The sequence below is a fragment of the Sphaeramia orbicularis genome, chromosome 4, assembly GCF_902148855.1.
Source record: "Sphaeramia orbicularis chromosome 4, fSphaOr1.1, whole genome shotgun sequence".
NCBI lineage: Eukaryota > Metazoa > Chordata > Actinopteri > Kurtiformes > Apogonidae > Sphaeramia > Sphaeramia orbicularis.
The window spans coordinates 27,377,828-27,441,510 of record NC_043960.1 but is presented as its reverse complement, the minus strand read 5'-3'; the positions used below and the strand labels follow the sequence as shown (position 1 = coordinate 27,441,510).

The 63,683-nt window shown below is 38.4% G+C and overlaps 2 protein-coding genes across 2 annotated transcripts in view; both read left to right on the top strand.

Moving 5' to 3' along the window:
• The first annotated feature begins 7,998 nt into the window (after positions 1-7,998).
• Positions 7,999-49,063, top strand: LOC115418334 (uncharacterized). The gene is made up of 14 exons (XM_030132759.1): positions 7,999-8,131; positions 16,055-16,180; positions 22,400-22,555; positions 23,925-24,063; positions 32,695-32,864; positions 33,477-33,611; positions 34,365-34,550; positions 34,723-35,435; positions 36,303-36,445; positions 36,950-37,171; positions 37,474-37,713; positions 41,188-41,321; positions 43,316-43,636; positions 43,875-49,063. The coding sequence occupies exons 1-14, from the start codon at positions 8,075-8,077 to the stop codon at positions 48,669-48,671; spliced, it is 7,539 nt and encodes a 2,512-aa protein (XP_029988619.1). The 5' UTR covers positions 7,999-8,074; the 3' UTR covers positions 48,672-49,063.
• An 11,478-nt stretch (positions 49,064-60,541) lies between these two features.
• ttr (transthyretin (prealbumin, amyloidosis type I)) overlaps positions 60,542-63,683 on the top strand; it is an 11,291-nt gene continuing 8,149 nt past the window's right edge. The window contains exon 1 of the mRNA XM_030132889.1: positions 60,542-60,632. Within this exon, the coding sequence (XP_029988749.1) occupies positions 60,561-60,632 (72 nt within the window). The 5' untranslated portion in view covers positions 60,542-60,560. The remainder of the gene's footprint in view (positions 60,633-63,683) is intronic.

The following is a 63,683-nucleotide window of genomic DNA, read 5'->3' as shown; positions in this document are numbered from 1 at the left end:
TGCTATTATTTTACTGGTCCGGCCCACTTCAGATTAAATTGGGCTGAATGTGGCCCCCGGAAGGAAATGAATTTGACACCCCTGCCCTACGAAATGGGACAACCATTCGCGACCTGTTACATCATCCGCAGTCATCGATGCTGCTATTAACAGATACAATAACTTTGTTTCTGAAAGTATTCACCATGTCATCAGTAGCTGAGACTATCTCGGTTGATGGGCTTTGGTCGTCTTTTTGCGGCTGTCAACTATAAACCGCAGAAATACCATCTATAACACATTGGAACAGCATTAAACGGTCGATCAAATGATTAAGTTGTTTACGAAGAAAATACGTACATTTGTGTGTTTCCTTCATCACACTGCTGCCCTTTTTGGCTGTGTTTACCTCCATCTTGCCAATGATTCGAACAGAATTATGGGAAATTTCTCCTACCCCTCCGTTCGTAGCGTGGTCCTGAAATATCTCTGTTTCAGGCTAAAAAACCCCAAATGAAAATATAACCTCACAAAATGTTCCAAGTTCTCCATTATGCGATAGTGGGTACAACTTTATTCTAGTAAATTCTGATATTTTCCCACCTGTTTTTAATTCTGATGTTATTCTCCTAATATTATGGCTTTATTCTCGAAATATGATGACATTATTCTTGTAATATTACGACTTCATTCTTGTAATATTATGAGTCTTTTTGTATTCGACTTTATTCTCATAAAATTACAGGTTTTATGTCGATATTTTGTGACTTTATTCTTGTAGTGACATGTTTTTTTTATTTTCTTCTGTGCCAATACGCCATTGTGCTGTTTCCCATAAAGCTGGAATAATTTTGTTTTCAGGCACATTCATCTTTTTCTTTACATACAGGATTAAATTATGCAAATGTAACAGAGTTAATTTATATAGTCTGGGATTCCACTTGCCATCTCACACTGTTTTATTGTGTTAATTACAATTTTATTTTATGGACATTAAACACCACACCCCTAAAAACTAGGGTCGTGCACCCCAGGGAGATAGCGAGATAGCCTGGTGAGTACACGCATGTTGGTCCTGTCATTATTTTACATTTTTAAATTTTTTTTTATTTCATATCCGAATGATTATTTTGTACCGTTGTGTTTGTGGCTCCCTGTCAGTTGAGCATGTTTTTGAATGGCAGTGTTCTTTATTGTATGTTCATGGAGTAATTGGCATGTGGTGTTAGCTAACTTTGATTTTTTTAATTTTTATTTTGACAGTGTGAGACTGATATTGTGTTTTCTGCCATGTATGTATTTTATTTACTTTGTATTTACTTTGTTACTAGAGAACGCGTCAGTTTTGCTGTGCTGTCTGCCTGTGTGAGACTGATATTGTGTTTTCTGCCAGAATAAACAGCAAGGTAAAGAGAGGATCGTGTTTTGGCAAGTTATTCACAACGCACAAGTACAGCCGCTACACAAACATATGCAAAAGCACTACAGTCACAGTTACACTGGGTTTTTGAAGGGCACATGTCTCTGTCTAGGAGCGTTGGGAGGAACTGTTTTTGGCCCGTAGGGTTCAGCACAATATTGCACAGGTGAACAGGGTGATGTGAAGCCATAGGAGTGTATGGTCTGCACAGCCTTAAAGGGTGGTAATAAGGAGGAGGCAAAAACATCAGTGATGGCTTTTCCATTGGACATCTGTGCAAAACTTTACCGATATTCACTAAATGTCGAAAAAAACAGAAGTGCATAATGTTGGTTTTTGCAATAAATCAAAAATGATTCGTTTATTTATTTTCGCAAGATGGCATGTGAAGTCATTCCATCAACATGGCAACGAATGTAAATATCATGTTGATTTACAGATATACTCTTTATTATTATATATTACCCCTGTATCCCATTCTAAATTCAAAAATGATTCAGTTTCCTGGTGTGTCCACACATACCACACCGTGTTTCTTTTAAAACTCTTCTTCGCTTGTTGTAATGTCCGTCAACATCCTTTCTTTCCATTGCCGTTTGGAATAATATACCGATTTCACTCCACCTGAAAAACCACCTCTTGACAGCGCAAAAACTTTTCATTGAAAAATGAGAGTTTTGCCAAAACTGCTGTTTTCCCATTAGGCAAGTTTTTGTGTGCAAGTCATATTCACAAAATTTGAGGGTCAATGGAAAAGTGACTATTTACTTCTATAACATAAACTGTGATCACTGAGAAGTAACCTATGCTGTTCAATACAAAAAAAAAGACAATGCACTACATTGATTTTTTATTAATAAAACAAATATTTATGTCTTTAACTTGTTCACTTTTAAAATCTTCTAACTGGCAAGTAGTGAGTGGCTGAAACCTCTCGCTGAAAACGTCTATAAATACATCTTTTTTTTTTTCAATTTACTTCAAACTTGGCACATATATAGAGGCAGTTGATATGCTGACATTAGCACATATGACATGATGACATTAGCTGGATCAATGTCAAAATACGCCACAATGTGTGTGAGGGGAGGGGTTTGTTGTGCCTGGGACCACTTGTTTTTAATTTTATCTCAATGTCTGTAATGTTTTCCCTCTTTGCTGTATTCACATATGGGACCTCTATATGAGAATCACAAGATTCTTATTGAGAACGATATGAGGTTCTGAAAGTTAGTTTAGTATGAGTTTTCAGCCCACCTGAAAAATGATATATTTATGTTTTCCCTTTGTTTTCTTGCTGTCATACAGTGAGTTTCCCATGGGGAGCAGGAGCCACTTAAACCCACCAGCATTTACTAACAGTAAACTGACTGTGGATTCTAGTGTCCATCTGTCCGTCCGTCCGTCCATCCATCCATCCATCCATCCATCCATCCATCCATCCATCCATCAGGATGGGACCTCAGCTGAAGAATAATAACATCACATCAAATAAAACTGGATTCATTGTTCGTATGGATCAGGTACTTCTATTTGAGTTATGGACTGAGGTTTTGAGTAACAGACCACAGAGGTTGAATGCAACAAGGTGGGGATTCAGAAAGGCATAGATGCAACTGCAACATGTCACACACCCAAATGCTGCGCGTTTTTGAGGCACATGTGGTTGAATGTGACGACTAACATTGGGTGTGTTCACATTCTAACATCAGGAGTCTTTCGCAGCTGTTGGCACAGCTTCACCTGCTTTATGTTAAATAATGCTTTAATTACAGGCTGTCTCACTGACATTACCCGATACATTACAGCAAATACGTTTACTGTAAACATAATTTGTTCCATATTTGCTTTGCTGTCATAAGCCTTTAGTATACATGTAAACCAACTACATTTCCTATATGTAAATTCAGGCTCATTATTTTTGCAAGATTAACTTACTGCTGCACTTTTTAAAAAAAATCTCTATTTTCTTTAACTTCTCACAAGTTGCTTTGTTTCCTTTGTTTTGTCCCTCTAACCACTTTAGTTATATGTTAGTACCATCTCTGACAAACAATAGAAAGCCCTATTTTAAACCATAAAAAGGATCACAATCTATCAATGAGCATCAGAAATGTACTATCTGAAGTGTACAGCTACTTTGTGACAATACATCATGCAAGGAAATGTTATTTCCAAAAAAGAATAAAAATACAAAACATATCAGAGTCAATGGCTACAGACTAGAATCATGTTAACATTTATACATATGAAACTGTCAAGTCAAGAAAGCCACACTTGTAAATTCGTTGTATTATCAGACCGTGAAAATATGTAAATAGAAAGGCTACACACCCTAAAGTCTTGGAATCACTCTCTTTCCACTATCTGTTCAGAGACGCTACAGCTTCAACATGATCTGACTTGTGGTGATTTTTCTCTACTTTTTTTTCACTATGCTTCCAAAGAATGAGGTTAAATATGTGGCGATATTCGTGTTGGTGATGTGTATATCATTCACTGAACCATTTCTCACTAACTAAACTAGATATTTCTTTACTGTGTTAAATACAACTTGTGACTCTCATGACTTGGAAATCTTATTAATCTTAATTATCTTTTAAACTGACAAACATTCATTTATTCTAGCTAGCTAGTTTGTTTAGTTTTATTTCGAGCACATAAAATCATCAGATCACAAAGAACCATACAACATGGTCAGACAAAATTTTTTGGCGCTCGAAAAGGAGTGGAAAGAAGTATAACTTGTGGACTCCCACCGCCTTTTTACAAACTAATAATTAAATTAATTCTGCTTCCTTTGCTTTGTTAGCACACTTTTGTTTCTATATATTTTTACAATAAAACAAAGCATTCATACAAACCATTGACATACACTTTTTTTAGTCACCTCAGACACAATCAGATTTGCCTAGTCAACCGTTTTTAATATAAACTATAATATTTATATGCACTTTAAATACTTACTACAAATACAATCACTAATAAATGTGATAATATGTCCTAATCATGATAGTCTGTATTCATTAATTAATTAATTACAATATCTTATTTTATGCATTTTTCTATATCATAACTAGATATTCACTTATTCAGATAATGTTCTATATTTTGTTATTATAGTGGATTTATACATCCTTTTAAATGCAAAAATTGAGGAACACATTTTTAATTTAAGTTTTGATCTAGATTATTCCACAGATGTAATTTAGTCTATGAACTGCTTTACCCTCTGAAGGGTCATGGGATGCTGGAGCCTCTACCAGCTGCCAACGAGACTGACGTGTAACGACAAATATCCATACACGGTCACATTCACACCTTCAGGCAATTTACAGTGACTCATTAACCTGTTAAGATGCATGTCAACGGATGGTGGAAAAAAGCCTGTGTACTCAGACACAACCCACACAGATATGAGAACATGCAAATGCCACACAGAAAGGAAACCATGACCTTGTTGCTGTGAAGTGACAGCCCTAACAACTGCACCACTGTGCCACCCCACCAATCAACCAGGATCAAAAAATTATATAACATATAGTTAAATCTTATAGGAGAACCTGGGAGAGATTTCATCAATTACTACATATTGCAATTATTATTTCAAAATGGGAGTGTTTACATGAAAATATTATAATATGGTGAATGATGTGATAATCATTCATTAACACTGTAACAATCATTAAAGTAAATGTGTGTTAGTACATGGTTAAATGAACATAATGTGATAATAATGAGGACAAGTTCCCAAAAGACTCAGGTCAAAACTTGAACACATTATTTATACCTTTATTATTTTTTTTTATGAGCCAAATAAGTTTTGTGAAGTATTAAGATTTAGTAGTGGTCGTAAAATTTCGGTGACTTAATAAATATAAAATGAAGCCAACAAGTATCTGTAGCTGTGTTTTGGTTATAACATCTTATTTAAGCCCAATTATAAACCATAAATCCTGTCTAAGCATAGCCTTATTGTAAAGTCGTGCCACACAGAGTTGTGAGTTGTTCTTTTAATCCTGGTATCATGCTGTAAAAGTCATCAAGTGTTTACATGCCTAAACCTAACTGTAAAACTTCAATAATGCTGTTCTCACTGTTACTGCTGAGAGATGTTTTGATGGACAATTTTCATTAGTTTAATATCAAATGCTGTGGCACTTAAACTTTTTAAAATTCACCCTTTTCATAGTGATCTAAACATAGGCAAAAGTAAATAGATTAACTCATGCAGACCCAAACATCCACTGGCAACTAAAATCATCTACTGATCTAAAATGTTTAATAACTTCTGAACCACTAAACCTATCAACACATTGAAATAACTGGTGTGAAATGCAGCTATTCATCTTTTCACAGTCATCAGATATGACCCATTTGGACATTCAAAGGCTCCGTAGTGAACGTGGAAACACCGTCATCTTCTACAACATTGATTCACCAGTAAAACCCATGGAGTTTGATCAATGACAGTGGATGGAGATGCTTGTTTTTACATTCAGTTATTGATATCTTTACAAAAAAAGTCACTTTTTCTTCAGTTTCATCTGTTTTTGATATAATATCCCTCAACCTTAAACTGAACTTTTATGAAAATCTACATAATTAGTATATTAGATATAGGAAAAAACCTGATTGTCACTGAAAAAAATGCAATAAATAGTCAAAAATCACTTAAGAAAAGTTATACATAGAGAAAAATTTGTTTGGGAACTGCTACAAAAGTAGGTTTGAGCCTCTTTGGGTTAAACAACACAGTTTCATTAAAGCCATTGTTAGTATCTCACACATATGGAATAAATGCTCTCTGGTATCAGTGTCATCACATACACAAATTATCCATCAATGCTGCAAGCTCGGCACTTTTATCAACACTCATAGAAATACTCTGAAATTCAAAGTTTCAACCTTACTGTGTTATTTGGAGGACATAACAAGATTTAATTGCTTTTGTGAATTTTTTTCAAAAATTTGTGGAAAATCAAGGTCAATTAAGTTACCATATTTGGTTCCTTACCCCTAAGTGGCAAAAAAATAAAAATAAAAATCCAAGAAGCAAATATTAAAAAATACAAAAAAACCCCAACATGTAATGTGAAATGAACATGCATTTTAGAACATTAGAACATCACTTTTAGAACATTAGACCAACATCAGTGCTGATCCAGACCCCTGTCCACATCCACATTGTCCCTTTGAACATCATGCCTTACATCAGTACCATTACTTCATGGTACCTAACAAAGCAGGTACACTCACTGTTCATGTAGAGGTGGACCTTACAGACCCTGTAGACCACATTGGACCTGAGAGTGTTGTCTCACTGTCCTCATTGGAACTGTTGTTGTCACTGTCTAGTAATGTATGAGGAAGTCACTTGCCTGAGAAAGGGTTAAGTCTTATATTATCATCAGCATTATCAGCTGAAATTTTATTTTAATCTTTGACACATAGGCACAAATGTCATTTTGTACTATATTATAGTGTATTGAACTGTACTGTTTTGTAATATATTACACTGTTTTGCTCTGTACTGCACTTATTCCACTGTATTGCTTTGTATTGCACGGATCACTGTTATTTATTTATTAAGTGGGGACTGCGGAAGAAAATTAGCACTGACGCAAACTAGCATATTTACACGTTTATAGTGAAATGGAATGTATAAATGTGTTCATTAATGTGCACTGTCCCACTTAAATAAAGATACATGCATATAGACATACATCATTATTTTATGAAAACTCATAGGCTATGTCATTGCTGTAATTACCTCCGCCAAGGAGGTTATGTTTTTGCCAGGGTTTGTTTGTCTGTCTGTTTGTCTGTCCGTTAGTGTGCAACATAACTCAAAAAGTTATGGACAGATTTTGATGAAATTTTCAGGGTTTGTTGGAAATGGGATAAGGAAGAAATGATTAACTTTTGGGGGTGATCCGGAAGAAATCCTGGATTCTGGATCACTTTGAAATTTTCGTTAACATTGTGGTAAATGGGGCCAAAATTTTTGTTTCCCAATATCTCGCTTAATTATTGACCAAAACTCATGAAATTTAACTCAGGAATTGACAATGGGGTCCTCTATCACATTTCAAAGGCTGATCCGGATCTGATCCAGAAGGCGGATTTTATTTTAAAAAATAAATGTAGGATTTGTATCACCGATTATGTGGGGAATTTTTGCGCTTGGCGGAGGTCTGCGCTCTCCGAGTGCTTTTCTAGTTGTTAAAATGATAGTTTTTAACTTCAAAAATGTGCATGTAATGATTTCAGTTGACTTTCAGGACTGTTTTCACAGAGTGTTTTCCTTATCATTCCTTGTCAGCCTTGAGTGTTTGATCAAGCCGAGGCAGCGTTCAACCCCGGGGCTCTACAGTAACCTTTCAAACTACACACCAAGCAGACACACCTTTGAGAAACATGCATGTGACAGTTGAAATTATCCATCCCTTCACGAAGCAAGGGAGGGAGGGGGGAAGAGGAGGGGGCTGCATGTGGAGGTGTGAAGGTAGGATGGTGAAGTACAGAGGTGTGTCTGTGGCAGAAATTATTTAAGGCACATCAGTTTGCTTTGCTCTGACCGCCTGACTCCAGTTTTCCACAGAGTTTACACTTACACCAGCATACTGGAAGACTATTATCTGGACTAGTGCATGGTGTGACATCTCTGCAAACATGGCAAGGCTCTCCCTTGCAGTAGTGAGCCTGCTGCTACTGGTACTGCTGGCTTTGGTAAGTGTTTACCCTGCAGCTACTCACAGCATTCACCAAAACACAGTGATGTGGTGCCAGAGAATCTGTGGTTCCATGAGAGGCTTTTGTTTTCGGAAGGAGATCACTATAATTAATCTGTTGGATGGGTTTTTATGCCAAGAGTTATAGAGTTAGCCAGTAAGGACCCAGTGCTACTTTTGTGGTAGTTCCCAAAGAATTTTTTTGGTCTATATTCAACATTTCTTAAGTGATTATTATAAAATAATTTTTCCAGTAAAATCATGAATTTTCCGATATTTAATGTATTGATCATCAAATATGTTTATAAAAGCTCAGACTGAAGTTGAGGGTTAAAACTGAAAAAAAAAAACAACCGATATTTACATCAAAATCTATCAAAACACTTCCTGTACACACTGTATAAAATGTATAATATGCTATCATATGCTATTTTAATCTGTAATATATAATATTTAATCACTGCTAAGCACTTCTGGTTAGATGCAAACTGCATTTTGTTGGTTTGTACTTGTGACATGTGCAATGACAATTAAGTTGAATCTAATCTAATCTAATCTAAAAAAAAAAAAAAAAAAGAACATAAAACCAGTGTGTCCATCCACTGTCACTGATCCAACTCCATGGGTTTGTTATGGTGTTGTTTAATTGGTGAATCAATGTTGTAGAAGATGACGGTGTTTCCATGTTCACTATGAAGCCTCTGAAAATGGGTCATATCTGATGACCATGAAAAGATAACAAACTGTATTTTACACCAATTATTTACATGTATTGATAGGATAAGTGGATCAAGGTGGTTTTGTTTGCTGGTGGATGTTTGAGTCTTTATGGGTTAAGATTACAATGCAAAGCTGAACACTGCAAAAAGAAAAAGAGACTTCAAGATTTCTGGAAATTGACTCCTTTTACATTTTTGGCAAAGAAAAGTATTGTCGAGCATGTTCTTCATTAGAAAAGCCATCTAAATTTAAGTGGTTGCATCTATTTGTATTCATAAGATATTCTCTCAATGTAAAGTGTCATAAGACAACATTTGTTACAATGTGACGCTATTTAAATAACATTTGATTGATTGATATTCCAGCTAATTTGGGGTAAGAATTTAACCAGCAACAGGCTAAAACAATCCAATACTTATATACCGATGAGTGTGTGTTTGTGGTGTTTGTAATAAGCACTTAGAGTTCGGTACATTTTCCTAGTCTTTATTTTAGTTTCATGAAGTAAAATTTGATGATTCCTTGAGAGGTTTTTAGTTTAATACAAGAGATTTTTTTTTTTTTTTTTTTTAATAAAGGTGCTAAAACAGTAAAGTTGTTGCACTTTGGGCTCATTTTGTGATGGTTTCATAACTGTTCTCCTTTTAGAGGAGAATGCTGTTTGTGCAGATGAGGTTTTGTGCATATTTACTGTTCCCTGAAGCCTTTGTAATGACTACTGGTGTCTTAACCCATAAAGATCCAAACAGCCACTGGCAACCAAAATCATCTACCGATCTAAACAGTTTAATACCTGTTGATCCACTAATCATATTAATACATGTAAAAAATTGGTGTAAAATGCAGTTTATTATCTTTTCATGGTCATCGGATATGACTCATTTCAGAGGCTCCATAGTGAATGTGGAAACACCGTCATCTTCTACAACATTAATTCACCAGTAAAACCTACGGAATTTGATTAATGACAGTGGATGGAGATGCTTGGATTATGTACAGTTAATGATATATTTTACTGCAAAAGTCACTTTTTCTTGAGTTTTCTCTGTTTCTAATATAATAACCCTCAACTTTAATCTGGGCCTTTATGAACATCTGCATAATTAGTGAATTAAATGTAGGAAAATACCTGATTTTCACTTAAATGTTGCAAAATGCAGAGGATAATATTATAATAAATGGTGATAAATCTCTTAAGAAAAGCTAAATAGAGATTTTTGTAACTGTCATTGAAGTAGCCCTGGGTCTTTATGGGTTAAAACAGCACTTGTCAAACTTCAGTAACACAAAGCCCAGCTCTGACTGTAACAACAACTGTAATGTACTCTGTGCATGCAAGCCTTTCAGTTGTTATTAGTAGACATTTTGCTATTTAAATGAGCAACACTGACTTCTGATATTTCACTGTTTGTGGTGAATTAATTGATGGTGATAACACTTTATAAAACAGAATTTGAATAGATGGACACTTGTTTTATACACTTCAGAGGAGCATTATTCTAGTAAATGAGAGAAAAAAATAATATGCTCATTAAAAGAAAAAACTGCAAATATGTGTTATGAAACTGACAGCAGTAATGTGCAAAGATAATCAGAATTTGCCATTGTGTATCTAAATGTGTATCTTGTCACAGAATCTTTTATCTACACTGGAAAAAATCAAAGTCTTACAAAGTGTATTTTTCTCATTTCTCGTCAAAATATCTCATCACACTTAAAATAACACATAATCACCTTATGAGTAGCTTTTCAGTGAGATATAAAGAACTTATTTTTAGACAATAGATCTTGAAAATCTTATTTCAAGAAACCTTACCAAGATAATTTTCACTTGTTCCACTGGCAGATTTTTTTTTTTTTTTGCTTGAATAAAAATAAATAAATAAATCTTGAATTAAGCAAAAAAAAAAAAAAAAAAACAAATCTGCCAATGGAACAAGTGAAAATTATCTTGGTAAGATTTCTTGAAATAAGATTTTCAAGATCTATTGTCTAAAAATAAGTTCTTATATCTCACTGGAAAGTTACTCTTTAGGTGATTATGTCTTACTTTAACTGTGATGAGATATTTTGACTAGAAATGAGAAAAATACACTTGGTAAGATTTTGATTTTTGCAGTGTAACAATAGAAACACTTCCTTCTCTTCCTATGTATTCTGCATTTTATATATTACATATTCAGATTTTTATTCATGTGAATTACTGAGAATATTCCTACGGTACAGTGTAAAAACCCTGGGCCAACATGAGGTTTGTTGGTTTAGTAAAGTTTTACTGATCATACATATGCATTTCTCAGTCTCTGTATTGCGATACAATCTGGATATTTATGAAGTATGCACAGCAAAAAAAAAAAAAAAGACCAGTTTTATGGAAAAACAGCTTCTATAAACCAAAGTGCTGGAATTTAATATGACCTCTCTTTCCACTTAACATGTTCAGACAAAATGAGATTTATTGCATTCATTTTCTGATGTTTTATACCAGGTTTCATTCAGATTACTGAGTAAAAGTCTTAGTCCACGTTAGGTTTGTTATATTTGCAGGATTGAAATCAGCATAAATATTTATTTCACATTCCTTTTTCTTCAGTTACAACAAGAAAATACACAAAATATATGCACAAAACACAAAAAACTGAATTATATGATTTAGAAAGATTAAAGTCACTATATAATCTGACCCCATGTCAGGAAACTAGTACTTAACCAAAACTACTAATTCTTTTTTAATTATCTGGCAGTACTGCTGCTCGAACCCACTAACCGAGAACACAATAGTATAAACTTTAGGCTGCTTTTACAGGATAATTGCTAGGTTTTATAATTATAGGCTGGTTTTCAGAATGTGGTTATGCCTCAGGTTCAAGAAAAGAAACATTTGTTGGACGTAAATGTGGATTATATTTGTTCTATTCTAACTTTATGCAACAGCCATGTTAAATGAAAACTGTTTAATCACTTTCTGATTAGAATAAACATTACATGTTACAAACTTTAGCATAAGACTTGACCACTTATTAATGTTGAGGGATTAAATAGCACAAAATATAATGAGTAAAAGTAGAATAAAGCCTTTTAAATGATTAGCACTTTGTATATGTGAATTTATACAATCATTTCCCTAATGACCAGGATATTAGGTATTAACAAAGTTTTCTATATAAAAAATCAAGCTAGATGGGGTAAGAACACCAAAACTACCAAATAATGGATGAAAAGCTTTATTTTTTTTTTTAATGTTGCAGTTGTAATCAGTAAAAAAAAAGTTGGAAATTGTTCTGTGGTTCGTTCTGTAACAGTCGAATAAAGATCAAAAGGAAAGTCAACCCTGTGACTGAAGAACAGAGGATCGTCTTTCCACGTAGATTCAGGTGTTTTCATAGAAGTATGGGGATTAAATATATAACTGACAGGAAAAATTGTCAATGTAAAGATTATGTCAGTCACACATTTACCACTGCTCTATGTAGATCAACAGAACACGAAACATGACACTTCACACAGCTTTGATATACATGTTGGCTTCACTTCTCCATTCTCATGTTTTTCTCCTTCATGCAGCTTTGTCTTAAATGTCTGCATTATTGAATTATATAATGTGCCAAAGAACATACATACTTTTGTATTAAATGATCAAATTCCTATGTAAACAGTCCATGTATGGTTCCTTCATTGGTTATTTCATGTCAAAATAAAATCAGAAAAACTAAATTAAAACTGAAAAAGACTGGCATTTTCATCAAAATCTATCATTAACTGAACAGAAACCCAGTGTGTCCATCCACTGTCACTGATCCAACTCTGGGTTTTAGTAGTAAATTAATGTTGTAGAAGATGATGGTTTTTCTTTGTTTACTACGGAGCCTCTGAACATCCAAATGGGTCATATCTGATGACCATGAAAAGATGACAAACTGTATTTTACACCAATTATTTACATGGATAGATAGGATTAGTGGATCAACACTTATTTCACTTTTTAAATCAATTACTGATTTTAGTCGCCAGTGGATGTTTGGGTCTTTATGGGTTAATATAACCATAATTTTCTGTGTTAGATATATAGTTTTAAATCTTCATTCATTTCATTGACTTAAATGACTTTTCACATGTGGTTAGGGTTAGGGTAAAAACAGCTGAAAATTGATCTGAGCTGCTCTTACTTCATCTGTGAAATTGTGTGCAACCCATACTCGTGACTCGTCTCTTTGTTCAGAAATGCTAATATTTACATAGACATTGTGCTTGTGTAAAATTTGTGTTGTAAGTCGGTCATTTGTGAACAGAAGCAGATCACATTTCTACTTATTGTACAAGCCCTTATGATGCATGTAGGTGCTATTTTTAACCTCTTTAGTCTTATTTTTAGTGTGTCACATACTGAAACAACATTCTAGATCTCGGTTTTGAAGGGAAAGGAAGAGCTAAAACAGTTCAGTCAGGTTTTTTTATCCAAACTTTGCCAGTTACAGGCAGTTTTTCATATAGTAATACATGATCTGAGCTGATGATAAACATAACCAGAGGTCGTTGACCCAGAATTTAATCCAGTTTGTCCAAAAACCCAAAGATGGTCGACATCTGACACATTTCGTCAAAAACAGCAGTTTGTCAAAGGCCTTTTCTCACATTTGCGGCTCCAATTTAATACGGCTCATATGTTTGTTTCCTGTATTAATTCATTCATTCAGGATTGCAATCTACTACTATTCAGTTGTATGTATACAACAACATTTAGTCAGCATTTATTCAGTTTGTTCCAACTGGACTCAATACTCCAGCTTGGATATTTCATGATTTATTCGAATTTTTTTGTTTTAGGTGTAAACATCCATATAGCTGAATGGAAACTATGTTCATGTGCTTATTTAACATTCGAGCTGACAAAATGCATACAGTCTTTTACCCTGCAGCAGCTCCTATACAGCCCAAACTGTAGTAAAAGCTTTTATTTCTAAATTTTTTTGGGGTGATAACATTACCCTCTTATTGTTCCACCAGCTCATGCATGAACAGGCCTTAGCACTGTTACTATGATCAACTGTGAAGACACGTACACACTGAGTTGACTGATTAAACACAACAGCGTGATGGTTGCCCCCCCCCACAAACACACACACACTGGCCCCTCCCCTCCCATCCTCAATCATCATCTCTTCTCTTTCACCTGCTGTTCCACCTTTCAGGACACGCCCTCTTACCTGCAGCTCTGCCACCCCAGCGGCTGTATTCATCTGTTTTCAATCAGTCATCAGTTCTCTGAACAAACACAGAAAAAAAAAATGTTGTCATTGCACATTTCTCCAAACCACAGATGTGTAGGCAACGTATGTGAATCTAAAATAAGTTTCACATCAACGGCTGATAATTGATTAATACTATATCATTATGGCACTTTTCAACCTTAGATAATACGCACATTCAAGTATTTAAGAGTTTTAGTTGTTAAGGCACTCCCTCTACACATAATACATACACATAATTTCCCCAGTGGGTAAAAAAAAAATGGGGTGAATATATATATGCGCTCTGGTGGTATCCAATTGTGGTACACTGCTGTTTTAAGAATAATTTATTGATGATTATTTAATGATTTTCTATTGTATACTTATGAAATGAACTGCAATCAACAATCAAAAATAGTGTTTTTATATTAAAAAAAAGAAACGAAAAAACAGAGTTGAACCATATGTAAAGGGATGAAGTGGATGCAAAAAGAAAGTTAAGGGAAAAATTCAAAATGACTGATTTTTATTCATTAAGGTTCTGCAACAATTTAAAACCTTAAACTGATAAAACATAAAATAACAGACATCTTGAGCCAATGATTGTATTTTATTTAAAGCTACCCAACAAAGTGAACTGTGAAAACTTACAACACCATCGTATTGTAGTTAAGGTCGTTTTATTCAATAACTTTATATTTTAGCTTCATTTATCCCTGTAAATATTCTGTAACGGCACTGTATACAGCCGTTAATCTTCCCATGTTGACGTCATCTGTACATTCGTGACTCATCTACATCTATATTTACTCATCTTTAACTAATCAACCAACACTGGTGCATTATTGTATGCTTTCAATCTAATATCAGTCTCATGTCAGTCTTGCGCCACAAACAATGATCTCACCACAAAGCAGGGATAATCATGTCCAAAACCACAGCCTAAAGCAGTGCAAAAAGTATTCACCTGGCAGCTGACAGTGGCCTGGCTCCTGGCCCCAAATCCACTTCCCACCACATTGGCATCAGATGATCACATCTATAAATCAAATCAGTCATTGCTCACTGTTAAGAGTTGTAATTACTGATAATCTCAGTCAGAAAAGCTCATTTCTCATGTCTCTTACGTGTGAGGAGGACAGGAGTTACTGGAGTAAAATTAAGTGTATACAGCATGGGTGTCAAACTCATGTGTCAGTCTCATCTTAGTTCTCTAAATTCCAACAATACTGTGTCTGTTACTAAATATTTTGTGCCTTTGTGGCTCCACTGTGATCTATATATAATGAACATGTATAAATGATATGTCGCGGTATAGTATTTTTAGAATTGCACTTATTTTTGCTCAAGAAACCTCAGGTTTTTCAGGTTATTTGCATTTTCGTGAAAAGACAGTTTGTAGTGGTAAAAACTTTCAGAAATTAACTGTACTTTTTTTGCACTAAAGGTTATTATAGTATCATTTTACTGGTCTGGCTCGCTTGAGATTAAGTTGGGCTGTATGAGGCCCCAAAACTAAAATGAGTTTGACACCTCTGATATACAGTATGTATACAGTATGTCATGAGGCAAAGCAATTGAAATATGCAAATAACAATTAAATAGTCAGTCTGGGTTCACTTTTCTTATTTTTTCAATGACTTAATGTTATAAATTGTTAGAAATATTCAGCTATGAAAAACAGTTGTAGTTTAGATTGTGTTTTAACCCCATGAAAATGTTCACTGTCCACATTCACACTGATTCACTGATTGGATCTGATTTTTTTTTTTTTTTTCTGTTCACATTAATTTCTAAAATGTGGCCAATATCAGATCACAGTGTGAACCGTTCATAGTCCAGAACTGAGTCACATACTGAATTGATGAATACTACAAGTCGGTTGAAGATGGTTTTCAGTGTAAATCGACCGACAGAGGCTTGAATCTTCTGTAAGAAACAGTTCATTAAAGTATAATCGCTTGTGTTTCCAGTTGCTCAGTGCTGATGCAAGATCAAGGAGTGAAAAGGCCCTGAGGAGGAAGAAAAGAGAATGGATCCTTCCCCCTTGCAAGCTGAAGGAGAACACAGACTACAGAGACAGGAAGTTCATTGCCAAGGTAATTTGATTTTTGATTATTTCCCACAGTTTAGAAACATGGGGCGGAATAAAGTAATAGTGAAAATTTGGCTGATGTGGTTTTTCAAAACAACAAAGTAGTCTCTTCCCCGCCATCAATCCTGCAGTGAATAAACCCGTCTGTACTTGTAACAGCTGGGACAGAATATTTTATCTCTGTTCTATAATGCTACTACTGTACATACTGGTATGATCCGCCCTGGGCCTCAGGCTCACATGAACACTGAGTGACTGATATAGGAGTCTTCTATGAACACAGAGAGACGGAAAGTCCAGTTCACCTCCTTTTACCTGTGGCTGATCTGGATTAGACTTTTCATGTCCCACATCTAGGGATGTAACAATTACCGGTATAACGATAAACCGCAGTAAAATTGCAGACTGTTAGTATTACCGTTTAAATTCTAATTATCATGATAACCGTGTTTGATTATCGCACTTTTAGGGGAAAAAACCCTATGTAAAGATCTGCTTTAATGTCAAATATTTAAGATAAGATATTCCTTTATTGATCCCACAATGGGGAAATTCACAGTGTTATCAGCAGCATGAAACATACACACAACATGCACATACACGTAAGAGCAGTCATATAAATTTGAATAAAAAAGTGTTTAAAAAGGATAGTGCAAATATGGTTTGGTATGATGTAGTGCAATGGTTAGAATATATATATATATATATATATATATATATATATATATATAAAAATACAGATTTGAGTATATACAGCATAGATGGGATAGAGGGAGGGTTGTTATTACTCCACATTTGTGGTGATCTACTGGGAGCAGGACTGATTGTGAAGTCTGACAGCAGAGGGAAGGAAGGACCTGCGGTATCTCTCCTTTGTGCAGCGTGGGTGAAGAAGCCGGTCACTGATGGTGCTTTCTAGGGCTCTTACAGTCTCATGTAGGGGGTGGGAGACAAATATGTGGGAGACATATTTGAGTATAGTTTTAATTTATTACAATTTTAATTTTATATGCCTAATATCTGGAACCAATATTCACTTTTAAAGTCTTTGAAAAGGTTCATTAAGCATCTGTGTGTTATTTATGCAGTATAGTATATACATTTTTCAAATCTGATTTTTTTTTGTGTGTGTGTGTGTGTGTGTGTGTTTTCTGTCCTTTTATGTTTTTATAGTTGGTTAAAGTGAAAAAACATAATAGACAGATGACATAGATGAAGTTGTGCTGAAAAAACAGATCCCAAACATGGCTATAGTAAACATTTGTTTATACAGTATATAAAGGCAAAATCAAAAGGACTGAAAAACGGACAAAATAGGCTCAGACCACTTAGGGTTAATATTTGAATGTTTCTGTCAACAGAAGATACATTGTGACTCTTATTTTTTTTTTTTTTTAATACAACTTGGTTAAATTATTTCAGTGTGTGTATTACTACTTTTTGAACATTTTGAGCACAATTTCAACAATACCGCGATAATAATGATAACCATGATAACTTTTGTCACAATAACTGTGATATGAAATTTTCATATCGTTACATCCCTACCCACATCAGTGGTTTAGTGGTCCCTGGAGAAATGGGTATACTCTCAAATTTTGCCTTTTTTTTCTTTAAGTAGTCCAGAAAAACGCCCTGTTTTAGAAACAGTGACATGTAAGACTACTCTATTTATTTTACCCAAAAATCTATCAGTAGTATTTGCTCACTATTATAAATTTATCATGACTTGATCAGGAGCAGTTTGTAGGTATTACTGGTCACACAAGCAGCTGCATGAATGTAAATGTATTCAACATGAAGCAAACATAGGATAACGGTAGCCTTTCATAACGTTAGCCTTTTATTGACCCTTTGCACGTTACGCCACGCTCTGTTCACACCACAAACGAGCACCATGATGGACGGCGGAAGTGCCGGACTGCACACTGGATGGCAAACCGGCAAATATAGAATTTGATCTGAACGTTCTCATTTTTGTTCGTTTTTAACCCTGCTTTACACGTACAGTGGTCCCACAGTTCCAACAGTTCCAGACTTCTTCAAGGACACCCATGGTTTCAGCAGGGTTCCAGAGAGAGCCTGGATATGATGGACCTGATATTACAGATAGAGCAGGCTCTGTTTGTGTCCATAGCATATTAGCTCCACCTAGCTAGATGACTAGACTGGGTTAACTACTATGAGCCATTAGGCTCCAGTGGCTGTCATAAGTAGCCTACAATATTAGCTCTGTTGTAGTGGCTGCCTTTTTTTACCAGCTGCACTATGTTCTATGAAATACTGTTATTGTCATTATGCTGTGCCATATGTTCTAGTGGTGGAACTGTACATATTACTGTGTGTAGCTAGAAAGGCAGACACTTCAACAACAGAGCTAATACTGTAGGCTACTTATGACAGCCACTAACATTATTACACAAAGTTAGTTAATTAGAGCTGCTTTTGGTTACAGTCTATTTGAGTTTTGATGGCCTGCTGGGGGAAACATGTTAAATACATACACAGCTAGCTAGTTAACGTTAGCTGTATCTTTCCCTTACCATTATGAGATACATTCCTCTGCTGTGAGTGCAGTACAGAGACTCTGTAATCTAACCTGAGACTAAGAACTGGTATCATCCAGACTTTTGTCTGCTTTTAGATCAGCACCTGTGAATGGGGACACTCCATTTACAACAGAATGGTACAGATCATGTGCTTTAAACTCCGGTAGTCTGGAGGATTTTGCTAGATTCGTAAACACATCAGGGGGGAGAAAGGTCGGTAGCTAGCCCTGCTATCGCTAGCTGCTCCAAACAACGTTCTTTCTGCCGTTCAGTAAGGTTAGTCACTTCGCAGGACAACTCCAAAACCTTATTTTCAGTACCGGTGTCGGATAAAATATGGACCCCTATAAAATTTGTACCCCTGCCCTAACCCTAACAACCCAAAAGCGCACAATTCTACTCGCAAGGTACTTATTTCATAAGCCTCGCTGAACCTGACATCCGGTAAGGGTGCGCTCGCGCGTGCGCAAATTCCAAATAGGTCCAAATTTTACAAGGTCCGTATTTTATGCCACACCGGTAGCCATAATCCGTCGCTCATTCGTTTGTTTGTTGTGCTGCTTTTTTTTTTGCCGTTCACCATGGCGCTGAACCCCTAATCACGTGATAATTGTGACGTTGGTGCACAGGGTCAGTAACGTTAGCCTTTCATAACATTAGCCTACTCACACTATTGGTGACAAAATCTCTTCTCTAAACGCGCAGTCATATGACCAGTAGTTTAAAACAGTGACTCATTCTGAAACCACCTTAAACTTACCTCAGAATTGTGTATTTCATGAAAGTAGGTTTGCTCGATACGTGTCACTCACTTAGCAGATGTTTATTCTGCCTGTCTTGTTCGCATTTCCAATCATCGTGCACCTTTCAACAAGATGTGCAGTGACCTGTCAATCAACTGGGGCGGCACTGGTTCCTGAGGTGTCCAATCAGGTTCCAGAGATGGACAGCACTAATTAGCGATATTTTCCTCAGCATGACCCGCCCTACTCTGCCTGATTGGCTCGTTTAGTCCTCATGCCTAAAGTTAACCAATCTAATCAGTGAGAGCAGCGAGTACTAGCCAATTAGAGGCAGAGTAGAGCGGGTCATGGCTTCACCATCCTAGGGTAAAAAATAGGACCAATGGCCCTGTAGCTTATTGGCCAAATGAAAAGCTTTGGGAAATGTATCCAGATGCCATTTATTATCACCCAGTTCAGTGTATTTATTATATTACAGAAATAGCCCTTGTTTTGGTCATATTCCAATCAGATCTGTAAAAAAATTCAAATTCCAACTTGATATCATTGATACTGATTTATTGGATCAATCCACTTCCTATGTGTTATAATGGGAAAATTTTTCAAAGACTCACCAAATCCAGAATCAGATCCGGATCGAAATAATTTCAATACCTTGTGTTGACATCATCATAAAGAAGCTGTATACCAAGTTTGAAGTCAATCAGAACTGTAGTTTTGGAGAAGAAGACGATTGAAATTTTTTCCCCATAAGAGCCCATGTTAAATTTTCCGTAAGTTCCCGGATCCAGAAGAAGATCCTGATCAGCATGTGGACATTATGTTTTGGTCATCTTCCCATCAGGGCTGTACAGTATAAATTTACACTGGATATTATTTATATTTACTTAGTTATTGCATCGATCCACTTCCTATCTCTTACAATGGGGAAATTTTTCAAAGTCACACCAAATCCAGAATCAGATCCGGATCCAAATAATTTCAGTAACTTTTGTTGACATCATCATAAAGAAGCTGCATACCAAGTTTGAAGTCAGTTGGAGTTGTAGTTTCGGAGAAGAAGACGATTGAAATTTTTGTAACGGATGACAGACGACAGACGCTGATGACGCCGACGGATGCCGCATGACGACAATAGCTTACGGCCTGTCAACTGGTAAGGTAAAAATGAACAATTTGGCTGCAGATACTACTGTATGGTGCACATCAGGGGGATTTAGAAGTGGGTACACGCAACGATGACGGAAAAATAAGTATGTTTACGCCATATACAAGCATATACACTGGATTACGCCACAGTCCCACATTTTTCCATCAGATCATACTAACAGTTGCATTTTATGTTAAAATAAAATGTTTAATGTCAAAATAGAGCAGATGACTGTTTTTCACATCCAGGTTCCAGCATAAATGCACTGACAAAAGCTCTGTTGTGTGTCAAATTGACATATAAGCAGCAATATTTTACACAGCTGACAACGTTCAGTGTAATTCCAAGGTGTGGAAAACAGCAGAATGTGTCTTAGATATGAGAAACTACGCCAGTGCAGGATCACTCTCTTTTCATGTCTCCATTTTGCTTCAAGGTTGAATTTAAATCATATGAATCACATAGAACACTTTTATTAGTAACTTAATTTATGACAAAATTAAGTCAGATTGGTAGTACATCAGTATGACAGTTGTTTTAGAGGGTGGGGCTGACAGTAGCAGCACTTATCAGTAAACACCTGTGTGAACATGTCATGGGTGTAGCCAGCACTGCACAAAAGTGACAAAGTCAGTGTGTATCAAGGAATAACACACACTACAAAGAGGTCTGGGGGGGGGGGGGTCGATCCCACCACTAGATTCCCCAAGAAGGCCTGTACAAAATAAGATAATTATTGGGTAAAAATGTCTTATTTTAAGTAAAATTGCTGCCAGTGCAGTAAGAAAATTGCGCTTCCTAATATAAGAAAATATTTTCTAAGGATTATGAATGCTAAAATTCTTATTTTAAGCGGAATATACTTGTTGCAAGTCTTCGTTGTAAGACTTTTTTTTATCTATGGTATACACTCCTGATCAAAATTTTAAGACCTGTTGAAAAATTGCATGAATTTACCTTTTTCACTGTTGGATTGTAAGAAGGTTCTAAGTAAAGTTTTAAAATGCAAAAAGAAGTTTTCAATAAATTGCTTACTCAGATTTTTATATGTCTCTCTCCCACTTCTTCTTTTCGCATTTTGTAACTCTACTTATACTTTTATGACTGACTATAAATTTGTGGATTTTTTTTTTTACAAATTTTTGAAAATTGCAACTTAGAAAATTTGTCCAACCAGTTTCTCAGACACTATTCACCCAATTCTTTTCAAATGTCACACATGTTTTTTTACTACTAGGAAAGATACAGTGCACAGTTTTATGACTGGATTTCAATTTTGGGATTTTAAATTTTTTTTTTTTTTTTTTTTTTTTTTTTAATTTCAACTTTGACAACTTTGTCCAACCCATTTCTCACACAGTATTCACCCAATTCTTTTATAATGTTGTGCCTTTCTCAAAATTTTTGCTTTTTTTTTTTTTTTTTTTTTTTCTTTAGTTTTAAAAACACTTAAAGTTAAGACTCTAAACTAATCCCTGGGTAGGTAGGGTTTCAGTGAACAGGCGGGGCAAAGTGTTGTGGGGTATTAGCAGGATCTGCTTACTTTTTCATGTTATCCTTTGAATGGAATTTTTTTATGTTAAAATGTAGTTAAAATTGTCTAATATATTCCAGTGGATAAAACTACAATAGCAGATTTGAGTGCTTTACATTCATTTGTTTTACTCTCTGGATACATTAAAAACTCATTGCCATTCTAAACACTAAAGCTCCCTTGAGATTTTCCATCGTCACACTGTGAATATTTACAATGCTCTATCACTCTGTTTGTATTTTGTTAGATTCGCTCTGATAAAGACAAACATGCCAAGGTGGAGTATTCTCTGTCCGGACCAGGAGCTGACAAACCACCGTTCAATCTCTTCAGAGTGGACCATGACACCGGGTTTGTAACTGTCACCGATATTCTGGACCGTGAGAAACACCCGCAGTTCAATGTAAGTGTGTCTAAAACTCAGCCCTAAACCTTTAAATGCATGAACTGAACAGTGTCTCCAATATGTTTCATGACTTATGCTCTGCAGTGTGTGTTTTATACATCATTAAAATCATCCTAACTGTTTTAGGGATTATACATACTGATTCACTGAAGTTCTTGAGACATGTTCACCCTTTAACCCCTGAAGTGTCTGTGGTGATCGTTCTGAATGTAGGATTTAAAAAAATATATATATTCACACAAATTCAACAGTTTGCTCAATAGGTCAAATTTCAAAATGAATAGACTGATAGAATAGACTTTGTTCTTTTCATAGACATCTGAGCATGCTCAGTTCACCCCCCAGGGGCAAAAAAACAGAGCAGTGAGTGAGACTGACTCACTGTTTTGTGTTTTTTTTTTTTTTACATTGTTTTCCTTGTGTGCAAGTGACCCAGAATAAATGCCATTACATTTTGAGAAATGTAGGTCAAAGTTTACTTTTTTTTTTTTTTTTTTTTAATATTTTTAAAAATCTTTTTCCCCATTTACATATAATGGGCAATATTTAAAATGTCTGTAGCAGGAAAAATATTGGTTGAATTCATACTAAATTGGGTTCATAGATTGCCAGTGACCCAGAATAGACATGGTTACATTTTTGGAAAAGTAGGTCAAAGTTCAAATGGTTTTTTTTTAATCAATTCTTATGTATTTTTTCAATCTTATCTTATCATGGGTGAAATTTCCAATGTCTGTAAAACATCAATTTTGTTTCAATTTACTTCAGACCTGGCACATATATAGAGACAATTGATATGCTGACATCAGCACATGCATAGACATGATGACATCAGCTGGACAGGAGGGGTTTGTTGTGTCCATTTTCAATGCAACAAAAGGGAAAATTATCCAAGGGGGTGGTTACTTTTCATAACCACTGTCATAATTCTGTTATTCTATACTTACACTCATCAAATTAGTCCTCAGTTAAATTCTGTCCAAACTGTTCGTATTCATGTAATTATTCCATTAATGGAGACCTGCCTTGTACCTGAGTATGATGGCAGTGATCTGGGAACACCGTCCACAGTGCTTTGGAATAAAATCTTCCAATATTACGTGATGGAAAAGGCCAAAGCCAATGTAGCATTAACTGCAATGCTACAAACAGCTTTTCGAAATATTAGCCTATATCCTACTATACCCTTTCTGTAATCTGCTGTCACAGTTTAACCTCACTAAACAGACCAGTACAATACAAAACCTAATGCATTGCATGAATAGACTGCCAGGTCACACTATTCAGGTTAAAGCTTAAATTTCCAGTTAGAATGACATCATAAATACATTCTCATCCTATGTTCCATTTCTCTTCTTCCATGCAGCTGACGGGAATTTGCAGATTCCTGAATGGAACCTTAGCAGAGGAAGAAATCCCACTCACTGTCACAGTGCTCGATGAGAATGACAATCCTCCGTATTTTGAGCTGCATGTCGGCAACATCACAGAGGCAAGCAAGCCAGGTAAAACAGAAAACAGCTGTTTGAGGTGTAGAAATACACATTTTTCAGACTGATCTCATGAAATTGCATTGTATGCCACGCCAGTTCTTATGGCATTTGGCGTGCTATACAAACGCATTTTCATCCTTTCATGTGTTATTTAACACCATTTGATTGTGTGTCAATATACGCCAAGGTCTCTGGTTGACATATCCGTAACCATTAACCCTAACCCTATCCATAAACCTAACCCTAACCATTAATTGCGTGGTATTTGACGCAGCATGAACATACACGCAGAAAGCTTATAATGCGTACAGATAACACGCCAATTAACAGTGGTGTGTATGGCATGTCTATTTACGCAATTCATGATATGACGTTGCATTTTTACTGTTTCAGGGGTCCAAATGTTTGGCACTTTGCAACCAAGTCACTGAAAATACAAGGACATGGAACTTTATAGTGACGATAGATAAATATTATTATTATTATTATTATTATTATTATTATTATTATTATTATTATTATTATTATTATCATCCTCATTATCATCATCCTCATCATCATTATTATTATTATTATTATTATTTAAAACTTGTATTTTTATATATTTCTTTAAACTGATTTAGGTTTTTATTTTGCTTGAATACATCTGTGACTGCTCCATAATTTAACGCTTGTGATTGAAACACACATCCTTTTTAGAGTTGTTCTGACACAATGTATTCTTAAATTCACTTTCCCTCTTAGATTGTATCCCCCTTCTGTCTCTGAGAACAATTTCTGTATTTTATTTGGAAGTAATTTATGTCTTGTTTTAAAAATTAGTTGTGCTATTTTAACCTGATCTGTGAGGCACCATACATGTAATATTCATCAGTCTGGATTTATAGGCTTACTGATTTATTTATACATATTGTTGTCTATTAAATATAGAACTGTTTAACCAATCCAAAAGAATATATTATAACTGATGGTGCCAAATACTTTCTTTTTAAAGTGTTCACAGTATTTCTACAATTTTTTTGTGTGTTGTGATTGTTTGAGGCATCACAGGCCTTTTTGAGGACAAATTTTAAATTCTTCTGGACAATGTTGATGTGGCAGCTCAAACAGACCAGGCCCTCATTTTTGGGTTGCAAAAATGTTATGGTCTTCCATCTATTCAGTTAATTTTATTTAATGTAAAGAAAAAAATAAATAAAAAATTAAGATAAGGAGAGATGGATGACACTGTTGCCAACAAGGTCTTATCCCAAGTTGTTAGAAATGGACTCTTGGTCAAGGTCCCATGGAGGCAGTATTTGACGCAGGAGGTACCCCTTCCACATTGGGTTTCAAAGTGGAGGGCATGGGGGGAGTTTTATTTTGTTTGGTGACTTGGTGTTTTATTTTGAAATGTGAATGTTACTGCTTGAGTACTGTTTTAGCGTAGTCCAATAGAAGCCAAAACCAGTAATCCACACAAGAACAGGAAAAGGTACAGATAGGGAGAAACAGGAATCCACAGTCACAGAACAGTCTAAAATCAAACAGATGAATCCAATATCAAACAGCGAAACACCAGAGAGCTAGGCACACACAGATAGCACAAGACAATCTGGCAGAAAACAAAGCGAAGCTCCAGGTTTAAATGCCCAGTCAAACAGGTGAACTCAATGAGCAGTCAGGAGCACAGGAAGTAAAACAGGACTCAAGCAGTAACATTACATTTCAAAATAAAACAGGAAGTCACCAGTCAAAACAAAACTCCCTCCATTCCCTCCATGTCAAAACGCAATGCAGAGGGGGTACTTCCTGCGTCTATTACTGCCACCACGGGGCCCTGACCATGCGTCGATTTCTGACGACTTGGGATGAGACGGTGTTGGTGTTGCAGGGGTTAACACTATTGTGTCATGGCAACAAGGTCCAGGGTTCAATTCTGGGTACCTTCATCTGGTTGAGTCCTTTCTGCCTGGTCCATTTTACATGTTGACTACAAGAGTTGTCTCCAGTTTCTTCCCACTGTCCAAACACATAAACTTAATTGGTTAAGTGGTCAGTCTAAATTGCCCATAGGTGTGAATGTTTGTCCGTATATGTCTTATGACATGTCCAGGGTGTACCCCACCTTTGCCCATTGGATAATGATTGGAATTTGAATGTGTATGTAAATGGGCTCAATGATCATTAAGTATTTGATAGAAAGAGAAACCCTCCATTCCCTTCTACCTACTAGTTTGCAACTATAAAGTGTTACCTAACTATTAGTTTAACCCTCCGGTATCCTGTCCAGCAAGGCCCTTACTAAGCACCAAGTGTGCCTTTTTGGCACACTTATGGAATAATGTCAAAAAAATTTCATATAGTTTGTTTTTAATTCTTTTACACTTTTTTCTGTTTCATCAACTTGAGCTGTGAATAAAAATACCAAATACTCAATAATTGTCACATTTTTTAACCCTTTAAATGCCGTGTTTGTAATGTAAACAAACCATTTTTCTGGATACAAAAAAACACACACACAAAAAAATTTTTTTTTCATGTGACGGCCCCGCACCTTTCGGGCACTAGGGGCACTGTCAGTTCTCTTTTGCAGACGGCGATGGCATGATTGGTGGCACCTGTGGCGGTCCAGGCCTGACTATATAGGCAGCTCGCCCGTGATGATCATTGGCTCTCTGGTTCTCGGGCTCTCTGGTTCTCGGGCTCTCTGGTTGTCTCTCTGGTCTGGTCTCGGTGCTGCTGGCTGTCTGGTCTGGTCCTGCTCTGCCCTGCTCCTCCTGGCTGGCGTTTCTCGGCAATTTTGTGTTTTTGTTATTGTTAATTTACTTAATAAATCCTGTTACTTTTTCACCACCTCCGTCTCCATTCTGGTCACCACCTCAGAGCCGGGTTGTGACAAGTGGGGGCTCGTCCGTTTGGTTTCCTTGATCATGTGACAAGTGGGGGCTCGTCCTTTTGGTTTCCTTGATCATGTGACAAGTGGGGGCTCGTCCGTTCAGTTTCCTTGATCACATGACAGGTGGAGGTTGTCCGGTCCTTGGTCCATGTGACAAGCGGAGGTTTGTTTGATTCATTCATTTTTTCATTAGCGGTAGTCTCAGCTGTGTGGGCGGGGCCTACATGATTTTGTGAATGACTGGTTGTAGTAGTGTCCACGTGACGTGGCGGTCGGGTGTGTTTTTTCATTGTGCATGTGTGCGCAATCTGTCTGCTTTTGGAGACTTGAGGTGAGTCTGTCTGTGTGTAGAGCGAGCCAGATGTGTGTTTTGTTAATGTTCAGGTGAGTTTAAACTCTGAGCTCTGTTCATGTCCTTTCACACTGGTGTGTCGCTGCTGTCTGGTCCCTGTAGGTTCAGAGCGTCTTCCCCTTTGGAATTCGCTGGGGGGGCTCTTTCGTAGGTGGTGTTGACCGTGGGTAGAGCAGTTGTCTCGGGAGCACATCCGATGTTTTAGTTGAAGTCGCCGTTTATCCGGTTGCTTCACTATGCATGCGGGATTCCGTGCATAAATACCCACCACCAGTAGACACCTGAAGACTAGGGAGGAGCTTAGAGAAGTTTCTGCTAGGCAGATAGAGGGACTGGCTGCGGTGGCTGTGGGGTGTGTTCTGGCTTTTGGCTCAGGAGTTTCAGGTGAGTTTTAGTGGTTTTTTCTGGTAGGTTAATTTAAAATGGCCTCGGTAGAGGACTTCCTGTCTGCTCCTTCAGAGGAGTGGTTAGACAGCTGTTCCAGAGAGCAACTGGTTAAAGTGGCTGAACATTTTGATTTGGATGTCGGTGATAAGCGGCAGAAAGTCGTTATGAGACAGATTATCAAAGGCAATCTGTTAGAGAGCGGAGTTCTCCGGTCTAAGCCTCAGGTTGGCTTGACCGTAGATTCTGGTGCTGCGTCGGTCTCTGATGTGGGAGACGCAGGCTTAACGTTTGAGCAGCGCAGGGAATTGCTTTTACTGCAGCTGGAGCTTAAACGGTTAGATTTGGATGAACGACGGCTGAGTTTAAGTCAGGGTAGTGGACCCGGTCCTACTCAGTCCTCTGAGGTTCCGCGTTTCGATGTGGTTACTAACTTACGTCTGGTCCCTCAGTTTTGTGAACGGGACCCAGACACATTTTTTTCTCTGTTTGAGCGCGTGGCTGACAGCCGGAACTGGTCTGACGCAGAGCGCACGCTGCTGCTCCAGTGCGTCCTGACAGGGAAGGCGCAGGAAGCGTATTCTGCTCTGAGTCTGGCCGAGAGTAAAGTTTACAGATCTGTTAAAAAGGCTGTGTTAAAAGCATATGAGCTGGTGCCTGAGGCATACCGTCAGCGGTTCCGCACCTGGCAGAAACACAGTGGGCAGACTCATATGGAGTTTGCTAGAGACTTAATTACACACTTTAATCGGTGGTGTTTGTCATTGGGTGTTGAGTCTTATGAAGCACTATGTGAGTTGATAGTGTTGGAGCAATTTAAAAACACTGTTCCTCCACACATAGCTGTTCATATTGACGAGCGCAAAGTGAACACTGTGACCGAAGCGGCTGCGCTCGCAGATGAGTACGTGCTAACGCACAGAGGCCGTCAGTTTAATGGTGGTGTAGACCCTGAGGACAGCAGGTTCCGTTCGTCTGGTAGACAACGGGAGGCTGGGTCTGGATCCTGGAAACAGGACGCATCACCACGTTTTTCAAATAACTCTAAAATATGTAATTATTGCAGAGGCAGGGGCCATTGGAAAGCAGATTGTCCACGCAGATCTGGTAAGAATGCGCAGGTTAAGCCCGTGGTTCTGGCTGCTCCTGTGACACACTCTGTTTTTGTGGACACCTGTGGGGTCAAAATCAATCCTGTTCAGACTAATTCTTGTGTGCCCTGTAGCGACGTTAAATCTGTGAATGATTGTGGTTTGGCACAATCTGATTTTTCTGCGTTCATTTCAGATGGTCATGTGTCTTTGGTGGGCACTGATGTTTCCACTCCAGTGAAAATCCTACGTGACACAGGTGCATTCCATTCTTTTATTCTGGGTTCTGTGTTACCATTCTCTGACAGCACAGCGACTGGAGATTTCGTTCTGGTCCGAGGAATGGGTTTGACCGTCATACCTGCTCCCATTCATAAACTCCATCTTAGTTGTGGGCTGGTGACAGGTGAGGTGGTTATGGGGGTGCGTCCTGCCCTGCCTGTTCCCGGAGTACATGTTGTTCTGGGTAATGACCTGGCTGGTAGCAGGGTATGGGTTGATGCTCCGCTTTCCCCGGTTGTGACGTTTTTTCCATCTGTCCCCAAAATGACTGACCAGTCAGTCCAGGACGAATCTGAGGTGTACCCGGCATGTGTGGTTACTCGCGCTCAGAGTAAAAATCAGTCTGAGGCGGAGCATTGTGAGGATGTCCGTGACACATGTGCTTTATCTGTACCTGACTCACTTCTGTCTGTTTCCCGTAGTGAGCTGATCGCAGAACAGCGTGCTGATCCGACTCTCTGTGAGCTTGTGCATAAGGTGCTATCAGCTGCTGAAGGGAACAGTGCGGCTCAGTGTTATTTACTGTTGGATGACCTGTTGGTGCGTAAATGGACGCCCCACTGTGACAGTTTCTTTGGTGAACCGGTGTTTCAAGTTGTTGTTCCCTCAAAATTTAGGGAGGAGGTGCTTAGGACTTCTCATGATCAGTCAGGACATTTAGGGGTTCATAAAACTTATAATTACATTCTTAAGTATTTTTTTTGGCCCCGTATGAAAAAGGATGTGTCAAACTACATCAAATCGTGTCACACGTGTCAAATTACAGGTAAACCAAATCAAACCATTAAACCAGCTCCTTTAGCTCCGATTCCAGTTGCGGCTCAACCTTTTGAGCACCTGATTATTGATTGTGTTGGCCCATTACCACGTTCCAAATCAGGTAACTGTTATTTACTCACCGTCATGTGTCAGACGACGAGGTATCCAGCTGCTTATCCGCTTCGCACAATAACAGCGAAGGCTGTGGTTAAAGCTTTAACACAGTTTATTTCAGTGTTTGGAATACCTACAATAATTCAGAGTGACCAGGGTACAAATTTCTCATCGAATTTATTTTCACAAGTTCTTAAACAGCTAGGCGTGAAACATAACAAAGCTTCTGCATATCATGCACAGAGCCAAGGTGCATTAGAACGATTCCATCAAACCCTTCAGTCTCTGTTGCGCAGTTATTGCGTAGAGTTGGGTCAGGACTGGGATGAGGGGTTGCCGTGGTTACTGTTGGCTGCCAGAGGGGTGGTGCAGGAGAGCACTGGCTTCAGTCCGAATGACCTGGTGTTTGGTCACGCAGTTCGCGGCCCATTGACTCTCCTCCGTGACTCTGTGGTTCCGTCTGAACCTCCTCAGTGTCTAGTTGATTATGTGCAGGGGTTTCGACGTCGTTTAGTTTTGGCTGTGGAGATGGCTAAGGGAAATCTAGCCTGTGCACAAAGTAAAATGAAAAGATTATATGACAGGAAATCTGAAATTCGGGTATTTTCTCCTGGTGATCAGGTTCTGGCTTTATTACCGCTGGTGAACTCACCGTTCCAGGCTACATTTCAGGGTCCATTTTCAGTTTTGCAGCGGACTTCGGATGTCAATTATTTGCTGTCCACTCCGGGACGTAGGAAGAAAAAACAGCTGTGTCATGTTAACCTGCTGAAGCCGTACCACCCCCGTGAGTTCCAGTCTTTTGAGGGCGGGGGGAGTGCGCAACAGCAGGACGCAACACCTGCGCTTGCTGTTGCTGCCGCTGATGTGTGTTCAGTAAATGTCACACCTGTGGTACAGAATGATGAAGTCCGTGCACCTGATGAAAGTATGTTGTGTGGCAGACTGAAAAATTCTGAAACACTGAATGATAATCTTTCACTGGGTCACCAGGTGAAGGCTATTTTCCACTATCCGGTGCCGACCACCAAAAAGGAACTCATGCGTTTCCTTGGGTTAGTCGGTTATTACCGATGTTTTTGTAAAAACTTTTCCACCATAGTTGCTCCCTTGACAGACCTGTTAAAGGCGAGGGCAAAATTCATCTGGTCTAACTCCTGTCAGCAGGCTTTTGACAGCGTAAAGACTGTTCTGTGTTCTCCTCCGGTCCTCGCGGCTCCCCGTTTGGATCAGCCCTTTCAGCTGCACGTGGATGCGAGTGACGTAGGAGCAGGTGCTGTACTGCTTCAGACAGGAAGTGATGGCATTGAACATCCTGTTAGTTTCTTTTCAAAGAAGTTCAATGGGTACCAGATTAACTATTCAGTCATAGAGAAAGAAACTCTGGCTCTGGTGTGGGCTCTCCAGCATTTTGAAGTCTATCTGGACTGTAGTGTCCCACTGATCATTTACACTGATCATAACCCAATCACATTCTTGAACTCTTTGATCTGTCCGAACCGTAGACTGATGCGGTGGTTCCTGTTTTTACAGGCATATAGTTTAGACATTCGCCACATTAAAGGCTCTGAAAATGTTGTGGCGGATGTTCTGTCTCGAGCCTGATTTTTGATTCCCCCATCTCTCTTAACCCGCTTGCTTCCACCTGTCCCTCTCACTCTTAAAGTGCTTCTCCAGGCGCCGGAGTTGCTGGGTGGCTGGATGAGGATGGTAAGCTGGTGCTGGTTTTAAGAGACTGGGGTACGCATACAAATCAAAATTGTTCCTACGTGAATGTTTTGTTTAACGTATTTTCTTTCAGACGGTCCTCTTAGAGAGAGGCCCTTTCTTTTTGGGGGGGGGTGTGACGGCCCCGCACCTTTCGGGCACTAGGGGCACTGTCAGTTCTCTTTTGCAGACGGCGATGGCATGATTGGTGGCACCTGTGGCGGTCCAGGCCTGACTATATAGGCAGCTCGCCCGTGATGATCATTGGCTCTCTGGTTCTCGGGCTCTCTGGTTCTCGGGCTCTCTGGTTGTCTCTCTGGTCTGGTCTCGGTGCTGCTGGCTGTCTGGTCTGGTCCTGCTCTGCCCTGCTCCTCCTGGCTGGCGTTTCTCGGCAATTTTGTGTTTTTGTTATTGTTAATTTACTTAATAAATCCTGTTACTTTTTCACCACCTCCGTCTCCATTCTGGTCACCACCTCAGAGCCGGGTTGTGACATTCAATATACTACATAAAAAGTGGATCACATATTTGATTTTTGCAGCCTGGCATATGTCAATGTTTAACTCTAACATCGGTTAATCTGCATTATTATTTTTGGCGCTAGGTCAAATGTTCAAAAATACTAGCATCTGTCACCAAGTGTGCCAAAAAGGTACATCTATAAATCAAACTATTAAGTATTATATATTGATTTATTTTTCTGCTCTAATTTGATTTTATTTTTGTAAATCAAGGCCAGCCCTAATCATACATATTAAATGGAAGAAATAGTGCGTTTTAGGCACACTTAGGAGACAGATGCTAGTCTTGTAATTTTCTTTTGTTTGCAATGTGCAAATTTTAGTTGGTGGCCAGAACTTTAAAGATCATGCAAAAATGAATAACTTTTGAATTCTACCCTTATTTAAATTGTGAAAAATAATATGAAGTTTTTTAAAACGAAATGCCAAGTGTGCCTAAAAGGCGCACCCGGATACTGGAGGGTTAACTACATGTTTCACTACTTCCAAATGCTGTTGCCACAACAACTGCATTTGAATCTGAAAACAGTGTTGTCTTATTGTGATCTGCTGCAGGAACCTTTGTTATGGAGATCGAAGGAAAAGATGATGACGAAGCTGGAACCGTTAATGCAGAGATTGTCTACAAAATCCTCAGTCAAGAGCCAAAAGGCAAAGGGAACATGTTCACTTTAGATGAAAAGACAGGAAAACTGTACGTCAAAGAGAAAACCCTTGATAGAGAGGTAATACTGGTTTGTACCACGCACCGTATCACACAAACATCTTTTTGATGTATGAAGCTCAAACTGGCAAAATATGATCTCATGTCATGATTGTCTGGATCCAGACACACAAAGATCATTTTTACACTCCGTCATTAGCTTTATTGGTATCACTACTTTCTCTTGAGTATATTTTCTTCTCTGAATGTCTCCTGTTCTAGACTAAACTATTTCCACTCCAATCACTCAGCTACACTGAACATGAAAGTATGCAGACCATTTGCAAAATAGCTGCTGCAACATTATACTTCCTCTGTCTTCAAAGACACTGCACAAGGTGTGAAAGGAGCGTAGTATTTGGTGCTTATGTCCCATTTTATCAGTTTTTTTTCTTTCCAGTTTGTAGTAACTTTTCAGACTGGGACAGACTGAGACTCAATTTGTTGTCAGTAACAACATCATTAGAACAATATGTCATTGAAAGTCAACATGAAAGTGGTGTCATACTTTTAGACAGTATATAGTTTGTCTTTACCCTGGCAGACAGCCCATACTGATACCTAACATGTTAAAGTATTCACACATGCAAAGTATTGTAATTCACAGTTTGGTTTGTTATTTGTCCTCTGACAGACTCATGACTTCTACAAACTGGTGATACAGGGAACAGATATGGGAGGAGGACCAGGTGGACAAACAGGTACAGGAACTGTAGAGATCCATGTCCTGGACATCAACGACAACCACCCCACTCTGGAACAATCTGAGGTGAGGACTGGATCTATAGTATGTGTGCAAACAAGCATTCAACTGGTAATAAGCCCTAGGCGTTGAAACTGAAAAAGGAATGTCATCATTCCTGTGACCGTGACTGCACATGTGCTGTTGAGTCAAAATGTTCTTTGACCTCCTTAGACACTTTTGAGAAGAGCAGAGCTTTGTTGGAAAATCAACACCTGGACATTAAATATCAATCTAAAATCAGCCGTTCACAAAAAAAAATATCATCTGGATCGGAGCATATGCTCTAAAATCTGTGTGTAACTTTCAACACTGGTGGTGCCTTTCCAGGTGCACAAGCTGCTCATTTCTTTGGCACTAATGCACCCCCATACAGTACCGTACCATACCAAACTCATCTGACCACAGAATAGTTTTCCATCTGGATCTATAAACTTTTTTTTTTTGCAGATTGGGGAACCTTTCGCCATCTGTCAGATTTTGCTTCTCCTAGACACTCTGTTTATACTCAGTCATGTCACTGACCTGTTTCCAGTTAATATAAACAGTAGTAAAATGTTTCAGATATGTTTTGTGGCCATCAAATCCACATTTCTTCAGTTTATTTTAAACTGGAATAGTAATAATTTTCCCTACAAAGTTCTGCTTCAAACATACAGTGTATTAACATGGATGAGTAAACATCTGTGGAAGGCAAGACTTGTCCAATAATTTTATTGTGGAACTGTATAACTGGAAAATGCTGAAGTAAGTACTTAAATCTGGACTCTTGATTTGCAGTATTCAGGATCAGTGGATGAGAATGTTCATGATGTGGTTGTGATGAGAATCAAAGCAAAGGACAAAGACCTCAAACCTTCAGACAACTGGCTCGCTGTCTTTAAAATTGCTAAAGGAAATGAGGATAAGTTGTTCTCTATTGAGACTGACAAGGAGACCAATGAAGGCATCCTGAAACTGATCAAGGTAATATAATACAATATGTACATTTCAACATTTTCACAGTTAACTGTGTTGAATTTTAATAAGATAGCACTATTTTCCATATTCTATGGTTTCTTGTGTTTGATTCTTGTCTTATTTCTCACTATCCTCCCTCAAACCCATTCCTGCTTTTCCATCTGCAAACTCCCCACAGCCTCTAGATTTTGAAGAAGTCCAGAACCTTGAGCTTGGTATCCTCATTGAGAATGTAGCACCTTTTGTAGAGGGTGATGCCGTGTTGATGGACGTGGATGTTCAGGTCGGAGAGGGTGGCCCCATTGTAACTGGAGCTGGACTTGGAGCTGGAATGGGTGTAGGGGTAGACATGGATGTGGGGCTGGATGTGGGGCTGGACGCACACCTAAATGCAAAACTAAACGCAGATCTGGATGCAGACCTGGATGCAGACCTTGATGCAGACCTGGATGCAGACCTGGATGCAGACCTAGATGCAGACTTGGATGTGGAACTGGACCTCGACGTTGACTTAGAGGCAGGACTACATCCTGGCCCAGGGGTGGGGCTTAAACCTGGAGTTGGACCTAGTATTGGACCTGGTCTTGGACCTGGTCTTGGGCCAGGTCTTGGGCCAGGTCTTGGGCCAGGTCTTGGACCAGGTTTGGGGCCAGGAGTGGGCATTGGACTTAAACCTCGTCCAAGAAAAAGAAGGCCCAAAAAGAAGAAAAAGCCTACCCCAAACTATCCCATTAAGATTTCTGTAAATAATGTGCCAGAGGGTCCGGCATTTCGCCCGAGCACTAAGGAGGTTCCAATATCTGAGAATCCAGAGGATATAAATTTGAATGAAGCGGTCGCAACATTTGCTGCTATTGATCCAGATACTGGAAAACTGGCTGAAGATGTCAGGTTTGTGAAGTTATGCTTAAAGCAGTGTATGACTGTCATCACAATGTTTTTTTTCAAATTTGTCAAACCTGTGTGATAGCCTAATTATCACTAATCCATTAGTGTTTCTGTGCTTATGCACCTGAATCATTTCCCTCATCATGAACAACTTCGAAGATGACTCCATCATAAACACAGTCCGCTTGTTTACATAACGAACTGAAACGTCAGTCAGACTTTTTTCTCATGAAGTGCATTGTGGGAATGGGAATTCCACGCAGCAGCAATTTCACAGTCTCTTTGTGAGTGCTGAACCCAAATGTGGCCTTTACCTCCATCCACAGACTATACTCATTCTTTAAAACAACCCTGGTGGACTGTATATTTTTATATCAAAGCAATTTGACTTGTTTTGTTTTCGAATCTGTGAGAAACCACTTTTGCTTACCACAATTCACTTGTCAACAAAATTTCCGATAAGGCCCGAGTGACATTTCGGTTTGTTATGTCAATAGGCAGACTGTGTTTATGATGGAGTCCTCTTCAAAGTTGTTCGCAGTGAAAAAAGTGATTCAGGTGCATAAGCACAGAAAAGCTAATGGACTAGTGATAATTAGGCTATCACTCAGGTTTTACAAATTTGAAAAAAAAAAAAAAAATTGTGATAAAAGTCATACGGTGCTTTAACAGACTTTTCCACTGAGATAACACTCTTCCACCTACAGTGTTCTTAGATGCTTAAGAATAAAGAATCTTTATTTGTCAGTGTATTCTACATGCATACATGCAGCACACACTCTGCATTTAACCCATCACTAGCTGAAATTCATATTTACTACTTCTTTGTTTATTGTGTTGCCTGTCTTGTTATTATTTCTTCTGATACAGTTATGCCAAAGCCTTTGATCCAGACAACTGGTTTACTATTGATGACGAAACAGCGGAGATTAAACTCAACAAAGTCCCAGACAGAGAGTCACCTTTCTTGGTGAACGGCACCTATATTGCCAAGGTTCTTGCCATATCTGATGGTAAAGCACTCTTTTATAACTGCCTTCTTTCTTACCTCTCTGCTTGAACCTCAGGAGAGATCTAATTCTATGCTTTGGTTATTGGTATGTTCGAGATGGGTGAACAGTTTATAGAGATGATTTATGAACCAAAGCACTTCTGGTCTTTGATAGAACCTGCAAAACCACCTTTTAACTCAAGGTGTGTCACTGGCAGACTGGGAAAAAGCCCTGGGGTGAAATAATTTACATAGATAACCAGTTTGTTTAAAAGACTGCACAGAACAGCAAGAACAGAAAATATGTTTTTTTCAGCCAGGATGTGGATTTCAGTCCTGAATTTTGCAAATTTACCCTAATTAGCTACTACTAATTGAAAAAAGGCCAAAGACTAGTGAATCTGTTGTGAATTATCTTGAAATTACATGCAGATTGTTAAGATAAAACATAATTTCATAGCGTCCATAGTTAACAAAAGTGTACAATGGCAAGATTGAAACTAACTGGGACTATTTTCTTCCTCAGACATGCCAGCGAAGACAGCCACAGGAACAATAGCCATCCAAGTAGTCGACTCCAACGACCACTGCCCGTACCTGACTACCACCTATGAAGATCTGTGCTCAGATGAAAAAACTGTTTATGTCACCGCTGAGGATGAGGATGTTGATCCCAACGGTCCTCCATTTACCTTCAGAATCATACCTGAATCGACACGTGGCAACTGGGAAGTGGAACCGATCAATGGTAGGCAAACAGTTAAAAACATTGCCTTTCATTGGACAAGAGCTACAGTTGGTTTTTCAGAGACAGTGGAAAAATGGATGATTTTTTTTTTTTTATCTTTTATGTACAAAAGACAAAAAGGAAAAATGGATGAATTAATGCTTAATCAATATTCTATCAGATTTCAGTGTCTTTTCAGTCCCTGAATTTGACATGTACAAATACCAAACATCTTGAGCGGCTGTATACAGTAGAAAGAGTAGGGAAACGGTTCTACCAGTGTTACTCATTCAACTACTCATACCTTGTTTTGTTGTCCGTAGGCACAACTGTTGCTTTCCATTCTCGTGAACCCTTGTGGCCTGGTACATATGAACTGGAGGTGGAGGTGCAGGATGCCAAGGGCCTGTCTTGTCCAGAGAAGGAAATTTTTAAAGTGGATGTTTGTATCTGTGTGGACAAAGAGGACTGCAGAGTAAAGATGGCAAAAGTGTCAGCTAAAGGAACTGACTTCGGTGGTCCAGCCCTCGGTGGGATTATTACAGCATCGTGCTTACTGCTGTGTGAGTTCACATTTAACAAACATGCTATTACATATTACCAAGTCATACAACCCCACACCCAGTTATGAAAAGTATTTATCATTCTATTTGTAAGGAGTGAAGTTATTAAGAGAATGTAGAGTGTATGCGCTGATGTCAGTTTCCCATCAGATCACGCCCCAGTATAAACACACTGAATATTGTTTAACAGCTTTGAGCTTCCTGGATATTAGCTGTTGCGTTGTACAGAAAACAGTAATTGGATGAAGTGTTGGACAGTAAACAGAGTTACATTGAAGACCGAGCAGGCATGTTTTCATGTAGTCACACAACAGTGCTTTCCTTTTTTAGGTATGTTTTTGTGCTTTTGAAGTGAATGCAAGCTCAACACAGACACTCAGTCCATTGGCTTTCTACAAGTTGGTGTAACAACACGTCCCTTGAGAATCAGCTGGTTCTGTGTCCACTTTTCCTTATTTTGAGAAAACGGAGTTTGAAAATTTCACCTGTCTGATCTCTGATATTTGGAGAGTTATCAATCATCTTTTTGTGTGGAATAGTGTTGACTGTGGAAGGTACCCTAAACATATTGTTAGCATGTTCTAAATCTCCATAGGCTTAGAGATATAAGAAGTTAAAAATGGACATAGAACTTTCTGATTCCAAGGTATGTAAGTTGCCCCTGGTCAACATGTTCCATGTCCAACATAGGACCTGGTGCCTTTACAGGTGTCACTTATGATCGAAATCAGGAAGTTCTATGTCCACCAGAGTTGTTTTTAAAAAAGTTATGAACAAACTAAGAACGTTTTAGTCAGTGATTACATGTATTTTATACTGATGTCACAAAATGCAACGTTAAAAACCATCCTTTGCTAGTGTTTTCCAATCCACATTTATTTAAGGTTGACAACTAAAATGAGCACATCTATCCTTTTTCATTAAAGGTAGAATGGTGAATAAACATGTTAGGACACCTGGAGTACCTGAGTAAATTGTGTTAACTCAGTTTTCATGGCAAACAACCATTTTCCAGCCAGACTTCAATCCTCAAAGGCAGGAGAATTAGTTGTGGAATGCAGGCAAATGCTGTGTAACACCATGAACGACCTTTTTAAGACTGAGGATTGATGAGGATTGAAAATTCTTCGTACACTCATCAATAAAAGTTGATGAATGAGCCACATTCTCTTTTGAACCTGACACCGGACAACATCACCCACTTGACCAGAATCTATAATATAAAAAATAAAAATTAGGAAAAAAAGTGTATAAAATGCAAAAATTGCATCAAAATTAAATATACATTCACAGATAAAACAATTATATCCAATCAATGACAAGTGTGTAAATGAGCCAAATTCTCATTTGAACCTGAGGCTGGGACAATATTGGCCACTTGACCAAAATCTAGTATGAAAGAATGAAAGGACGAAAAATAAAACTTATCCAGAAATGCCAAATTTTGCGTCAAAATGCCTCATACACTCAAATATAAAATGACTATCAAATACACAAGTTTATCAATGAGCCACCCTCTCAGACCTGACTCTGGGACAGCCTTGCCCGTCTAAAAATGCCAAATTTGAACACTGAACTACTCTGAACAAACATTAAACAAAACTATCTACATGATAGCCCTGTTCAGACCAATCATTTAAAACTTTTACCAGTATCAAAATGCCTTACTTAGGCATCAACGGCATAAAGTAAACATGTCTCAGTCAATTTGAGACCCCCTCCATGTATTTTCTGAGCATACATCTTTTTTGAGTGAATGTCACATGATCCAGGTATGGCCCCTGATTGGGTCCTTGGACATAGAACTACCTGATTTGAAATGAGCGCCACTCAGGACATAGAACAAAATGTTTCTAGGTGTGAGTGTGTGTAGATGTTTAGCTTGGAGCTAAGAACTTTGGGAAACAAACATTAATGGTTTTAGAGTGCCCTGATATGCTTAACTCCATTTCTGCAAAAAGTGGACATAGAACCAGCTGATTCTCAAGGGACGAACGGTGGCTTGAACCAGCTGTAATGTGACATGCCTCTGTTACATTTTCAACTATACTGAACAAAAATATAAACGCACCACTTTTGTTTTTGCTCCCATTTTTCATGAGCTGAACTCAAAGATCTAAAACTTTTTCTGTGTACACACAAGGTTTATTTCTCTCAAATATTGTTCACAAATCTGTCTAAATTTGTGTTAGTGAACACTTCTTCTTTGCTGAGATAATCCATCCACCTCACAGGTGTGGCATATCAAGATGCTGATTAGACAGCAGGATTTTTGCACAGGTGTGCCTTAGGCTGGCCACAATAAAAGGCCACTCCAAAATGTGCAGTTTTATCACACAGCACAATACCACAGATGTCACAAGTTTTGAGGGAATATGGAATTGGCATGCTGACTTCAGGAATGTCCACCAGAGCTTTTGCCTGTGAATTGAATGTTCATTTCTCTACCATAAGCCATCTCCAAAGCTGTTTCAAAGAATTCATGAAGAAGACTGCGCGAGGAAAATGGTGGTCACACCAAATACTGACTGGTTTTCTGACCCCCCTGGACCACCCAATACAGTAAAAGTGCACATTTTAGAGTGGCCTTTTATTGTGGCCAGCCTAAATCACACCTGTGCAATAATCCTGCTGTCTAATCAGCATCTTGATATGCCACACCTGTGAGGTGGATGGATTATCTCAGCAAAGGACAAAGGAGAAGTGCTCACTAACACAGATTTAGACAAATTTATGAACAATATTTGAGAGAAATAGGCCTTTTGTGTACATAGAAAAAGTTTTAGATCTTTGAGTTCAGCTCATGAAAAATGGGAGCAAAAACAAAAGTGGTGCGTTTATATTTTTGTTCAGTGTAGAAGCACTCGGAGAGCGCAGACCTCCGCCAAGGCTAATCAGTGGCCCCCCCCGTGGGCCCCCCCACACCAAGGAGGTTATGTTTTTGCCAGGGTTTGTTTGTCTGTCTGTCTGTTTGTCTGTCCGTTAGTGTGCAACATAACTCAAAAAGTTACGGACAGATTTTGATGAAATGTTCTGGTCTGCCCCCCCCCCCCCCCCCCCCCCGTGGGCCCCCCCCCCCCCCGATCACCACCAAAATTTAATCATTTCTTCCTTATCCCATTTCCAACAAACCCTGGAAATTTCATCAAAATCTGTCCATAACTTTTTGAGTTATGTTGCACACTAACGGACAGACAAACAAACAGACAAACAAACAAACCCTGGCAAAAACATAACCTCCTTGGCGGAGGTAATTATACTCTTAACAAACCCAAGAAAGATATGCAGACAAATTAACTACCCTTGATTTTTATGTAGATTTTATTTGAATATATGTTTAATGGTACAAGGGAATCTCACAAAAGCAAAAACTTGCATGTTTCAGATCAACCATTTTCCAAGTGTAAAAATACTAATGAGCTTGAATACTAAATGTCTTCATAAAAAATAGTGATGTATTGCTTCTTTCTCCAGTCATTCCTATTCTGCTGGTGTTCTGTCAATGTGGAGGAGCAAACACTATCTTTCCTGATCAATTCAGCGACCTTCCATTCGACGCCAAAGAACATCTGATTTCCTACCACACTGAAGGCAGAGGAGAGGACAAGGTGGGTCTACATTTTTGTTTTTCAACAGGCAAAAGAAGGACAAGGGATGATTCAACTTGCCAGTAAATAAAGCTTTTGTATCTGCTGTATGAAACTGGGCTTTAAAATAAATGGTACTCTGGCAGGCTTGACTTTAAATAAAGGGTGCGATTTGTTGGGGGGCGGGGATCACTTCGATGTCGGCTCCTTCTATCATTGTGAAGCAGAATTCACCAAGCGTTGGATTGTTCACCCACTACCGACTAATAGGGAACGTTAGGAGACAGGAACACCCCCCTACCCCCCGCCACCCCCCCGCTGAATGAATTTCATCCTCGGGGGGAAATAACAGGCAGGTTGTGACTGAGGTTTCTTACACCTATAGCCTACATTGCTGGCACTAACTTTCACCTGAACCGAACTGTCGGCAGTTTCAGAATTCGCGAATGTCCCCATTCACATAAATACATTGTATACCTTTCCTGTCTCTCTCTGTGTATATCAGTGTCTCTGTCTCACTCTCAGATGTCACTCAGCAGTTCAAAAAACTCTTGCTGCTGAGGTATCAGACATCCCTTTGCTTCTGAAAGAGTTTTGAGAATATAAATGCCACAGAGTTGAAATATTATTTTAATTTAGATAGTTGGATTCTTAAGTTTAATCACATATTACTCAGTATGAGTTTAGGATTCATTTGTGTTATTGGTTAGTGGTAAAGTTCTTTGGATAGGTCACATCTTGGTCACATACTAAACTGACAGATTTACAGGACAGGTTCTACCTTAGGCACACTTTTAAATACACGTGCACACAGACGATCATAAACAAGAGATAAGAGGAAAACACTGTCAATATTGTGTTTTTACATAGAGTTGAGGTATCACATCTGCTTGACTTTAGAGTCAGATGACACAAGTCCATTTTCTGTGACCCAGCCCACCTAGCACAAGGGGTCAGCCCATAGTTTGAAGATTAGTTTACAAGGATTATAAAAGTGACGTGCATTGGAATGTCTAGATCCATTTCCCTGTTTGGGGTGTGGATCCTCAGCTGAGTTATATTTTGTTTGTGATCAGATCGAGTCAATAATTAAATTTATAAAAATGAGACCAAAAAGAATCCAGACTTTTTCTTGGAGCTTCCAACAAAAGAACACGTTTACAGAGTCCAAGGAGACAATCTCCACAGTGTGTTTTCTGCTGTCTACACACTCCCCATGTCAACAGCAAACATGGATTTAGTACCATGAATCACATCCTCACTGATGAGCCCAACGGAATGAACGTGTCCACACTGAACAGTCTTCTCTTCATTGCCGTTAGCGGGCCAGACGTGTGTTCGTTACTTGCTCAGAAGTTCGCAGAGAGGTGGATAAAAGAAGGGCGAAACACTGCAGATGACGCAACAACAGGAAAGCCAAAAAGGCCACATGAAGTCCAACATCAGAGCAAACTGTTTATTTCATCTAATTTGCTTAATTATTTTGACATAATGTGAAATCTTAATCAATTAGGTTTTATGTTACGTTTTACCGTCTGATTGAGTTGCCCGTTTGCCATAAATCCTCTAACATGTTCAAGTGATCGGCCCTTATCCATGGTCCTGAAACTTAATTAGGCCATCTCCCACATTGCAGGTGTGGCCGTTGCAGAAAATTAAATGTTTTATGTATTTTTAGTTTGCATTAAAGATGAATGTTCAAGTGTTGGACATGTAATAGGGCCTACCGTTAACTTAAAAAAGAATTAGGCCTGTTGATTGCTTGTTTTTTCATGATTAAAAAAATAAACATCCCCCTCTCTGTTTTTTTGACAAATCGTACCCTGAATATAGTGATGTTTGTTTTCGCAATGATGGACTCATAAAATGCAGCATGTAATGGTGACTTTAGTGTTGGTTTTTGTGACTTTTGAGTTCAATATGAAATTTAAGTCAGACTACAAGTGGTTCATTGTATGTATGTAATAAATTCCTGTTGTGTTTCTTATTTTCTATTTTTATTTTATTTTTTTCAGGAAGTACCACTTCAGAGTGTTCCTATTATGTTGGGTGCCCAAAGAAAAGTTCAGGGAGCACCAAACTACACCAGCCTTGGTTCAAAATACATAGAAACTACAGAAACCACAACTTACAAATCTGGTCAAATGTTTAGTTCACATGAAAACGAGGAGAACTTTGAGACAGACAACTACAGGTTTTCAAGGGAGTTAAATAACCATGACATGACTAGCCACGGTGGTACATACTGGAGGCAAACATCTGGCTTCCATCAGTCAGAAGATCTGTTTGATGATATCGCTCTACCCGAGATGTTCCTTGATGATTACTACTCACAGGTATCTTATCAGTTTTTCATGCAACTGTTTTGTTTAGTTCTCTTTTAATGTTACAGCTTATTTAGACTAAGAAAGTGGACAGTGGATGGTAATGAATAAAGTTGTGAAACAGATTAAACCATATTTTCTGAGATGCAAGTTCAAGTTTCTAACATACAATAATCTTAATATGCTGTGTGAGAAAGAAAGTCTTTTGTGTTTATTAACACCACTATCTGTATCATGTCTTCCTAAACAGAAAGCAGCATGTGCTCTACCAGGGAAGGACAGTCTGTTGATGTATGATTACGAGGGATGTGGTTCGCCGGCCGGTTCAGTGGGCTGCTGCAGTATCCTCGAGCAAGACGATGACCTGCAGTTCCTTGATGACTTAGAACCAAAGTTCAAGATACTAGCTGACATCTGCCTCCCTCCTGCACCAACACCGACACTTACAACTTCCACAACACAAAAGGTTACAGGTGCTGTCAAAACCACAGTAGATATTGTTAAACCCAAAACTGAGCACATTGTTGAGACAAAGCACACTGATATAAAGACAGAGAAGGTGATATCTACCACCAATATTTCCAAATCCTCGGTTAGTACTGTGAATGCTGCCCCCCCACCACCAGTAAGTCCTCGCTCACAGGTTACTAAAGTCAGTCAAGCGTCAAACATCAGTAAGTCATCCAACATCAGTAAGTCATCAAACATCAGTAAGTCATCAAACATCAGTAAGTCGACAAACATCAGTAAGTCATCAAACATCAATAACATCAATATTTCTGGTGCCACCGGCCAGTCTTCTACGGTCACTCGTTCTGCCTCTGTACGACGTCAACCTCAGACTGTTGTACTCCAACAGCCACAGATTTACTACGCCACCAGCCCACTATTGTCACCTTTACAATACCTAGTTCAGCCACAGCTACAGAACACAGTTGTGTTGGCAGATGGGACCCAGGGAGCCAATTTCCAGGGTGTGTATGTAGTTGGTGGGTCCCAGATGTCATCGACTGGCCTTGTAGTTGGTGATTCTCAAGGTCTTTCCTCCGGGCTGGTTGTCAAAGGCAGTGGGGGTGCCCAGATGTCACCACCTGGCCTTGTAGTGGGTGATTCTCAAAGTCTTTCCTCTGGGCTGGTTATCAAGGGCACTGGAGGTGCCCAGGGGGCGCAGTCTGGCCTTGTAGTCAGTGAATCCCAAGGTCTTTCTTCTGGGCTAGTTATCCAAGGCACTGGCATAAATGCTGGGTCCTCTTTAGGTGCTGTTAGCTCTATCAGCCCCACCACTCCAGTAAGCCCCACACTGTTGTTCCCTGGAAGTCCAAGCTCTCAGGGCTCAGTCTTTACAGATAGTTGGAAAATAAATGGCACTGCCATCCAACCCGGGTACCCTGGAAGCCCTGTCAGCACCCTCAGCCCCACTACTCCAATGAGCCCCACACTGATGCTCGGTGGGAGTCCAGTTGTGTCTCAAGGCTCTGTCCCCACAGAAGGCTGGAAAATAGTGGGACCAAATGCTGATGGCACTTACACGTTAGTCCAAGATAAAACTAGCCCAAGTGAAACAGAGGAATCAAACACAGGCTCACCTCAGGGTACTTCACCCGGAGATGCTGACCTGACAAAAGAGGCTGCTCCTCCTCAGGGGGTCTTAGGCCCAGCAGCCCAGGGTAGTGTGTATGGCATTCTGGCAGGACACACTGTGTCTAATAGAGGGAATGTACCTACACTAAATAGAAATTTAGGACAAACTTGGGTTATGCAGCCACAGCAGATGGGATTATCACCTGTCAAAGTTTTTGGGGTTGGTGGTGGGACTGCTGAGAGGAATCCAGTTGGGATTAGCAATGTTACAGTAAACCAGGTCCAAGGAGTTACTCCACTGGGCCAAACAGCAAACACAAGTAATATTCCAAAACAACGTAAGATACAATCAAAGACAGACAAGACCATTAATGTTGTAAATACCTCCTCTACTGAAAACAGTAAGACACACATGCCTAAAAATGAAACACATAAAATGAAAAATCCAGTGAGGGATAGCAGTAATACAGTCAAAAAGATTATCAATGACAAAGATAAACAGAAGGCGGATGATGTGATTATATGCATGTCAGAGCAGGACACAACACAAAAGAATCTGAATGATGTACTCCAAAGTGCAACTAAAAACAATGAAACTACTCAGGAACACCCAATAGAAATACCAGAGGTGTCTTCAGCAAAGGTTGAGGAAAATGTCCTAGAAACATCACCAGGGCCAGATGTACCAGTAAAGTTATCTGAATCCCCATCTGAGACAGTCATAACTGTACCAGGGAATGAAAAAGATGAAAGTGTATCTGATCATTTGGATAGAATCACTGAGAGCCCATCAAACAAATTAACAGAAACAAATTACCCACAAGAAAGCACAGAGTCTCTGCAGTCAGACCAGAAAAGCAATGATGTTTCCTCTGAAAGTTTGCCTGAGGAAGCCAGTGTGTCCACCACTGAAGCTTCTTTACCTGAGTCAGATGTCAGTAGTTTAGCTAATACAAACAAAGAGAAGGAAGAAACATCACCGTCAACTCAAAGTGAGGAGCCCACTTCTGAAACAAGCAGTGATATTGCAGACGACCAAAAGCTAATCACAGAAGACACAGTAACCACAGTTGAAACTGCAACATCAGAACAAACTGAAGGCCAGCATACTGAAGGTTCTGAGAAAGAAATTTTGAACCATGATGTCACCACTACTGATAGTACTGAAATAGGCACCAGTATGGATGATGGACCTAAGGTCAGTGATGATGCACATGGGCAAATAAAGTCTGAACAGGATGAGCTCTTAGATCTTGAGGTAAAAACAGATGCTGAGCATGTTGAAACATTAGCAACTCCACCAGTTGAGAGTACAGAAGAGAATCAGGATGATCGTGAAAGATCTGCACCAGATAATGATGGGCAAGTAAAGTCGGAACAGGATGAGCTGTCAGATCCTGAGGCTAAGGTTGATACTGAATCTGTTGAAACATCACCAACGCTACCAAATGAAAGTACAACAGATAATCTGAGTCCTTCTGAAAGGTCCACTCCTGATCAGGAGGCAACACCAGAACCCCAGCAAGATAATAGTGGAGCAGATAATATTGAAGCTGGTCCTACAAATGCTGAAAACATAGCATTGCAAACTTTGGACACCATTTCTGGTGACCCAGAGGAAGATCAGTGTGATCAGGGTTTGATGTCAAGTGAACCTGGCAATGGAAATGATGAAAATGATGTTCCGGTAGAGCAACATGTGGGCATGACAGAAGACAGTAGCTGTGACCATGAAGAAGATGGCTCAGCAAAAGACTGCTATCAGCCTAGTGTAGATGATGGTGTAAGTGATAGAAAAGAGGAGAGTGATGTACAGGAAGTGGGGTCACAAGTAAGTTTGGGAAGTTTAGATAGCCAGGATGAAGACAGTGAAAGGCAAGATGCAGTGAGTACATACTCCCAAATGGAGGAGAAGTTCATCTCAGATGATAATGTTAGTGATGCAGAGAGTAATGAGGCTGTTGAGGATGAAATGGAGCCAGAGATACAGCAAGTATCTACAGATGACCAAGATGAAAGGAACGTACAAGATGAAGCATCGAATAGGAGTTCTCAAACTGAGGATATGTTGGACTCAAATGCAGGAGAAAAGGAGGAGAATGTATTGGAAGACATGGTAACATCCACACAGCAAAATGTTAGCAGCACAGGTGGTGAGGAAGAAGAAAGTGAAAGAGAAGATGCATCAGGAAGCTCTCAAGAAGATCAGCTCACCACAGATGACATCAATGTTGGAGAGAAAGAGGAGGACAATGTGGAGGATGTGACATCACCCATGCAGCATGAGCCTACTGATGCTGAAGCTGAGGAGGAGGTGGTGTCACCCACAGAGGAAAGTGTTAGTATCTCAAATGAAGATGAAGAGACAGAAAGAGAGGATGCAGGAAGTGTGGCAAACCAGATTATGGCAGATGAAGAGGATATTATAAAAGAAGAGGTGGCACCTGTACAGCAAACTGCCAGTGTTTCAGATGACCCAGGGAAAAACAGTGACGAAGAAGAAGAACCCCAACCAGTGTCTCAAGTAGAAGACAAGATGACTGCAGATGACAATATCAGTGCTGCAGATGAAGAGGAGAATAATGAGGAGGTCGCAGACATGGAGGAGAATGTCAGTGTCTCAGAAGACAAAGATGAAGAGAATAAAGAGGAAACAAATTCTCTGACAGATCAGCTACCTTCAGAGGACGGAGAAAAGGTCGAGGAGATTGCGACGCCCCACATGACTCAACATATCAGCAACTCAGATGATCAAAATGAGCAGACTACAGAAGAAAACCCGTCAGATACAAGTTGCCCAGAGGAGGAAGGAGCCATGGAGCCATGCCAAGCAACAGAGGAGGACTCTGATGTTGTACCTGCCCCTGTAGATGCCCCTCTGGATACAACTGAGACACCAGATAGTGTTGAGACGGAGGAACTGGGAGGCGCTACTGAGGAAGCTTTGGATGACACGGTCAAAACTTCACCCAAGATGGCCAGAGGACAGGTTTCCGCATTGAGAGATGATGATGTGGTAGCATCTGAACAAGAACCTAAAGAAGACTTGTGTAATACTGATCACCAAAATACAGATCCAGTTGATGAGGATGGAGATCAAGAGGTTGAAATTAAAGAGGGAATTGATGATAGCGCGGTTGCAACTGGCCAGGTAACAGCAACCCCTGATTCAGATACAGAGCCACCTTCAGCACATACAGACCCCAGTACAACAGGTGAGGCTGAGGAGGATGAAGGGAAAAGTGAGAACGCAACTGGAGAAGCAGCAGGGACGGACTCAAACACAGTGGGCTCGACAGAAGCCGGATCAGAAACTGAAAACGCGCTTGAAACAGGGGCAAGTAATCCAGAAGCAGATCCTGCACAGGTCCAGACCAACATCGGCCAAACTCCTCAGAACAAATCCAGAAAGAATAAAAAGGACTCAAATCCAAAAAGTCCCTCTGCAAAGTGTAAGCAACAGTAGCTGAGTTTTAATGAAGATATCAAGCGAATTTGAAGTGGAAAAGTTGCAAGAAAAGCAAAATAAATTACAACACCACTTATGCATGTTTCTATGAATTAATTTGGAGGGGATAAACTAGACTGTGCAGGGTCGTCAGTGGGTGGTGGTACAGGTTCTATCACATTTTGCTGTAATAAACCGAGCCATCTAAACTGGTTGTGATGTGTTCTTCGTGGATTTGACCAAGAAATATTTCAGATTCCCCTTCAGTTCAACCTACCTGTAGCTGTACCTGTATGGGAAACAACAGCCATGTAAGCTCAGCACATACAAAAAAAAAAAAATCCATTGTTCACGTTAGCTCTTTTTGTTAAATTGCAAAATCCACCTCAAAACTGTTTTATCATATTTTTCTATTTCACTAAACCTTTTTTATGCAATTTTTTTTTTATTTTTCGGTTTTCTATTGCCCAGTTGGACCTCTACCAATCTCAACCCCTTGACTTGGCTAATCTTAACTGTGCTTTTCTAATGCGTACTTTGGAACACAGGATTCAATTTAGCTCACGGAAATTGAATCCTATGTTGCTTGATTTACATAAACCCTTGTTTTGTCAGAAGGGGAAACTTTACAACATCTGGCAAAGGTTTTTCTCCTGGAAAACCATGACTCTAAAGAAAGTCGGGAGGACGTTCTGAATGTAAACTTAAACCCATCTCATAAATATGCACTTAATATTGACATTAATAACTACTCTGTGAGATATTCTGCTGCATTAGGGCTATTGTATACTAACTAACTAACTTAATAAATATTAAATATAAATATATTATAAATGAATAACTTAGAGTAGATCAGGGGTGTCCAATCCTGGTCCTCGAGATCTACTATCCTGGATGTTTTAGATGTCTCCCTCTTCCAACACACCTGATTCAAATGATAAGCCTATCATCAAGCTCTGCAGAAGCCTGAAAATGACTGTCAGGTGTGTTGGAAGAGGGAAACATCTAAAACATGCAGGGTAGTAGCTCTCGAGGACCAGGGTTGGGCACTCCTGGAGTAGATAAACCAGGGAGGAGCGAAATATTGCAAAAATTAGGAAAAAATGACTGTCGATTACATGGTAAATTCCTGAGTAAAAGTTCAAATATTCTGTCCGATTAAAGTTGTAAATCAAATTTAATATATAAAACGGAAGAAAATAGGAAATCAGGAGAGTGTAGTGAATGAATAGGTTTAATGGAGGCTGGATTCCTCACCAAACCCTAAATCGATACTTTGATATTTGACAATCTCCATGAACTCCAGATTTTTTTTTCTCTTTTAATTTTGAGAGTTTAAAAGAGAATATCCTTGTCCTAAATTTACCATTTCAATCTTGGATATTCTTTAATCTCTCCATTGTGAAGTCCGGGAATGACCCTGATACATCGTCTAAATCAGTGGTTCCTAACTATTTTTGAACCAGGGGGGCGGAGGGGTTACTGGGTACTGCCCTCGTTGAGAAACACTGTATGTAATAGTCCAACTGCTTGCATTTTGACATGGGGGGAATCTGTTGCATCTCCTTTGTACTTATAACCAGTGAATCCATGATTTTTCAACAATTTTTTCCCCCTCCCATCCTGTGCTCGTGCCCCCCCGGGAGAAATGGCCACACACCCCCCCTTAATGCAGACAAAGCGTCGTGTTTCCCTGGGATCTCTGGCGCCCCCCAGGTTAGGAACCACTGCTCTAAATGAATACTGTATAAAAGACACATAGATGATTGACATTGACAGGAAACCTAACAATGTCCAGTTAATTTTCCCAAGATTCACTACTGCCTATTAAACACTCCACCTAATGACATGCCAATCCATATATTTTATATTTTTATATTAAAGCAAGACTATGTGACTTTTGCCCAGCTGACAATTCTGTTACCAAAAGTGCTTATTGGTATTGTCCATAAAACCCAACAGCAGCAAAAACTGTAGTGCCATGATTCACTTAACAGGTTCTAACCTACACAGAAATATTTATTTTTTTAATCAATACTATGAATATGTTAAAATGAGTATGAAATGTGCATATAGTGTGACTTTAAAGGTGGAATAAATAAAGTAAAATTAAACCAAACTGGCTAAATATCCACATATATAGTAAAAACTGTATAAAAAATACAGTTCTGCTGTATATAAAATTATACAAGTGATGTAAATAAAGCTGTGACAGGACTCATGCTGAATTAGTAAAACCTGATAAACTATTGCACTCACAAACCATAGATTGAGAGTTTTGGTAGTGGGGCCGGTCTTTCATGACCAACAACACTACCCCACCCCCCAATATAAAACTATTATACAGTGTTTTAAAGTTATCTTTGTGAGATAAACAAACATGCTACCATTAATTCACATGTCCACCATTATCTAATATAAGACGATTATATCCTGTGTATATCAATGTTCTGATTTCATATATCGGATGATATATCGGAAATCGGCCAATATATCAGATATTGGCTTTTTTTAGCCCCCAGTATCGGCATCGGCCCCAAAAATCCCATATTGGACGGGCTCTTCTACACACACTGAGTCATCTCCTCCAGTATAGCTGTAGTTTTACAATACTGCACAGGTGTCAAACATGCGGCCCGGGGGCCAAGATCGGCCTGCCAAGGGGTCCAATCCAGCCCCTGGGATGAATTTGTGAAATGCAAAAATTACACTGAAGAAATTAACAATCAAGGATGTTAAAATAATTTTAGGTCAATTCAATCTAAAGGGGGTCAGACCAGTAAAATACTATCATCATAACCTATAAATAATGAAATTTTCCTCTTTGGTTTAGTGTAAAAAAAAGTAAAATTACACAAAAATGTTTACATTTACAGACTAGCCTTTTACAAAAAATGTGAATAACCTGAACAAATATGAACAACCTGAAATGTCTTAAGAGAAGTATGAGGAATTTTACCAATATTCTGCCTGTTATTAAATGTTTTGTGTTTTTGTAGATCCACTGTGATCTGTAAGTTGTGATGTACATGTATAAATGATAAACTGAGGTGTAAAATTGTTAAAATTGTACTTATTTTTCTTAAGAATTTTCAGGTTGTTCGTATTTGCTCATGGTACGTTCAAGTACAGTTTGTAGATGTAAATATTTTCATTATGGAATTGTACTTTTTTCACTCAGAAACATAGAGAAAACTTTGGAGATGACATTATTTCTAAGTTCTTATTCTATTATTTATATTATTTTACTGGTCCGGCCCACTTCATATCATATTAGGCTATGTGTGGCCCCTGAACTAAAATGAGTTTGACACCCCTGCAAAACTGAAACTGTTCTACCAGACACCGGTGCTCATTTGCTTTCAGATGAAATGTACATGAGCATATGTCGTTTCTCCATCTGTGACTTTCCTTATGAACACTAGACAGAACATGTCCAACTGGTTGAAAGATAAGCCAATAAAGTCAACTCATGGTTTATGAGCGTACCTGTCTACACTTGCATGTGAATGTTTAATGTGTCAAAGCTATACCATGTTGGAGTACTTTTCTAAACTAAATCTGTGAATTTGATATATACTGTTGTAGAGTATATGCGATTTCTGGTGCTTTCATACTTCTTTGTGGTATTTTTATTTTTTTCTAAGAGTTGATGCAATGAGGGAGTGGTACAGTGTTTTGTGTGAAAAAAATACTTTTTAAACTGTGATATTTCTTGTTAAGTAGAAATGCAATACATGTATTTAAAATACAAATATTAGTAACTGTAATGAACAGTTTCAACAAATGCAATTCAGAAAATATATATCACTAAAATGTTTTCTTATGGAGCTATGAATTCTTATTTTCACAGTCAGTGTTTCACATTTTTTACATTTACTTTTGTATTACTTTGTTTACCGCTTTTCAGTTCAACCTGATTCTGTGGAAAATAAAAGGTCAAGAATAAAAGGGTGTCTGCATCCTTGTTGTCAAAACACCAAACTGCTTTGTGTTTATACATACATACATTTACTGCTGATGTCTGTACATATACAGAGAGTGACTCCTGGGTTCAGTCCACTTTTGTTTTATGTTTTATGTCATTCATTTGCATTGTTAGATATAATAATAATAATAATAATAATAATAGTAATAATAATAATAGTAATAATAATAATAATAATAATAATGTCAGACAATGGGCCTCATGCAAGAAAACACATACAAATACTTTTCTCTTATTTTTGATAGTATGTAGTATTCTTATTTACTCATGAAACTGGGCTCTGCATATCATGCTGCGCTACACTTTGTACACCATGCTGAATCAAGTGATCAACCGTGACATGGTGAGCAAATCTTTAAAAATATCAGGGTAAAGATAAAAGGTACCACCAGAAAACAGTCAGGAAAAACCACTGCTAAGAAACTGGATTGCGATGTTTACCTGATGAGGCTCGTAAACACCATCATGTCGTAATCGTGCTTCTTTTACATTTTATTACATTGTTTCAGTCTTTACAAGCTTCATCGGATAAATCTGAAGATGACAGTGTTACATAACTCTCCAATCAGAGGTACTGTACTACTATTACTGTATAAGATAAGGTAAGGTAAGGTAACAACCTAGAAATAGATATGCATAAAGTAAAAATATACAGTCATGGACAATTTTTTGGGAATGGCACAAGTTTTGTTCTCACTCAGACTGATGTCATGAAATCGTGTTGTATGTCATGCCAGTTCTTACGGCATTCGGCGTGCTATACGTACACATTTTCATTCCTTTTCATCCTGTAATTCAGCGCCATTTGATTGCGTGTGAATGTACGCCAAGATGTCGGGTTTACATATCCGTAACCCCTAACCTTAATCCTAAACCTAAATCTAACCCTAACCCTAACCGCTAACCCTAAACCTAATCCTAAATCTAAGCCTAACCACTAATCCTAAACCTAAACCTAACCCTAAATCTAATCCTAATTCTAAACCTAACCCTAAATCTAACCCTAATCCTAAACCTAACCCTAACCCTAGATCTAATCCTAATTCTAAACCTAACCCTAAACCTAAATCTAACCCTAACCACTAACCCTAACCCTAAACCTAACCCCTAAACCCCTAAACCCTAACCCTAAACCTAACCCTAAACATAAACCTAACTGCTAACTCTAACCCTAATCTTAAACCTAACCCTTAAACCTAACTCTAATCTTAAACCTAACCCTTAAACCTAACCCTAACCCTTACCCCTAACCGTAAATCTAATCCTAATCCTAAATCTAAACCTAAGCCTAACCACTAACCTAAAACTTAACTCTAAACCTAACCCTAAACCTGACTACCAACCCTAACCCTAATCCTAAACCTATCCTTAACCCTAAACCTAACCCTAACCACTAACCCTAAACCTAACCCTAACCCTAACCGCTAACCCTAAACCTAACAACTAACTCTAAACCTAACCCTAACCGCTAACCCTAACCGCTAACCCTAACCCTAACCCCTAACCCAAACTTAACCCTAAACGTAAACCTAAACCTAACTGCTAACCCTAACCCTAATCTTAAACCTAACCCTAAACCTAACCCTAACCGCTAACCCTAAACCTAACCCTAACCCCTAACCCTAAGCGTGAGCCTAAACCTAACTGCTAACCCTAATCTTAAACCTAACCCTAAACCTAACCCTAACCCTAAACCTAACCCTAACCACTAACCCTAAACCTAACCCTAACCACTAACCCTAAACCTAACCCTAACCACTAACCCTAAACCTAACCGCTAGTCACGTGGTATTTCATGCAGCGTGAACATACACACAGAAACCTTACAATGTGTACAGATAACACACCAATTAAAAGTGACGTGTTATCCGTACGCAATTCATGATATCACGTTGTCTCACTTAACCCACCCCACCCCACCTTTGGTCCCCAGTTGCCTGACATGGCATGGCCTGGCCTGGCCTGGCATGGTGAGGTGTGTTCCATCATGTTCATCTAGTGATGGGTTAAATGCAGAGGTTCAACTTCAGTGGGCGTTGCATGTCCACACGTACAATCTACTGACAAATATGGATTCTTCTTCTGCAGCGGTACATATGTATCTCCCAGATGTCACCAGTGTTACAGTTGAGTGGGTCAGTAGAAAGCAGAAGACCCAACACTTCCATCACTTCATCAGGAAACTAGCATTTAGTCACAAGTTGAGCTGCATCAGGACCAGTGTAACAGGCCAAAGTTTAGCTCTGTCCAGACTATACCTGGGGTTAAAGCGGCCTGGGCCAAATTATACCCTGACTTTGGCCTGTTCCACCTGGACCCCCCCATTCCCCTCTATATGTGTTAAATGTATTAATATGCATCTCTTCTGTTTTATATCAGCTGTTCTGGTTTTAGTGTCCTGTGTCATCAAGTTAAAGTCCAACGTAAATGAACTGAATAAAACGACTCTGGTTCCCACTTATTTCACAGTCAGCGTTCTATCAGAATTCGGTTTTAGGAATAGATGTTTGCCAAGATCAGGAAAACAATTACTATGATGAATTACAGAACAAGACAGGTACAGAAAAACAAACATTTCTGTTCTACCCGCTTACAAAATAGGTCACTTACCTAACAGGGTGGCAACACATCATAAATCACTTATTCAGGTACTGTTCATCACTTAAAGATAATATTATTTTGGATTTTACATATTTTTGGTGATATATATATGCTACATTCTCAGTTCACATTTACCAACTTTTATAACAATAAACCTTGAAATGATAAAAATCTCACAACATTTAGACTAGACTGTACTGCTTTTACTCATACATGTAAATAAGGTGAAACTTCTTAAAAATCATTCTATTTGTTTATTGTGTATCTATGAACTCATCTCACATTTGTTGTACTTTCACTTTCCAAAAAGAAGTACAGTTCACAGTCTTGAAGTTAAGTACTCTTGTTAGGCTGTTTTATCGAGAGCCGTGTTCAGTCAAAACATGTTTAACACCGTGTCACGTCAGTAAAAATGCTGTTTATTATTTAAGGTCACTAGATAAATGTCAAACAGTCAAAGATCTGACTCAGATTCATGTTTTGCTCACCCTGTTATGAAACTGACCTAGATTTCATTGGAACTAACAGGGTGGAGCAATTTTTTTAACTTTTCTGTCTAACCTTTTTTTTTTTATTTGTCAGCTTTGCCAAAACACATTCCTAAAGCTTAAACATGTCAGTATTAATATGAGCGTCAAGACATCCAAAACCAAACTCAAATGTCAAAGCGTTACAGGAAAAGCTTGATGTACTTCAACGTTGCTATCTACGTTTACTGCTGCTGACATGTAGGTAAAGAGTGTATACCAGAGGTGTCAAATGTATGGCCTGTGGGCCAAAACCGGCCTACCAAAGCATCCAGTTCAGCCCATAGGATGATTTTTTTTTTTTTTTTTGTGATCAACTTTTTATTTACTTTAAGCAAAATATATTATACATAGCTTGTTGTACATTCATTTTTACCAAATTTACAGAATGTATAGAGACAGATTACATGAATGTGCCTACTCTGTATCTTGTGTTACTTAATAATATACAAATGAAAGCAAAGAAAAAAAGGAAGAAAAAAAAAAAACACCCATCCCATAGGTCCAGAGCCTTAGTTATTAGAAATATTACAAAGTTGTAGGAGATTACAATGACAGATTTCCAAACTTCAATTGCTTCACTCTTAGCCCCATGTACTTTTGCTTAGAATGTTCCAAATAACCAACGTTCCATGGGATTAATTTTTGAAGAGCAAAAATTACACTGAAGATATTAACAGATAATAGTTAAAGATGTCAAAACCATTTTAGTTCAGGTTCCACATGCAGTCCAGTTTGATCTTAAGTGGCTCAGACCAATAAAATACTATCATAATAACCTATAAATAATGACAACTACATAATGTCTCAATATTCTGCCTGTTACTAAATGTTTTGGGTCTTTGTAGACCCACAGTGAATTGTAAATTCACATGTGTAAATGATAAGTTGAGGTATAATATTGTTAAAATTTCACTTAATTTTCTCAAGAAATTTCAGGTTTTTCTTGTTATTTACGTGAAAAACCTTCACGTATTATTCATATTATCTTAAAGGATAGTTTGGAGATTTAAATACTTTCATGTAATTTTATGTTTTTCTCTCTTAAACACGGAGAAAAGTTTGGAGTTGTCATTATTTAGTGGTTAATATGTTATTATTTTAATGGTCCAGGCCTTTTGAGATCAAATTGGGCTGTATGTGACCCCCAAACTAAAACGAATATAGTGATAAATATGACTTTGTGTGGATTTTGGATTCAGATTCCAAATGGAAACATAAAAACAAATGCATTATTGTCTGAGCCTCAGGAGCAGGTGTGTGTGACCTTTGTCTTCATGTGGATCTGTGAAGGTTGAGAATGTATCTTGTTCTCATGTCAACCTCAATCTGATCTATGCTGCCCTCGAGCAGATGTCATGTTTTGCTTACGCTGCGGTGTCACGTTAAGTCCTGCACCTGTACTTGCCTAAGTGTTGAAATCACACTGGCACAGGTGCCCAGACCCGATGCCAAAGATTTCCTCTGCTGTTAAAAGCTTCTGTGCACATGCGGTATGAGGATGACACCTACGTTCAACCTGCTCATACGACATGACAGCTCAATCACAGACTAGGACAAAAAGCCCAAATGGCATGAGATGTGACATATGCCGGCACCGAAACAGGAATGACAAACACATAAGCAGGATCAGCTTCCACCTGCACAGAGCAGACACAAAGGACATATTATGCTTATTAACCCATAAAGACCCAGTGCTACTTTTGCGGCAGTTTAAAATACTTCTTTTCCTAAGTAATCTATTACCATCTATTATCAAATTATCATCCTTTTTCAGTGAAAATCAGGTATTTTCCTATATTTAGTTCACTGACTATGTAGATCACAGGAGTCCAAAAATAGCCCACCAAAGAATCCAATCCAGCCTGTGGGATGAATTTGTGAAATGCAAAAATTATACTGAAGATATTAACAATCAATGATGTCAAAATCTTTTTAGTTCAGGTTTCACATAAAGACAAATTTGATCTAAAGTGGATCAGACCAGTAAAATACTATCATAATAACCTATAAACAATGTCAACTCCAAGTTTTCCTCTTTGTTTTAGTATAAAAAAGTAAAATTACGTGAAAATAATATGTTCATGAATATGCACAAAGCACAATGAAGTGCATTGTGGGAATGGGAATTCAACGCAGCAGCTATCTCGCTGTCTCTTGGTGAGTGCTGAACCCAAATGTCACCTTTACCTCCATCCACCAACTATACTCAATCTTTAAAACAAACCTGGTGGATTGTATAATTTTACATTATAGTGATCTGGCTCATTTTCTTGCTGAATCTGTGAGAAACCGCTTTTGCTTCCCACAATGCACTTTGCGACAAAATTTCTGAAAAGGCCCAAGTGACGTTTTGGTTTGTTGTGTAAACAAGTGGACTGTGTTTATGATGGAGTCATGTTCGAAGTTGTTCACGGTGAGAGAAGTGATTCAGGTGCATAAGAACGTAAAGACTAATGGATTAGTGATAATTAGGATATCACTGGGGTTTTACAAATTTGACAAAAAAAAAAAAAAAAATTAGTGATGAAAGTCATACACTGCTTTAAGAAAGGTAAATAGAGAGAAAAATTAATTTGGGAACTGCCACAAAAGAAGCACTGGGTCTTTATGGGTTAATTTAGTGTGTTTTAATGGAAAACTATATCAGATAGACGCTATTATAACAAACAGAATATTTTTATCATTCATTATGAAAGTGCAGGTCCTGACTGTTTCGACCACCTCTGCAGGATAATAAAGTTTATCCTGATCCTGATGACGATGCATCAACACAATGGAAATCATTTTAAGCATGCTGCAAAAATATGTTACTTATTCTGTCAGTCAAACACAGAGTTTGGACTGCAGCTATTTTGAACTCTGATTCTCCCAGTCCAGTTTATATCATGCACTGTGTGTCTGTTTCCCTGTGTTTTACTGCCCTCTGGTGGATAAAGTCAAATACACAAGAAAGAGAAGCTCATGTCTGTAGTAACACTATTGTGTACTTTCAACCTGTCACAATATACTAATTTTGCAGTGACACAAGTTATGAGTATTTTCAATCATGCAATATTTTTAATCAGCTGTGTTTTGCTCTTAAACTACAGCATCTCAGCATTATCTACTCTACCAGTCAAAAGTCTGGACTCATTTAAATGGCATGAGATAGAACACAGATGGCCAACAAGTGCTCAGCATCACTGGGAACTCTTTCAAGAGTGTTGGAAAACATTTCAGGTGACTACCTCATGAAGCTCATTGAGAAAATGCCAAGAATGTGCAAAGAAGTAATAAAAGCAAAAGGTGGCTATTTTGAAGAATCTAAAATATAAAACATGCTTTGAGTTATGTCACACTTTTTTTAACTACTTAATTCCATATGTGTTCCTTCATAGTTTTAATGCCTTCAGTGAGATAAATAGTCATGATAATAAAGAGAAACCAGGTGAGTCCATACTTTTGACTGGTAGTTTACACCAGATCTAAGGAAGTGGCAGCGTGCACACCCAAAAGCTGCAGTTCCTCAAATGTCCACTTGAGGGTATGTGTGAATGCTAGTCAATCCCTGTACAAACCCAGGATGTGTCCAACTTTCCAGCAGGAATAAAAATGTTTATATATGGCTTTGGAGGTAATTTCTCCATTCCTGACAACAGTACAAACTGGGTAATGTCATAGCTGGATGGCTCCATATTTGATTACTCGTTTGATTTTTTGAGTGAAGTTTGGCTGTTCACACTGTACAGGTTTCCTCCACTTTCCCCTGTCATCGAAAACAGGTCTACATAGTTATTTCTCCTGTCACTCTTACACCAAGGTACTGATGGTACCAGAGTGCTATTGATGGCAGCTCACTGCTCCTTCTGTGCTAATGCTAATGCTAGTTGCTGTGTGTGTGTGTGTGTGTGTGTGTGTGTGTGTGTGTGTGTGTGTGTGTGTGTGTGTGCATTAGGATGGGTGTTGTTAGCGTGTTCTTTTGTTGGAAGCTCCAAGAAAAAGTCCTGATTCTCTTCGGTCTCATTTTTGTAAATTTAACTTTGACTTGATCTGACCACAAACAAAGTACAACGCAGCAGCTGTGGATCCACACATGAATCTAGACATTCCAATGCACATCACTTTTATAATCCTTGTAAACTGATCTTCAAACTATGGGCTGACCCCTTGTGCTAGGTGGGCTGGGTCACCAACAATGGGCTAACTAGAGTTATCTCATTTTAAAATCAAGCAGATGTGATACCTCAATTTACAGCTTATTTCCTGTGGTTTTCAATCCCATGTGGGCATGTGTATTTGAAACTGTGCCTAAGGTCAAATTTAAGTCCTGTGATCCTAAATCTGTCAGTTTAGTGTGTTGACCAAGTTGTGACCCATACTATCCTAAGAATTTTACCACTCTCTAGTGAAACAAAGGAGTCATAACTACCATTGACTAATATGTGATCAAACTTAAGACTTCAACAGTGTACTTCCCTACAGGGATATTATTACGATTATGAAAATGGAAAATGGAAATATTTTCAAGTTCGACAACGTTAACATATCACGTTGGTTTTAACTGTCATTTGTTGTTGAGACTGTCATTGCACTTCAACATGCCAACATCTCATTCTTCAAATGTGGTCTGATGTGCCAACCCTCTGCTTTGGTTCAGGTTCAATCAGTCGGTTACTGATTGTCCAAGTTGTGACGTAGTGCCCACATCGGTCAGAAGGGTTTGGACACCGGTCAGTGGGTATAAGAGTCTGTAGAGTTCATGTGTACACTCTACTGTCTGCTGTCTGTCTGTCTGTCTGTCAGCCCACCATGCTTAAACCACTGAGCTGTGGGCTACTCGCCAGCTTTGTGCTTCTCTGCAACACTGCTCCCACTCCCACGGTGAGTCTTAGACATGTATGTGCACTTCTATGTCAACGCTTGGACTCAAGCCTGAGCATCTGCGCTACAGGATAATATGTTTTAACTCTTATTTAATGATATGATGATAGAGATCAAATAAATGTTTCTGCCAAACAAAGCTGACGTTAGTACAGTTTAAAAATTGGTAGAACAGGTGTTAGGCAACAAGGAATTTGACTTATTTTCCATAAAATGCTATAAAAGATTCATTAAAACTTGACAGATGTTATAACTTAAGGCTTTTCTTTATGACTGAAAGAAATCTGAATATGCTTTATATTAGAGTGATAAACTGATTATAATTGACTATATGATTGACAGTTTTATTAGTATATATTGAATGATAACATTATCATTATTAATATTTTTTTTTAAGCAATAATTCAAATTTACATGAAATCAAATCTATCCTATAGAGATTCATGTTAATCTGAATCTGAATATAATTTGCATTATTTGTTTATTTATTTATTCATTTAAATTCATATTAAAAGACTTAATTATGTTCCATGTTGGTTATCATTGTCATTTACTAGTTACTAAAAATGTCAGAAGTTTGATGATGCTAGCATTTGGACTTGAGGGCTTAAAGTTCAATATTAAAGTAATACAAGCCCTGGTATGGAATTAGAAATAAAATAAAAAATAAATTAAATAACAAATAAGCTGTTAGTATCTGTGTTGTGTTGGGATCCAGTCATTAGCCATGTCCCTTTCTAACACTAGCTTGTTTTGCACATTGTTGCTGCTGTAGAAGAGCAGAAGAGCCTCACAGAAGGAAGTGAGCATGAGTATATCAGAAAAACAGACCTATATCATCTGTGTAGAAATAATTGTACAGACTGTTAGCATAGACACAGGCATTAGATTAGAAGGTGTTCGCTAATGTCTACAAACAGCCAAACTTAATGTATATACAAACACGTATGAATCTTATACACTGAGCTGTAAAGTTGCATTCACACAGACATTTATATCTTTCATTGTGATCTTCTTAAACTGTCTTTTAATTTCCAAAACTTAGCAAAAAGGCTGTATTAATGTGACAGATAAACTTAACTTACCTCTATACAGCTGGGAAGTTTGTATATGTATAAAAGACAGGAAATGTTTATTCCGAAGCATACTCATTAAAATTGCTACCATTTTAGTGATTATGTACTGAGACTTACAAAAACTTAACTGCTGTCAGATCCTTTATTAGGGGGTGATTAGAAGTGAGCACTGAGTTTTAATAGAACCGAGAGGAAGATTAATTTCCAAAATTCCCAAAACTACAAGCTGTTGTTCTGTATAAGTGACTATTGTTGCCCTTAGTAAGATGGTGGTGCTATGGTTACAACTACCAGAGGATTTTTACTATTTATTTGTTTTTTACCCTCAGCCCTTGCCACAGGGTATTGTCATCAGTTCGTTGTCTGTCTGTATGGGCTAAAACTTTGGCATGCACTAGTAGTTGTCAACTGAGGGGGGGGCAGATAGTCAATAATAAGGAAACCCTGGCGTGAACTGAAGGTGTTCAAGTGCGGGCACGTTATGTTTAATATCTCTAGATCTGACTCTGCAGACTGTCAGCCCTAACAGTGCTGATCAGTCTGGATATGGATGAGTGACTACATGTACATGTTTCAAAACTGCTGATAAATTTGGGAGTGTTGTTTTCAGTAAGCATGGAAAGGTTTGAAGGGGTAGGATTACATAAGTTTATACTCCTTCCTACTCCTTTTCGCTCATGTAAATTTTGAGGCATAAGACATTGCAGTTTTAAGTTACTGTTTTGTTCTCATTCTCTTGATTTTCATTTATTTGCATTTCTGTTTTTAAATTGTCATTTACATAATCGAAATAAAGATATCAATCAATCAATCAATCAATCAAATTTTATTTATATAGCGCCAAATTATAACAAAAGTTATCTCATGACACTTTACATATCAAGTCAGTCGAAACCAGACTCTCAAGCCAATTTACAGAAACCCAACAGAATCCTCCAGGAGTAAACACTAGTGACTGGTGACAGTGGAAGGAAAAACTACCTTTTAACAGGCAGAAAGCTGGAGCAGACCCAGACTCCTGGAGGATGGATGTCTGCCTTGACCAGTTGGGGTTAAAGATAGAGGGTAAAGGAAGAGAAAAAGAGAGCAGCTGGAGGGGGGGTATGGGTGCAACTGATGTACAGACAACTGGACTTGAACTGTCAAAAGTAGATTAGCTGGTGTTAGTATAATTACTAAAAACCAAAACAAATGTCCATAACTCTTAATACTACTACTACAAGTACAAGTATTAACAATAGATGTACTACTACTACAACAGTTAGTACAAATAATAGAAACCTTTACCATCTATGGAACTATATCTGAACTGTTATTCACCGGGAAACTCCACTAAAGCTGAACCTCTTGGCTAAACAACCAACAAGGATTTCTGCCAAAATCTTGTACCACATGTTGAAGTTCACCGACCTGTCTGATAACGTACCTCTTGTCCACACTGCAAACACCAGAGATAACGGCAGCACACACTGATACTGCGTACGTTGCAGTACATGAACTGTACAATATTTTATTTCATTCATAAATGTATTCTTTAACCCCTTGTCTCAATATTCCACTGTTTTTGTAATGGCATGCTGCCCATCCCTCTTTTCCAAATGTATGTATGTTACTTCATATGAATACTTCATTAAGCCCAGAGGAAATTATTGTGTGTTACAGTTGCTCCTTTCAAGTATAATAAAAAGTAGCAGGGAAGAAATTATCAATACAAAATAAATAAATTATATATATATATATATATATATATATATATATATATATATATATATATACATATATATACATATACATATATATATATATATATATATATATATATATATATATATATATATATATATATATATATATATATGGGTGCTTCTATGAAACTGGGTTCATTTTGGTATCTGGCACTTTTCCAGCTTTTTAGATCCAATAATAAAAGACAAATTTAGACATGTTTCCCCCCAGGATGTACCTAATGATGACC

Bases quoted from the DNA above. Each gene is read 5' to 3' on its own strand.
- LOC115418334 (XM_030132759.1), top strand. From the start codon at position 8,075: ATGGCAAGGCTCTCCCTTGCAGTAGTGAGCCTGCTGCTACTGGTACTG. The intron at 33,612-34,364 runs GTGAGGACTGGA...CTTGATTTGCAG, and splicing joins CCACTCTGGAACAATCTGAG to TATTCAGGATCAGTGGATGA. The intron at 34,551-34,722 runs GTAATATAATAC...AACTCCCCACAG, and splicing joins GCATCCTGAAACTGATCAAG to CCTCTAGATTTTGAAGAAGT.